This window comes from Ochotona princeps, chromosome 2 (genome assembly GCF_030435755.1).
Source record: "Ochotona princeps isolate mOchPri1 chromosome 2, mOchPri1.hap1, whole genome shotgun sequence".
Taxonomy (NCBI): Eukaryota; Metazoa; Chordata; class Mammalia; order Lagomorpha; family Ochotonidae; genus Ochotona; species Ochotona princeps.
The window spans coordinates 110505224-110562153 of record NC_080833.1 but is presented as its reverse complement, the minus strand read 5'-3'; the positions used below and the strand labels follow the sequence as shown (position 1 = coordinate 110562153).

The 56930-nt window shown below is 52.4% G+C and overlaps 4 protein-coding genes across 7 annotated transcripts; 3 read left to right on the top strand and 1 right to left on the bottom strand.

Annotated features, from left to right (window-relative positions):
- Positions 1–16918: 16918 nt before the first annotated feature.
- HDGF (heparin binding growth factor) lies at positions 16919–26169 on the top strand. The gene is made up of 6 exons (XM_004589232.3): positions 16919–17223; positions 23158–23234; positions 23391–23529; positions 24189–24374; positions 24468–24670; positions 24828–26169. Exons 1-6 carry the CDS (start codon positions 17137–17139, stop codon positions 24832–24834), a joined length of 699 nt encoding a protein of 232 aa, XP_004589289.3. The 5' UTR covers positions 16919–17136; the 3' UTR covers positions 24835–26169.
- Positions 26170–27352: 1183 nt separating this feature from the next.
- MRPL24 (mitochondrial ribosomal protein L24) lies at positions 27353–30315 on the top strand. The gene is made up of 6 exons (XM_004589045.3): positions 27353–27410; positions 29049–29278; positions 29365–29460; positions 29651–29754; positions 29909–30039; positions 30126–30315. Exons 2-6 carry the CDS (start codon positions 29096–29098, stop codon positions 30260–30262), a joined length of 651 nt encoding a protein of 216 aa, XP_004589102.1. The 5' UTR covers positions 27353–27410; positions 29049–29095; the 3' UTR covers positions 30263–30315.
- A 278-nt stretch (positions 30316–30593) lies between these two features.
- METTL25B (methyltransferase like 25B) lies at positions 30594–37579 on the bottom strand. Of its 4 annotated transcripts, none has more exons than XM_058660445.1 (8): positions 37449–37579; positions 34944–35068; positions 34596–34788; positions 34067–34129; positions 33626–33769; positions 32699–33186; positions 32127–32311; positions 30594–30926 (listed from the first exon to the last, which is right to left on the bottom strand). In XM_058660445.1, exons 2-8 carry the CDS (start codon positions 34967–34969, stop codon positions 30805–30807), a joined length of 1221 nt encoding a protein of 406 aa, XP_058516428.1. In that variant the 5' UTR covers positions 34970–35068; positions 37449–37579; the 3' UTR covers positions 30594–30804. The 4 variants fall into 4 exon arrangements, with proteins under 4 accessions (XP_058516428.1, XP_004589101.2, XP_058516430.1 ...); XM_004589044.4 differs by lacking the exon at positions 37449–37579 and adding an exon at positions 37191–37396; XM_058660447.1 differs by lacking the exon at positions 37449–37579 and adding an exon at positions 36460–37065.
- Positions 37580–37681: 102 nt separating this feature from the next.
- On the top strand, positions 37682–41737 carry ISG20L2 (interferon stimulated exonuclease gene 20 like 2). Its single transcript, XM_004589043.3, has 4 exons — positions 37682–37891; positions 38432–39240; positions 40681–40881; positions 41580–41737. Exons 2-4 carry the CDS (start codon positions 38542–38544, stop codon positions 41691–41693), a joined length of 1014 nt encoding a protein of 337 aa, XP_004589100.2. The 5' UTR covers positions 37682–37891; positions 38432–38541; the 3' UTR covers positions 41694–41737.
- The last annotated feature ends 15193 nt before the right edge of the window (positions 41738–56930 follow it).

The window sequence follows — 56930 nt, the reverse complement described above, 5'->3', positions numbered from 1 at the left end:
CTCTCAGGCCTTTTCACCTGCGTCCATCCCTCCCAACTTGTGTCCCCCTGCATCTGCAGATGCCCTCTGCCTCCGGGGGTGTCTGTGAGTGCTTCCTGCAATGCCTGGGTGTGCATCCTGGGTGCTAGTTGGTTGTATTTTCCCTTCTGGTCCTTCTACAAGTATGGATAACCCTATCCAGCTCATCATGCCTGCCTCATTTGCTCCTGGATGGGTGGAGCATATTTCTGTTTTGTTTTATTTCTGGGTACTTGTGTTCAAGCTTCAATATCTTGCATGAGCATCCTGAAACAAACTTCTCACCAGTGCTAACTCCTGATTCCCGTGCACTCCGTGTGGGATGGGGCTCCCAGACATCTAGATCTTTGAGACGCTCACGAGTTGAATGCTGAGCAGGTGCACGTGGAGAAACTGGCCTAGCAGGTGCTGCCTGGCAACTGGCAAGCGCTGAACTGGGCACATTGCTCCAGCCTGCCCTGGAATCAGGCTTGCCAAGCCACACTCCATGTCTCACTTTCCACCTCTGGAAAAAGCATAGAGCATTATATACAACCTTGCACTATTCCGTGCGAGGAAAACTGAGAAACTCTTCAGGACTGAGAGAAGTGACTGTTCATGCTGCTCATCAACACAGCTTGCTGACTGTTAAGAGAGGCACAGGCACCTGCCTTTGTTTTATACCAATGTTCTTTTTTTTTTTTTAAACAAGACAATTGTTTTTAAGATTTATTTATTTGTATTGCAAAGCCAGATATACAGAGAGGAGGAGAAACAGAGAGGAAGATCTTCCTTCCGATGATTCACTCCCCAAGTGGCCGCAATGGCTGGTGCTCAGCCAATCCAAAGCCAAAAGCCAGGAGTTTCTTCTGAGTATTCCACGTGGGTGTAGGGTCCCAAGCCTTTGGCCATCCTCTGCTGCTTTCCCAGACCCCAAGCAGGGAGCTGAAAGGAAAGTGGAGCAGCCAAGACTGAACTAGCACCCATATGGGATCACGGCGCATGCAAGGTAAGTACTTTAGCCACTAGGTTATTGCACTGCGTCCTTATGCCCATGTGCTAAGCTGAGTCCTCTTACTGTAGAGATTAATGATCCATTTTCTCAGGGATAAATCTTGCTCACAAAAATGTTTTTCAGGCCTAGTAGCCTAGCGGGCTAAAGTCCTCACCTTGAGTGCCAGGATCTCAAATGGGTGCTGGTTCTAATCCCAGTGGCCCCGCTTCCCATCCAGCTCCCTGCTTGTGGCCTGGGAAAGTATTCAAAGATAGCCAAAGACTTTGGGACCCTGCATCCCCATGAGAGACCCAGAGGAGGCTCCTGGCTCCTGGTTTCAGATCAGTTCAGTTTGGGCCATTGCGACTACTTGGGGAGTGAATCATTGGATAGAAGATCTTCCCTTCTGACTCTCCTCCTCTCTGTATATCTGACTTTCCAATAAAAATAAAATCTTTTTAAAAAATTGTTTTCCAGACACTGGCATTCTGGTACAGCAGGTAAAGCTACTAGTTCCAATGCTGTCATCTGATAGTTCAAGTCCTGGCTGCTCAACTGCCAATCCAGCTCCATGCTAATAGCCTGGGAAAGATGGCCGATGTAGTTGGATCCGTGCCTCCTGAATGGGGGATCGGGAAGAGGTGCCAGGCTTTGGCCTTCAGCCTGGCCCAGCCCTGGCCATTGAGGCCATTTGGAGAGTCAAACTGTGGAGAAAAGATTGCTTTGTCTCTCCTTGTCTCCCTGTCACTCCACTTTTCCCATAAATAAAATTAATTTTTAAAAAAGTTTTAGAATTTTTCAAGCAAGAAATCGATAATATAAATTTTTTAAAAGATTTATTATTTATTTTTATTGGAAAGGCAGATATATAGAGAGGATGAGACAGAGAGGAAAGTCTTCCGTCTGATGGTTCACTCCCCAAGTGGCCACAACGGCTGGAGCTGAGCTAATCCGAAACCAGGAGCCAGGAGCTTCCTCTAGAGTCTCCCACGCAGGTGCAGGGTCCCAAAGCTTTGAGCCGTCCTCAACTGCATTCCCAGGCCACTAGCAGGGAGCTGCATGGGAAGCGGGACCGCCAGGATTAGAACCAGCGCCCATATGGGATCCTGGTGCGTTCAAGGCAAGACTTTAGCTGCTACGCTATCACACCGTGCCCAGTAATATAAAATTTTAGGGACGCATTTTTAGGACAGGAAAGGTATTTTTCACTTTGTATTCATTTATATATTTGGAAAGGGTTTTTTTTTTAAAGATTTATTCATTTTATTACAGCCAGATATACACAGAGGAGGAGAGACAGAGAGGAAGATCTTCCATCCAATGATTCACTCCCCAAGTGAGCCACAACGGGCCAATGCGCGCCGATCCGATGCCGGAAACCAGGAACCTCTTCCGGGTCTCCCACGCGGGTGCAGTGTCCCAATGCATTGGGCCGTCCTCAACTGCTTTCCCAGGCCACAAGCAGGGAGCTGGATGGGAAGTGGAGCTGCCGGGATTAGAACTGGCGCCCATATGGTATCCCAGGGAGTTCAAGGCGAGGACTTTAGCCGCTAGGCCACGCTGCCGAGCCCTGTATTTGGAAAGTTTTAACCAGTAGGGGCCAGCACATTGGGGTGGCAAAGTGAGTAAAACTGCTACCCGCGATACCAGCATCCCATATAGGAACTAATTTGAATCCTGATGGCTCCACTGCCAGTCCACCATCCTGCTGATCACCTAGGAAAATTAGCAGAAAAATGGCCCCAAATTGTTGGGCCCCTGCCACCTGCCACCCACATGAGAGTGCCAGATTCAAGCTGTTGGTTTCAACCTGGCCTAGCTCTAGCCACTGCAGCCATCTGGGTAGAACCAGATCTCTGTCCCACCTTCTAATAAAAATAAGTCTAAAAAAATCTGCAGCCAGTACATGCATAATCTACTCAAAAGTATCAGTAGTTGTGGTGGGAAGTTGGTGCAAGAGTTACAACACTGCTAAGAATGTCCACATTCCACCCACATGCCTGGTTTGCATCCTTGCTCTTCTGCTTCCCATCCAGCTCTGGCTAATGCTCACCCTAAAAGTGATGGCTTCAGTACCTGGGTCTCTGCCACCCACGTGATTTGGAATTTCTGGCTCCTGTGGTCCACTGTGGCCCAGCCCTGGATACTGTGGACATCTGGGAAGTGAGCCCGCTGATGAAAGATCTCTCTCTTCATTGATGAAGTGAAATTTTAAAAATTTTTAACTTCAAAGTCTTCCATGAGAACCTACTGAAATAAACAGATGTACTTAATTTAGTGCTCTCCATGAGACCCTACTAAAATATCCATAAGGGACATTTTTAAAAGAAACTAAAGGCATTATAGATCATTTTGAAAAGTTTCAAACACACAAGATGGGGAGTTAGGGAGGGGATGGAAATGGAACAGCATTTGGAAGATGGATAGCAGGTACACCACAGGTGGCGGATTTGTCCATCCTAGAGGCCCTGAAGGGTGGTAAGGCTCATCCTGTCTGTGCCCATCTGGAGCAGAGCACAGAAGGCACTGAAACTCTGAAAATGAAGGGAATCCAGGGTGGGCTAAATGCTCCCTAAGAAACTCAGAGCCAGTGCTATGGCTCAATAGGCTAATCCTCCACCCTGTGGTGCCAACATCCCATATAGGCACCGGTTCATGTTCTGCTGCTCTACTTCCTATCTAACTCTCTGCTTGTAGCCAGGAAAAATAGTATAAGGATGGTCTCCTTTCACCCCTGTGGGAGATACAGAAGAAGCTCCTGGCTCACGGCTTTGGATCATCCCAACTCGTCATTTTTACCATTTGGGGAGTGAGCCACTGGATGGAAGATCAGAAACCCACATAAACTCCCTCACTGCTTGTCACTGGACAGCTGCTTGTGCCCAACCCCATGAAAATTAAGAGTGGTGGGCCCGGCGCAATAGCATAGTGGTTAAATTTCTCGCCTTGAACATGCCGGCATCCCCTATGGGCGCCAGGTCTAATCCCGGGATAGGATTCTAATCTACTGGGATTAGAACTGGCGCCCATATGGGATCCCGGCGGCCTCGCTTCCCATCCAGCTCCTTGCTTGCAGCCTGGGGAAACAGTTGGAGGATGGCCCAAAACCTTGGAACCCTGCACCCACATAGCAGAACTGGAAGAAGCTCCTGACTGCTAGCTTAGGATTGGCTCAGCTTCAGCTGTTGCGGCTGCTTGGGGAGCGAACCATCGGACAAAAAATCTTCCTCTCTGTCTCTCCTCCTCTCTGTATATCTGACTTTCCAATAAAAATAAATAAATATTTTTTTAAAAAGAAAAGAAAAATTAAGAGTAGAATTTTTCATAAGAGGGAATAAAGCCGACAGTTTTTGCTATGCAGGAAGCCAGGTCCTAGGACAAGGAAGTGGGGTAGCATAGAGATCAGGAGAGGTATGTAAAGTATCCAGACCCCAGTCCAATTTTTCCTTAAAGTTCACTTTTTTTTTAAAGATTTATTCATTTTTATTACAGCCAGATATACACAGAGGAGGAGAGACAGAGAGGAAGATCTTCCGTGCGATAATTCACTCCCCAAGTGAGCCGCAACGGGCCAATGCGTGCCGATCCGAAACTGGGAACCTGGAACCTCTTCCGGGTCTCCCACGTGGGTGCAGTGTCCCAATGCATTGGGCCGTCCTCAACTGCTTTCCCAGGCCACAAGCAGGGAGCTGGATGGGAAGTGGAGCTGCCGGGATTAGAACCGGCGCCCATATGGGATCCCGGGGCTTTCAAGGCGAGGACTTTAGCCGCTAGCCCACGCCACCGGGCCCAAAGTTCACTTTTTTTTTAAAAGATTTATTTATTTTTATTACAAAGTCAGATATACAGAGAGGAGGAGAGACAGAGAGGAAGATCTTCCATCCAATGATTCACTCCCCAAGTGAGCGCAACAGCCAGTGCTGTGCCCATCCGAAGCCAGGAACCAGGAACCTCTTCCAAGTCTCCCACGTGGGTGTAGGGTCCCAAAGCTTTGGGCCGTCCTCGCCTGTTTCCCAGGCCACAAGCAGGGAGCTGGATGGGAAGTAGAGCTGCCGGGATTAGAACCAGCGCCCATATGGGATCCCGGGGCGTTCAACACCAGGACTTTAGCCGCTAGACCATGCCTCTGGGCCCTAAAGTTCACTTTTTAAAAAATATTTGTTTGTTTATTATTAGAAAATCAGATGTACAGATAAGAGAGACAGAGAGGAGGATCTTCTGTCCACTGATTCACTCCTCAAGCAGCCACAATGGCCGGAGCTGCGCCAAGCCGAAGCCAGGAGGTTTTTCTGGGTCTCCTGCTCAGGTGCAGGGTCCCAAAGCCTTGGACTGCCCTTGACTGCTTTTCCAGGCCACAAGCAGAGAGTTGGATGGAAGCGGGGCTGCCAGGATTAGAACTAGTGAGATCCTGGCATGTGCAAGGCAAGGACGTTAGCTACTAGGCTACCATGCCGGGTCCTTTCTTTCTTTCTTCTTCTTTTTTTTTTTTTTTAATATTTATTTATGTTTTATTTTATTATTTTTTTTTTAGAAATTTTTTTTTTTAAAGATTTATTCATTTTATTACAGCCAGATATACACAGAGGAGGAGAGACAGAGAGGAAGATCTTCCGTCCGATGATTCACTCCCCAAGTGAGCCGCAACGGGCCGGTGTGCGCCGATCCGATGCCGGGAACCAGGAACCTCTTCTGGGTCTCCCACGCGGGTGCAGTGTCCCAAAGCATTGGGCTGTCCTCAACTGCTTTCCCAGGCCACAAGCAGGGAGCTGGATGGGAAGTGGAACTACCGGGACCAGAACCGGCGCCCATATGGGATCCCGGGGCTTTCAAGGCGAGGACTTTAGCCGCTAGACCACGCCGCCGGGCCCAATATTTATTTATGTTTTATAAACAGAGAGAAAGATCTTCCCTCCGCTGGTCCACTGCCCAAGTGGCTGCAATGGCCAGAGTTGAGCTAATCTGAAGCCAGGAGCCTGCAGCCTCCTCCAGGTCTCCCACGTGGGTTCAGGGTCCCAACGCTTTGGGCAATCCTCTACTGCTTTCCTAGGCCACAAGCAGAAAGATGGATGGAAAGTGGAGCAGCTGGGTCATGAACCTGCACCCACATGGGATCTCAGTCTGTTCAAGGATTTAGTCACTAGGTTATAATGCTGGGCCCACCAGTACCATTTCTGCCAGAAGATGAATCCCAGGCCTCTATTCTCCAGAGAAGATATTGGGGAACAGTCTCTATGGGGAATCTGTTCAGACCAAAGGAAAGACCTCTGGCATCACACCAGAAGCCAAAAGCATGGGCCTAGAAGAGCAAGGTGACTTTTTAAGCTCCCTAATGTATACTTTGAGCAGCACCAAGGGTTCTAAAGAGGAGAAAGCCTTCAGCTAACAGGAGTGACAAGAGAGAAACAGCACATCAACAGAAACAGACGAAGGGCAGGAGGAAGGACGAATCATAAACCTATTAGTAATTTTATCAGAAGAAAAGAAAATTCAATATACACCAGACAAGAAGGCCGTGAAACAATACGCAGAGAACAAAATGTTTCTTAGGAAATTTAAAAAAAAAAATGTTAAGAACATAACATGCTCAGGCCCGGCAGCGTGGCCTAGCGGCTGAAGTCCTCACCTTGAACGCCCCGGGATACCATATGGGCGCCGGTTCTAATCCCAGCAGCTCCACTTCCCATCCAGCTCCCTGCTTGTGGCCTGGGAAAGCAGTTGAGGACAGCCCAATGCTTTGGGACCCTGCACCCGTGTGGGAGACCTGGAAGAGGTTCCAGGTTCCCGGCTTCGGATCGGCTCAGCACCGGCCGTTGTGGCTCACTTGGGGAGTGAATCATCGGATGGAAGATCTTCCTCTCTGTCTCTCTTCTCTTTATATCTGACTTTGTAATAAAAATAAGTAAATCTTTTTTTTTAAAAAAAAGAACATAACATGCTCACTACAAGAGTTTAAAGAGGGGGAGCTAATGTTGTGGTACAGGAAGTTAAGACACCAGCTGTGATGCTGCAATCTCCTATCAGAAAGACAGTTCAAGTCCTAACTGCTCTGCTTCTGATCCAGCTCCCTGCTAATGCTGCTGGAAAGTGGCAGAGGATGGCTCAGTGCTTGGGCCCTTGCTTCCAAGTGGGAGACCTGGAATGAGTTCCAAGCCTCTGGATTCAGCCTGGACCAACCTTGGAAACTATAGTCATTTGAGAAGTGAATCAGCAGTTGGAAGCTCTCTCTTTGCTAGTTTAAAGATTTATTTGTTTTCATTGCAAAAGCAGATTTTACAGAGAGGAGAGACAGAAAGATTTCACTGGTTCACTCTCAAAATGTCCCAAACAGCCAGAGCTGAGCCGATCGGAAGCCAGGAGCCATGAACTTCTACCAGGTCTCCCATGTGGGTGCAGGGTCCCAGGCTTTGGGCCATTCCCCACTGCCCTCCCAGGCCATAAGCAGAGAGCTGGTTGGGAAGCAGAGCAGCCGGGAAACAAACCAGCACCCACATGGAATGCCAGTGCTTGCAAGGGGGAAGGATTCATCAATTGAGCCATTGTCAGTCATGCCAGGCTCAGAGCAAAGCCAGGAATGAGTAACTCTATCTAGGCCTCCCAGATGGGTGGCAGAGACCCTGGTACTGGGGCCATTATGTGCTGCCTCCCAAGCATGTCAGCAGGAAGGTGAACTGGAAAAAGTGTCAGATTTGAGCTCAGGCACTCTGAAACTGGGTGCAGATATCCCAAGCAGTGATTCAACACTTGCTACAATGTCTGCCCCAAAACTCAATGTTTAATTCTATTTTCCACAAATTTTTCAAAACACATTCAAAGATAAATTTGGCACTTGTGTAGGTATTCCTAAAAATATTGTTCAGTTGGAACTGTTTTTAACCTTATTAAAATAATATCAAGTTGTATGTATTGGTAAGTATTGGCTTTTTCCCCCCAGTAGCCCTCAGATTCACTCACATGAATCACATCTGGGTTTTGTTTTGTTTTCTGTTATTTTTTTAAAAGATTTATTTGTTTTTATTGGCAAGTCAGACATACAGAGAGGAGGAGAGACAGAGAGGAAGATCTTCTGTCTGCTGATTCACTCCCCACGTGGTCACAATGGCCAGAGCTGAGCCGATCCAAAGCCAGGAGCCAGGAGATTCCTTTGGGTCTCCCAGCGGGTGCAGGATCTCAAGGCTTTGGGCCATCCTCTACTGCTTTCCCAGGCCACAAGCAGGGAGATGGATGGAAAGTATGGCTGCCAGGATTAGAACTGGCACCCATATGGGTTCCTGGTGCATGCAAGGCGAAGACTTTAGCTGCCAGGCCACCGTGCTGGGCCCTTTTTTCTGTTTTAATAATATGGTTTATGGTGATGGCATGGTGGTACAGACAGCCACTGCCAGCTTGAACCCCAGCTGCTCAACTTCTGATCCAGCTCCTGCTAATTCACCTGGGAAGGCAGTGGAAGATGGCTGAAGTACCCAGGCTTTCATCACCCACCTGGGACACTCAGATGGAGTTCCTGGCTCCTGGCTTTTGTCTGGCCCTTCCCTATCGCTTGCTGCCGTTTGGGGAGTAAACCAGCAGATGGAAGATCTCTCTCTCTCTCTCTCTCTCTCTCTCTCTCTCTCTCTCTCTCTCTCTTCTCTTTCTCTACTTGTGTGTGTGTTATTCTACCTTTCAAATAAGTAAATTGAAAGAAAGAGGGAAAGGGAAACAGAAAGAAGAAAAATGTCACATTGGTCATGCTTCTGCAGCTCGACAACCCTTCCAAACTTCTGGTATTGTCGGATTTCATCATTTTTGTTTATTGAATGAATACACATGGCTTCTTACTGGAATCTTTTTTTCAAATTACACACACACACACACACACACACACACACACACACACACTTTAAATAATTTTACTTGAAACACTTTCATTTGAAAGGCAGAGAGACAAACCCTGGAACAGGCCGAAGCCAGGAGCCCAAACCTCCATCCCCATCTCCCACACGAGTGGCAGGGCCCACATATTTTGAGTCATCACCTGCTGTCTGCCAGCATGCCCTTCAGTCGGAAGCAGAGGAGCCAGGACATGAGACAGACACTTGCTATGAGATGCAGGAATCCCCAGTGGCAACTTACACACTCACCAAGTGTGTGCTCCTCTTATTGTCATCTCCCTTTATTTTGTTGCTGTTGTTTATTTTATTACTGTTTTATTGTTGTTGGGCTGACTATGATGGCTCCGTGGATAAATCCTCACCTTGCATATATCGGGATCTCATATGGACACCAGTTCATGTCCCAGCTACTCCGCTTCCCATTCAGCTCCCTGCTTGTAACCTAGGAAAGCAGTGGAGGACGGCCCAAAGCCTTGGGACCCTGTACTTGTGTAGGACAGTCGGAAGAAGCTCCTGGCTCCTGACTTATATTGGCTCAGCTCTAGCCATTACAGTCACTTGCGGAGGGAGTGAACAAGTGAATGGAAGATCTCTCTCTCCTTCTCTCTGTAAATCTGCCTTTCCAATAAAAACAAATAAATCTTTAAAAGTTTTTTTTAAAACAAAATATTATGAAAAAGACAAAGCTGGGCCCGGCGGCATGGCCTAGCGGCTAAAGTCTTCGCCTTGAACGCACTGGGAACCCATATGGGCACCGGTTCTAATCGCAGCAGCTCCACTTCCCATCCAGCTCCCTGCTTGTGGCCTGGGAAAGCAGTTGAGGACGGCCCAATGCTTTGGGACCCTGCACCCATGTGGGAGACCTGGAAGAGGTTCCTGGTTCCTGGCTTTGGATCGGCGCAGAACCGGCCATTGTGCTCACTTGGGGAGTGAATCATTGGATGGAATATCTTCCTCTCTGTCTCTCCTCCTCTCTGTATATCTGACTTTGTAATAAAAATAAATAAATCTTTAAAAAAAAAAAGACAAAGCAACATGGATCAAAAAGCAAAGGAGAAAAGTCAAAGAGGAATGACATTTGGAGAAAAACAGAAGTTTCCGACCTGGAACACTGAGATCAGAGCAGGACCAGAGTGTGTTGGGGTGACTTGCAGGCCTGGGCCTGGAGATTACTCCAGCATGAGCCTTCTGTCACTCCCAGCCAGCCACCTGTCCTGGTCATCTTTCAAGCTGTCCCTATCCTCCATTTGCCAGAGCCTGGCACAGTACCCAACAATTTCTCAAGAACATATGTAGGCAGGAATGAATGAATGGCCAGGAAAATGAACGAAATCCTGAGCCCACAGGCAATGCGGCAGCAGGGTGGGAACCTGGCAGGCGGTGAAGTCGATTCATGACAGGCACCACTTTCAAGGGCCTGGTTGGAGTCCTGGCTACTCTGCTTTGGATCCGGCTTCGCACTAACGCACACTGTGGGAGGCATGGGGGATGGCTCAAGCGCTTGTATCCTGGGCGCTCTCTGGGGATATCTGGATAGAATTCCAGACTCTTGGCTTCAGTCTGGTCCAGCCATGGCTGTTACAGTCATTCTAAGGGGCTGAGCCAGCAAAGGATAGATCATCCTTAATCCATCTCTGTGCCCCTCAAATTAAAAAAAAAAAATGTTTTAAATGGCTTCTTAGCTCCCCTACACTTAGCCCCTCAGCAAGGCAAGGCCTGCTGCCCCCAGGGGTCGCAGTCTCTCCCCTAAGTGGGAGGGTGGCAAGCACACTTGGGATGCATTTTATTAGTTTTAAAAGGGGGGATGGGTGAGAGAGTAGGGGTTTGTCCCCTCATCACAGGGTACCTCCTCTTCCTCATGGGAAAAGACCAAGGACTACAGCCAGATGTGGTCAAAGCCATGGCAAATTGGCCAGGCTGGGGCCAGCACCATGACATACCAATAGCAGGCTAAGTCTCTTCCTGGGGCACTGGCATCCCATATGGGTGCTGGTTTGAGTCCTGGCTGCTCCACTTCCGATTCAGCTAACGTGCCTGGGAAAGCAGTGGAGGGTGACACAAGTGCTTGGGCTCCAACATCCATGTGGGAGACCTAGATGAAGTTCCTGGCTGACCCAGCTTTGGCGGTTATGGTCACTTGGAGAATGAACCAGCAGATGGAAGATCTCCTCCTCTTTCAAATAAACAAACAAATCAACCTTAAAAACAAACAGCAAAGAAATGTATGTGTACCAAACCTAGTGAATTAGTCTGCTTTTGAAGAAGATTGCCAGGTGGTTTGTTTGCACATTAAACTCTGCAAAGCGCTGAGAGGAGAGTCCCTGGGGGAAACAGGCTTCTGCCTGCTGCACGCCTGCCATGTAACCGACCCTCTGCAGCTCTTGGCTTGACTACACAGGGGCAGCTGTGACTTGGGTGATGTAAGAAGAACTTGGATATTAAATTACAACTAAGGTCTGGGAGGGCATTGCTACAAAAGGAACCCCAGTTGTATTATTACAACCAACAGCTGCATGGTAGACTGACTGAGAGGCCCGATAGCTCTGTCACAGCATGAATTTAGAAGTTATTTTGCCATTCTCAACAAAATAGAGAAGAGGGTTGAACTAAATAAATTAGCTTTAAAAACACATTTTTTGTCCTAAAACTACATTTTAAAAAAATATTTATTTATTTTGATTGCAAAGTCAGATATATATAGAGAGGAGGAGAGACAGAGAGAGATATCTTTCCTCCGTTGATTCACTCCCAAAGTGACTGCAACAGCCAGTGCTGAGCTGATCCGAAGCCAGGAGCTAGGAACTTCCTCCAGGTCTCCCACGCGGGGGTGCAGAGTCCCAAGGCTTTAGGCCATCCTCGACTGCTTTCCCAAGGCCACAAACAGGGAGCAGGATGGGAAGCAGAGCTGGCTGCCGGGATTAGAACTGGCACCCTTGAACTTGACTGGACAATAAGATGCTGGACTCTATGTTTGGTATACGCTTGCAATGGGGGAATCTCAACTGAACTTGAGCTGTGGTTATGCAACAAGGTGGAGGAATCCACCATGGTGGGAGGGTTTGGGGAGGGGTGGGGAGAACCCAAGTATCTATGTAACTGTGTCACATAATACAATGTAATTAATGAAGTTAAATAATAAATAATTAAAAAAAAAAAAAGAACTGGCACCCTTATGGGATCCCGGGGCGTGTTCAAGGCGAGGACTTTAGCTGCTAGGCCACCGTGCTGGGCCCTAAAACTGCATTTTTATACTGACCTGGACCCTTAAAGGAAACTTGTGTGACACTGAATTTAGTTTTTGTTTGTTTGTTTGTTTTATATTGGAAAGTCATGTATACAGAGAGGAGACACAGAGAGGAAGATCCTCTGTCCGCTGATTCACTCCCCAAGCAACTGCAATGTCCAGAGCTGAGCCGATCCAAAGCCAGGAGCCAGGAACCTCCTCCAGGTCTCCCACGTGGGTGCAAGGTCCCAAGGCCCTGGGCTGTCCTTAACTAGTTTCTCAGGCTACAAGCAGGGAGCTGGATGGGAAGCAAGGTCACCAGGACCAGAACCAGAACCCATATGGTATCCTAGCGAGTGCAAGGCGAGGAGCTCAGCCTCTAGGCTACCGTGCCAGGCCCTGAACTTAGTCCTAAAACAACCTCAAGTAGCTGGTGTTGTGGTGTAATGGTTTAAGCCATAAAGCTGTCTGTGGTTTCAGCATTCCATAAAGGGGCCAGTTTGAGTCCTGTCTGTTCCACTTCTGATCCAGCTCTTTCAACTCCCTGCTATTGCAACTGGGAAAACAACAGAGGGTGACTCCAGTCTGTAGGAGACTCAGAAGAAATTCCTGGCCCTTGGCTTCAGCCTGGCTCAGCCCTAGCTGTTTCAGTCATATAGGGAAGTGAACCAGAGAATGAACAATCTCTCTCTGTGCACTTCTGCCTTTCAAATAAACACAATAAATCTTTTTTTGCAAAAGATTTATTGGGACAAGCGCGATAGCCTGATGGTTAAGTCCTCACCTTGTGGGGCCCGGCACAGTAGCCTAGTGGCTAAGGTCCTTGTCTTGAACATACCGGGATCCCTTATGGGTGCCAGCTCTAACCCTGGCAACCCCATTTCCCATCCAGCTCCCTGCTTGTGGCCTGGGAAAGCAGTTGAGGATGGCCCGAAGCTTTGCGACCCTGGACCCGTGTGGAAGACCCGGAAGAGGGCCCGGCGGCGTGGTATAGCGGCTAAAGTCCTCGCCTTGAACGCCTTGGGACCCTGCACCCGCGTGGGAGACCCGGAAGAGGTTCCTGGTTCCCAGCTTCGGATCGGCACGCACCGGCCGTTGCGGCTCACTTGGGGAGTGAATCATTGGACGGAAGATCTTCCTCTCTGTCTCTCTTCCTCTTTGTATATCCGACTTTGTAATAAAATAAATCTTAAAAAAAAAAAAAAAAAAGAAGACCCGGAAGAGGCTCTGGGCTCCTGGTTTCAGATTGGCTCAGCTCTGGCTGTTGCCACGTGGGGAGTGATCAGCAGACAGAAAATCATTGTCCCTGTCTCTCCTTCTCTTTGTAAATCTGCCTTTCAAATAAATTTTAATTGAAAAGGCAGACTTTCAGAGAGAGAGAGAGAGAGAAAAGTTTCTTCCCTTCACTGGCTCACACACCAAATGATCACAACAGCCAGAACTAAGCCAATCTGAAGCCAAGAGCTTCCTCTTCGTCTCCAAAATGGGTGCAGGGTCCCAAGGCTTTGGGCCATTCTCCACTGCTTTCTCAGGCCACAAGCAGAAAGATGGATAGGAAGTGGAGCAGATGGAGGACACAACCTGGCACCCATATGAGATCCTGGGACATGGAAGTGGAGGATCAGCCAGTTCAGCCCATCCGCTAGCCCTATAAAATAAATCTTTAAAACAAAAACCAAACACCTTTAATAACTTGTGACATGACTCTCTCCAACAACAATACAGAGACAAGGATTAGGCAGACAATCTGGATCCTTCCACTGACTGCATTTCAAAACTGAATACAACTGTAAAATAAACACCAACTGGAATCTAGCTGCTCTGTAGCAACAAGTTCGGATTCGCTGTAGAAACAAACCGACAAGTCTGTGACTGCAAGCCTGCACGGTTCTTTCATGGTAAGAGGACCTTGCAGAATGTTCCACAGGTGCCAACAACCTGGCATGCCTGTGGACAGGGTCAGAGGGAAGCCTGTCACAAAGGATACACTATGCTAAGAGGCCACGCTGTCAAAAAGGTGAGGCTTGGGTCTGGTGGGGTGGCTCAATTGGCTAATCCTTACCTTCAAGCACCAGATCCCATATGGGCACAAGTTTGTGTCCCTATTATCCCAATTCTCATCTAGCTTCCTGCCTGTGGCCTAGCAAAGCAGTAGAGGATGGCCCAAAGCCTTGAGACCCTGCACCCACATGGGAGACCCAGAAGAAGCTCCTGGCTTGGGGTCAGCTCAGCTCCTGCTGTTGTGGCTGCTTGGGTAATGAAGCAGCAGATGGAAGATCTTTCTCTGTCTGTCCTCTCTGTAAATCTGACTTTCCATTTAAAACATAAATAAACATATCTTTTTTTAAAAAAGATTTATTTATTTTTATTACAAAACCAGATATACAGAGAGGAGGAGAGACAGAGAGGAAGATCTTCCATCCAATGATTCACTCCCCAAGTGAGCGCAATAGATGGTGCTGTGCCGATCCGAAGCCAGGAGCCAGGAACTTCCTCCAGGTCTCCCACGCGGGTGCAGGGTCCCAAGGCTCCCGGCAGGGAGCTGGATGGGATGTGGAGCTGCCGGGATTAGAACCGGCACCCATATGGGATCCTGGCGCGTGCAAGGCGAGGACTTGAGCCACTAGGCCAAAGTGCTGGGCTCCAAATAAATCTTTTTGCTGTTGTTTTTGTTTCTGTGAAATAAGCAAGGCTTGCCTTCAAAACTGTGCCCTTGCCCCTAGCCTTTAATTTAAATTTTCTTGCTTTTCCCCTTGGTGGGGGGCGGGGGAGGCTTATCGTTTTATTATTATTATTATTCAGTTCAGTTATTTTTGATGTTTACATAGTCGAGAGAGATGCATGCCCATGTGCACCACCAATTAGTGTAGGAAGGGTTGAAAATGGGGGAAAGTAGATACCGCCTGCAATCTCCTTTTTTCTTACTGTGTCTGGGGAAAGTAGGGAGAGGAGGGGGCCACTTCCAGCGACCCAACTGCATCAGCACCCAGGAATGGGGAACAGCCACCCAATGTCATCCCAGGGTCTCTATAGGGTGCATGTTCCAAGGACACTGCTTAAGTGGTTTTGATAGTGTTTTTTCCTGTAAAGATTTATCTATTTTTATTGGAAAGTCAAATATACAGAGAAGAGACAGAGAGGAAGACCTTCCATCCACTGATTCACTCTCCAAGTGGCTGCAATGGCCAGAGCTGAGCCAATCCAAAGCCAGGAGCCTCTTCCGGGTCTCCCAAGCAGGTGCAGGGTCCCAAGGCTTTGGGCCATCCTCGACTGCTTTCCCACAGGCAGGGAGCTGGATGGGAAGCGTGGCTGCCGGGATTAGAACCGGCGCCCATATGGGATCCTGGTGCATTCAAGGTAGGCTACTGCGCCGGGCACGGTTTTGATAATTCTGAAATGCTGTTGATTTTGTTGCTGCAAATCGGGCTTGGTGCAATAGCCTAGCAGCTTAAGCACCAGGATCCCATATGGGCGCTGGTTCTAATTCCAGGAGCCTGCTTCCCATCCAGCTCCCTGCCTGTGGCTTGGGAAAGCAGTTGAGGACAGCCCAAAGCCTTACGACCCTGCACCCACAGGGATACCCGGAAGAGGCTCCTGGCTCCTGGCTTTGGGTTGGCTCAGTGCTGGCCATTGCGGCCACCTGGGGAGTGAAACAGCAGATGGAAGATCTTTCTGTCTCTCCTTCTGTAAATCTGATTTCCCAATAGAAACAAATAAATCTAAAAAAAAAAAAAAGACTCCAGATGCCTTATTTGTAAGAGATTATAGTGCCTGAAATGTGAACAAACACAAATGATACAGTAAATGACAGACGTAATTACAATAAATCTTTTGTTTAATGGGAAGGACCTGAGTTCTAGCTTCAGCGCTACAGTTTTTTGGGGCTTATAACCTTGGCCAAAATGTATTTCCTCAGAATTGGGCAAAACCCTACTCACTCCATAAATAAAGCTGGATTTTCGGGGATTCTTCCCTCTTTCTGACCCGCCCCATCCCGTCTCCCAAGGCAGCACGTGGCTCCGAGGTATTTTCGATTTAGTGCAGGTGATGGACTTATGGGCATTCCACTGCCTTTGCCCACAGTGATCGAACTCATCTTTGGGTAGCAGGCTGGTCCGAGAGCCCAGTTCCTTTGCTAAACAGGAGATCTAATGCGCCCAGAAGGCGGCCACAACCACACGGACACGTTTCCTCACTACCACAACTGGAACCCCTTCCTTCATGCTCGAGACCGACGAGCTAGAGCTCCAACCCCCCGACGTGTCAGCGGCCACGCCACACAGCCTGCCAACACGTCGAGGTCCAGAGTGGACCCCTATGGGCACAGCTGCGCACTGCCCACGCTTCGCGCCCCGGAAACTCAGCCCTCTTGCCAAGAGCCGTGGGTGCCCTGCAAATGACTCGTGGATTGGGGGTGGCGGAGAGGGCACAGAGCCACCGCGCCTAGGCAGCTACGCTTCACTGCTCCGGGGCCGAGAGCGTGAGACGCCCCGCGGAGCCGGGGGAGGGGCAGGGGCCGCTCTGTCCAGCCGGGCGCCAGCGCCTCCCGGGCGGGCAGCGGCGGGCACACAAAGCCCGCTCGGCGAGCTCGGCGATCGGTTCCTCGGGCCTGTGTCACCGCGCGCCGCCAGGCGGCTCCGGATTGGACGTCGGGCGGTGGCAGGCGCGGGACGTCAAGCGGCTGCACGCATCAAACCGCCGCGGGAGGGAGGGAGTGCGCCGCGCGGGGAGGGAGGCGGCGGCGGAGGAGGAGGAGTGGGGAGCGGGCGGGGGGTGGAGGAAGAGGCCTCGCGCAGAGGAGGGAGCAATTGAATTTCAAACACAAACAACTGCACGAGCGCGCACCCTCTGCGCCGGAGCGTTGCCCGCGATCCGCGCCCGCCCCGTCCGTGCGGCGCGCGGGCGGAGACGCCGTGGCCGCGCCGGAGCTTGGGCCGGGGGCCGCCATCGAGGCGGGGGCCGCGCGAGGGCCGGAGCGGAGCGGCGCCGCAAGCGCAAACTTGGGCTCGCGCTTCCCGGCCCGGCGCGGAGCCCGGGGCGCCCGGAGCCCCGCCATGTCGCGATCCAACCGGCAGAAGGAGTACAAGTGCGGGGACCTGGTGTTCGCCAAGATGAAGGGCTACCCACACTGGCCGGCCCGGGTAAGCAGCGCGGCCCCGCCGCCCCCTCTTCTCTCTCCCTGCGGACTCGGTTGCATAACATACCTAGGAGGGCACGAGGGTTGTGCGCGCGAAGCCGGTGAAAGTGGGGAGGACAGGCGGGACGGGGTTGCGGGCGTAGGGGCCCCCCACCCTTTCCCTGTCGCCTTCAAACCCACCCACCAGTTATATAATGGTGGAGGCGGGGGAGGGGGCAGACACCTGGCAGCTGGCTGTGTCGGCGTGGTGATCGCGGGGCGCCGGTCCATGCCGGGGTCCCCTGTCCTCGAGCTCAGTCCCGCCCCCAGACCCTGTACTCCGCAGGTTTCGGACACGCAGTTTGGGTTTGGGCCAGTCCTGCTAACTTCTCCACCCCACTCGCGAGGCGCCGCCGCCGCCATCCTCCTCGGGGACCCCTTAGCGAATCCCCCCACCCTCCCAGTATCGCCCATGATTGTTGTCCCCACTTCAAACTCTCCTTTGCCTACAAAATGGTTACGAAATATCCCGGCCCAGAAAGGGATAGATGGAGGCGGAGTTGGCTCCCGGGAAACTTTGGCTTTGGGGCATCCGAGACAGATCTGAAGTTGGAGGGTCTGAAGGAGGATTGGGGAGCGGCCGAAAGAAGTAATCTGCCCGGCTTGGAGATGATCCCGCCTGAGCTCATCAAGCTTAAGCTCCACGCAAATATTCCCTTCCCTCCCATATGCTACCAGCTCAAGTTTGGCATTTGGGGTGCCAGGGTTCTTAGGAAGGCCGGAAGGTCCCATGCAGACTTCTCTTAATGCGGTTGAGTGGGGATGTTTGAGTTGTTCCCACCTCCCCAAAATGTCAGCGTCTACCGCCAGACCGGCCATGTGGTTGACTCAGCCCGCCAATGTAAGGGCTTTCCCTCTTACAGCACCTGGCCAGGTGGGAGGGTGGGGCCCCAAAGCCAGGCGTGGTGTGTGTGTTGTGTATATATACCTGTTTTTCCGTAAGGACTGAGGTAGATAAAATAAGGAAGGTGAGAGAGGTGGCCTGGATGCTAGTGGGGTGGGGGAAGGGATTCCTCTTTTGGCCACTACTTTCAAAGTTGGTGTAGCAGAACCTTTAGTATTGGGCTGAGGGCATGACTCAGTCTCCCTGGTGGGTAGGGTTGCTGCAGAGTGAAATCCAATGGCAGAAAGGAATGCTGAAAGGGTGCTGGGGGACCATCTCTGGGCTTTGGGGTGCTGCACCGCTCACAGTAGACCTACATCTGTTCTGGCCCTGCTTGGAGCCCAGGACATTGCCCCTAGGCTTGTTCAACATTCCAGGGCCACTTTGAGGCTTTCCGAGAAAACCCAGGAAACCCTTCCTCACTCCATACCCTATTCTGAGAAATGTGCCTGGAGCTCCTTGTTATTTGAAACTTTGAGATGGATGAAATGAGGCCTTGGCCCCTGGAATAGGAACCAAGAACAGACAGCAGCCAGAGCCTCCCTAAGGGGCTGGGCGGGTGAGCATAGCATGTGTGTGTGGCTAGGCTCCTGTACTTTACCCTGCACCCTTTGATCCAACTGGCTTCTTGGTGTAGATGCCAAGGCCTTGGTGGGCAGGGCAAGAATGAGGCCAGCTCTCTACTGCTTCTACCTCCTGGGGGTGGGACAAAGTCCAGAGGCTGGAAGCTGGAATGTGGGCGGTAGGGACCCAACATAGACCCCTGAGGCTTCTGGTGGCCTCTGGGGTTCCAGCGGTGCTTGAGGCTTAGGCAGTAGGGAGAGATGCCAGCTAGCTCTTCCCTTCACCTTGGGCTTCCAGACAGAAGGGCTGGACACACAGGAGGCAGAAGGACAGGCAAGGCAGAATCCGAGGAGCCCTGGATCTTTTAGATAAGAGTGGGGGGGAGGGAGACCAGGCTGCATCTGAAAGAGATAAGGTAAAACACCAACGGCCCTAGCCCTGGGGTGTGACAGTTTTGGGAGGAGGTACAACTTAAGATGGGTTACCTCCCAGATAAAATTCTTCTTAACTCTAGAACAGCCAAATCCTCAGACCCCTGAGTCCTTAAAACAAACAAATAGAGCCTAAGGGGTCCCTCACCCCGGGGGATGGATGAGAGGGGCAGGAACCTCTTTCAGTGCCTTCCTTCCCTAGCAGCCAGTTCTCAGCCACCAGGCGATAGTGGCAGGAAGGCTAGTAAGGCCTTGTGCTGGAGGGGGACCACGTGGTAGGCAGGTCCTGTCTGGAGGGATGGTGTGACTCCATCTTAACCTTCCCCCTTTGCCTCTTCCTCAGCCCAGCTTCCTGGGGGATCTCCAAACCCTTCTAGCCTTCAAACTCCAGGACTTTCCCGCTCCCCCCTCCAGGTTCCTTCCTCCTTACCCTGTTTCCTATTTCACAATCCCAGAAAACTGAGCCACACTCCCATGGACACCCCAGCTTTTCCCCCTCGACTGCACGTCCCCCATCCCCTACCTCCTGGGCTTGCCACACTTTTCTTGTCTCCTGTCCCAGATTTTCCGGTTCCTGGGTCAGGTTGGGCCTAGGCCCTGGGTGTGGTGGTCAGACGCCTGGCTGGCAGCCAGTGTAGGCTCAGCCCTCCCCCAGGGCCAGCCCCAGTGCCAGGGGAGGTGAGCCTGGATTTTGGGCTGAGGCTTGGAAAGCTCTTGTTTACTCTCCGTCCCCTCCCTTCTCACCTGAAAACGTCTGGTTCCTTCTCAGACCCCCTGGGAGTGGCCAAGGGCCCCCCCAGCACCACAAGGAATTTCTTGTCCTCGAATTGGCTGTTGGAAACAAGCAAATACAGAAGTGGGGTTTGGGGGTTGGTGCTTGGGCCTGGGGAAGAAGAAACATGGCTGGGTCCCTTGGAGTGGCTAGGAAGTAGCACAGCCCTGGGGTCCCCTGGCCCTGCCTGGCCGCACCCTGACCCACTTAGCCCTGACTCACTGGTTCTGAGTCATAGCCTGGATATAAAGACACCACCTGGGAGATGAGTCTGTATTGGGGTACAGGGCTGGGAAGAACCAGACCCACCCTTCCACATGCAAAACATTTGCTTCGTAGTTTGAGGGATGGAGGTGATTATCCCCCTTTTAGGGGTGAGGAATTGGGAATTCCCCCCCACACACACTTCTGCAGGCCTCTTTGCCTAGGTGAGGGGCAGGCATGGAAGGACCCTGTGGGGGAAGGTGCCCATCTGTCTGCTCCAAACCCCTCCTTTATGAAGGCAGAAGTCACAGGGTGGGTGTATCTGGTGTGGCTCATGCTATTTTTACTTCATCCTATCTTTTTTTTTCCTCCGCCGCCCCTGGGGTTGGGCAGCTGATGGCCTTCTGGGTCCCCTGCCACACCTTTCAGCTCTCTGTGGCTGACTTTGCTTTCCATGCGAAGCCCAGCTGGCAGGAGCTGGCTGGTCTGGGAACTGCTCTGCGGTCTGGGCTCCTACCCAGAAGCTCATGGCTGCTCACTCGTGACCCTGCACTCCCCACCACGCCCTCTCTTGAAGCCTCAGTTTCTCGTTTTTAAAAGCCCAGCTCAGGTGTGGGTCTGCAGGCCGTGGGGCTCTCCCAGCCTCTGAGCCTTAGGTCCCCGCCCCCATCCTGCTACTTCCAGGTGCTCCCAGATCCAACAAGGAGAGAGGCCTGGGGAAGGGCCTCTGCTGTTATTGTCCTGGGCCTGTCCCCTGAGATCCCCAAGCCCTGGAGGCCCTCACTTTGTTTCTCCTTCCCCCTCTGAGAGGAGGGTGGGGAGCTAGCTGGTAACAGGACCCAGGTGTCCTGGCCAGCCGTGTCTGGCTTCACCCCCTACTGCCCTGGCCCCAGGTCTGGCTTCCTGAGAAGCCCCCCTCCTTTCCCCTCTCTCCCATTAGGGCCCTCCCTCTGGGCCCTAGCTGTGGTTTCAGACACAGCCTGGGACCCAGGTGCCAGACTCTAGGCTTGGGGGTGGGGTGTGAGTGTCCCCTCCTCCCAAATCTGGAGAGCGGGCCTGGGGAGGGGGAGGGGAAGTCACATTCCTAGTTGCTGAGTGGCCCTGGGGGTGGGGTTGGGTTGTCATGGCGATGAGGATCCTGTTTGGGGGGGAACTGCATGCCATTCCACCCCTGCTTTCACACCCCAGCCTCTCCTGGTGGTGGGGAAGGCCCAGTTGGTGCTGAGCCTTCCTGGGGGGAGGGGCCGGACCTCTGTCCTCAGAGGCCACAGGGCAAGGGGGGAGGTGCCCACAAGGCTGAAGACTAGGGCAGGATGCCCCTCAGCTTCCTGCTCGGGACCCTACCCTGCCTCTCCTGGCTGTGTCTTCTCAGTTGCATGCACCCTGCCTGCATGTCCACCCCAGGACTCCATTTGGACCTTGTGTTCTTGACTCTTCTGTGTTAATCACAGCCTTGGCCTGTCTGTCTCCTGTCTGCTCCTGGAGCCCCAGTCAACATGGCCACCTGGCCTCTGTCCGGCGGGAAGCCAGGCTGCTGCAAGGGTTGCTGGGAGTTGTAGTCCCCAGTTGCCTCACCCTACCAGCTCAACCTGGCCCTGGACTTGCAGGGCCTGATCTGGAGAGGCTGACCAGGCCACTTAAATCACCCGCAGACCTCTGTACCCCTTGCCTTCTGCACCACCACATTCTCCACCACCGGGACACTCTGGGCCAGGGATCCAGTCAGGAGACCTGTGACTGAGACTTGGTCCTCACGAGCTTGCCCTGTTGTTTTGAACAAATGGCTTCCTTTTTCTGGACTCAGTTTCCTCATCTATATAGAATCAGCCTGACTACTTCAGTGGCTTTGGAAAGTGCTCCCTGGAAGCCTTTGGGGAATGTGTCTAGGTGCGGGTGTTGACCGGACGGTCCTTGGGTCTCCTCCGCTTCAGCCAGAGCAGTTTGCTTGTATCCAACAGGTGTTTGCTGTGCATCTGCTACTTGCTAGGCACCATGCAAAGGGTAAAAGCAGACCTGGTCTCTGCCCTTGCTGAGGGTGTGGTCCAGAGTCAACACAGCTGCCAAGCTGAGGGAGAAACATGAATCACTATAAAATCAGAACTGGGAAAAGCACTCCAAGGAGAGGTGCTAGGAGAGTTTTCCCTGGGCGCTGAGGTGGGGAGGGTGACCAGGAATCGGCAGGGGAGTAGGAGAGGGCAGCACAGAGGCGGCACTCATGTGTTAGGACCAGCTTATGGCCATTCGGTTCTTACCACCCTGGGGCTCAGTACTGTGGCTGGTGAGGAAATTGCCCACGCTCATGCCGGTCATGGTGGTAGGTATGCAGACTTTAGGGGCCTGGAACAGCTCTAAGAGGTGCCCTATAGCTGTCATGGGGGCAACAGTGCACTCTGAGAAGAGGTCTAGGCTATGTTTTGTGGTGGAATGAGAAGCAGCGCCAGGCTGATGATGGCAAGGACCCAGGGCTTTGTCTCCTGGACTGTACTCTCTGGCTTGTAAAGCAGAAACAATGGCTCTGGTGGGGTTTCTGATAGGCCTTCATAGCTAACCACCCTGCTAAAAATGGCTCTGGGCCCGGCGGCGTGGCCTAGCGGCTAGGGTCCTTGCCTTGAGCGCCCTGGGATCCCATATGGGCGCCGGTTTTAATCCCGGCAGCTCCACTTCCCATCTATCTCCCTGCTTGTGGCCTGGGAAAGCAGTCGAGGACAGCCCAATGCTTTGGGACCCTGCATCCGCGTGGGAGACCTGGAAGAGGTTCCAGGTTCCTGGCTTCGGATCGGCACAGCACCGGCCGTTGCGGCTCACTTGGGGAGTGAATCATCGGACGGAAGATCTTCCTCTCTGTCTCTCCTCCTCTCTGTATATCCGACTTTGTAATGAAAATAAATAAATCTTTAAAAATATGTATATATAAAATAAAAATGGCTCCAAAGCCACATTGGTGACCCTGAGTCCTCTGTCCCAGCTGCTGTATGTGCCAGCAACCTCTAAACACATCAGGACTCTGGCCAGTGCTTGCTCACTTCTCCATCTCCCCCTTTCCAGATTGATGAGATGCCCGAGGCCACCGTGAAGTCAACAGCCAACAAGTATCAAGTCTTTTTCTTCGGGACCCACGAGACGTGAGTTGAGGGGCTAGCACACTGCTAGGGTGTTGGGAGATGGGGGCCCTGGGAGTACCTCTTAGGAAGGAGGTGGTGACAGCACCCCTCCATGGACATGCTGCACAGTGCAGGGGCAGCAAAGGCTCGAGAGCACAGTCTCCCCTCTCTCACCAGGGCATTCCTGGGCCCCAAAGACCTCTTCCCTTACGAGGAGTCCAAGGAGAAGTTCGGCAAGCCCAACAAGAGGAAAGGATTCAGCGAGGGGCTGTGGGAGATCGAGAATAACCCTACGGTCAAGGCATCTGGCTACCAGGTGAGCCACCGTCCGCTCAGAGAGACACACACACATACACACACCCCTCCAGAAAGCAGGTGTGGCCATGGGCTCCAGAGCCCTGGGTCCACAGGTGATACTGAGAGCTCACACACACACACCCTGGGGCTCTGGGTAGGAGCTGGGGGTGGGGGGATTGGCTTGGGCCTGTGGGTGTGTCACCTAGTTGTGCTTTGGGGACAAGAAGAGGACTGAGGCGGTAAGTAGGGACACGTCTACGCTGGGCCCAGCGGGAGTATAGGACATGACCTGGAGTGTTTGCAACAAAGGCTTCCAGGAGGAGGTGCTTGTGAGCCGGGCAGGTGGAGGCGGGAGGGTGGGGGGCGGGGGTCGGCGGGGAAAGGGTCCCAGCTCCCTCCGGGAGAAGTTGACCCGAGGTTTTGCCTCCTGCTCCAGCCCTCCCCCCTCCTGCACAGAGCCCTGCCTGCCCGGCCAGTGGGTTTATCCCGGGGCTAATCCGCCAGAGGTGGGTCTCAAATCACCTGTGAGACTGGGCACCTGGGTGGGGGTGGGGGCGAGGCGGGAGAAGGAAGGAGCGAGTGGCCGAGGGAGGGGTCCGGGGCCGGGGAGGGGGGTGTCTCCCCTCCAAGCAGGGGGAGCCGCTGGTGCCACTCAGGCCCTTTCTGTCTCCGCTGCAGTCATCCCAGAAAAAGAGCTCCGTGGAAGAGGCCGAGCCCGAGCCTGAGCCCACAGAGAGGGACAGTGATAAGAAGGGCAATGCCGAGGGGAGCAGTGATGAAGAGGGCAAGCTGGTTATCGATGAGCCAGCCAAGGAAAAGAATGAGAAGGGGGCACTGAAGAGGAGAGCGGGGGACACGCTGGAGGTAACTGCTGGGAGAGGGCATCTGCCGCAGCTGGAGCGCCTGGGGAAGGACTGTGTGGCCTCAGCCCCATGTGTCTTCACCAATCCCCTGTAGGACTCCCCTAAACGTCCCAAGGAGGCAGAAGATGCTGAAGGTGAGGAGAAGGCAGTAGCCACCGTGGAGGTGGAGAAGAACAGCACCCCCTCTGAGCCTGGCTCTGGCCGGGGGCCACCTCTGGAGGAGGAGGAAGAGGAGGAAGAGGAGGCAGTGGCCCCCAAGGAGGATGCTGAGGCCCCTGGTGTCAGAGATCATGAGAGGTGAGCAAGCCTGCAGGACTGGGAGGGCATCGAGGGGCAGCAGAGCCTGCAGTGGGGGCTTCTGGGCAGTGCAGCACAGCTGGACACAGCTGGACTGGTCGGTGGAGATGGCGCTGGTTCCCCCTGTAACCCTTGTTCCCTACTGCCTCCCCCATAGCCTGTAGCCACCAGTGTTTCAAGAGGAGCCCGCGTCCCGTTCCTGCTGCTGTCTGGGTGCTACTGGGGAAACTGGTCGTGGCCTGCAAACTGGGAACCCGCCTTCCCACCCCAACCCGCTCTCCTGTTCTGCCCCTCACTCTCCCCACTCTAAGCCCAGCCCCTGGAGATGGAACCAGATGGGGTAAACCACCCAGCCCTCACTTTCCAGGTCCCATCGCTTCTGAGATGAGTGGGGGGCCAGGCTTCAGCTCTCTGGGAAGGGATGAGGCTACTGCTGCCCTGTCCTGCTTACAGCTGTTCCCCAGGGCTCCTGTTGGGGCCGGCAGCGCCTGCTTCCACCTCCCAACATCTCCCTGTTCCTCCCTTTCCCCCACGTATTCTGGACCTCTGGGTGGGGATCAGGAGGAGAAAGGAAGGGACAGAGCATGAACAACAGGGTGGCTACCTGGACTTGGGAGAGGTAGTCCTCAAATGGGGTGGGAACGTCTTTTGGAGCTCCTCTTCCATCCTCCCATACCTCTTTCGCCAGCTGCCTAGATTCAGGGAAAGTAGGACAGTTTGCACAGGCAAAGGGTGCCCTACCATAAATCCTTGATGACTGACAACACCCATTCTTGCTCTTTGCTGACCCCTGGGACTTCTGGGAGTTGTAGTTTATCATCAGAAGAGATGTGTAGGGGCTTCCAAAAGTTGTTAGGCCAAGGACCCGAGACCCAAAGGGTCAGCTTGGCCTGTTTGGATGGGGTATTGTGCATCTGTCCTGCCTCAGATCTCAGGGGTGAGAGATGGGATGCCCTGGGGAGATACCCCTACAAGCTGCCCTTTTGCTTCCCTCCATCCCTCCCTCCCCTACAGTGCTCTAGGCCAGCCTTCAGTGACAGAGATCACCCAGACAAATGAAAATGACACATTTTTTAGGAAATGTTTTTAATAAAAGAAAATTACAAAAAAATTTTAAGGACCCCCAACCCACCCTTTTGTGTGCTCTCCATTCTGCCTGATCCCCACTGTTGCTCCCATTTTTGAGGTGCACTCGCAGGCTCCCCCTTCTCTTTGGGGCTCTGATGTTCTGGTGTCGCTTCTTTACACACACACCCCCTTTGTCTCCCTCGGTGTTGTTACCAGACCTGATCCCTAAGCCACTGAGAGGACACAGGGAAATGTGTGCTGACTCCCAGCCTCTTCCTGGTGGTCTCTCCATGCCTCCACTCTGTCTCCTTCACCCTTGTCCCCTCTCCCTTGGGCTCTGATGAAAAATTGCTGACTGTAGCTTTGGACGTTCAGCTCTGAAAACGGTAGACAATTTCAGTTCTAGGAAAAATAAAGCCTGTTGATTACTATCCTGGATTCTGACTGATTTCTTTGCAGCAATGTGTTGATAAACCAAAGAGGGGGAGCAGGAAAGGGGAATGCAGGTTGACTACTTAGCTCGAGGGGGAAGGATGGGCACCCACCAATCCCAGGGAACGGAAGTCCAGACCTCTGTGTGAGGGCAGACCCCAGAGTGCACCTGCTGGCCTCTTCAACATGGGTTTCCTCCATGAGGACCAGGGAGAGTTAAGAGGAAAAAAGGAAAAAGCAGAGAAAGAAATTAAGCTGCAACCTGAGTTGCTTGCATTCCCAATTGGAGTTCCTGATTCAAGTCCAGGCTTCTAATCCAGCTTCCTGCTAAGGTTTATGGGAGGCAGCAGATGTGGGCTAGGTACTCAAGTCCCTTGTCAAATGGCAGACGAGGGGGCAGGAGTTACTGCCTCCTGGCTTGTGCCTAGCCTGGTCCAACTGTTGCAGGAGTTTGGGGGAGTGAATAAAAAGGTGGAAGATCTATGATACGCTGCTTTTGAAATAAATTAATATGAAGTTTGCACAGTAAGTAGTGGGTGTGGGACTGTCAGTATTGACCATAGCCCACGGCGGCCATAAGGTGGAAGTGTTCAGCTGTAGAAGTAATTGGAATCTCCCCAGAGAAACCTAATTACCCCCTTATCAGCATGGGAGGTGAGGGAAGGGGGCTGAGCCGCTGGAGTCCTGGTGGAACCCCCGTCAGACACAATCAACTGGATTTGATCCTCAGCTTCCTTCCTAAGCTGACATTTTGTGACTAGATCTTTACAAACGTTGGAAGGGCCCACTTTTCATGCCTTCCTCTAGGAAGCCTAGGAGTTTTGCATATCTGTCCTGGCTACATTTAGCAGAAGGCGAGGAGGGTATTGGCTATAGTCCTGCCAACGAAACGCCCTTAGCTTTGAACAAGCCACAGTCGCCTAGAAAATGGAGCCATCTCTAGAGACTACAATTCCCAGCAGCCTCCATAGAGAACATGCGCAGGACTGCAAATGGCTTCAGCCTAACCTGGTTTGCCTCCAACTCCCGGCATGCTTACGGTGTTCTCAGCCAGGGGATTTTTCTATTCTGAATTTCCTGTCTACGGCTTACGTTTTGGCGGACTACAACTCCCAGTATGCTGAGAGGCTAAATTCGCGGTAGAGCGTCTGCTCTCCCATTAGACTACATTTCCCAGAAAATGGATGGGGCTGAGGGCCACGTGCCGAAGTGACAGACGGAGGTGGAGCGGGAAGCGGAGGTGAGGGCTGCGCTACCCAGAGGTGTTGTTAGCGCCTGGATTCGTTGGGAGGCAGGCGTGGGACGGGCACTCTTCCTTGGCCGGGGCTGAGTTGCCTACGCAGGCGTTCTCTGTACTGGACAAGCTGGGAGCGGGTGCGTGTGGAAGATGGCCTTGGGGTCTGACGATGTCTGAGATCCGGGTTTGGAGCTGGGAGGGTGTGACACGTGCAACCTCTTCGCCGTGAGTGGCGCCCCCGGAACTCGTGGTGAAAGCCCCACTGCAGTGGCAGCTTCTTCCGATTTAGGGGAGACGAGATCAAGGGGGCGTGTAGGCTGCTCCGGTCTGGGCGCTCCTGAGACCTCCTCCAGTGACGGTGGAACTCTTAGAGTGGGCCTTGCTAGGGCAACTCCTTCCCACTGTCTAGGTGTTGGTTTTCTTGTCTGTAGAAGGGACTTCAGGGGCCCGGCGCGATGGCTCAATGTCTTAAGTCCTTGCCTTGCAAGCGCCGGGATCCCTTATGGGTGCCGGTTGCTCCACTTATCCAGCTCCCCGCTCGTTGCCTGGGAAAGCAGTGGAGGATAGTTCCAAGTCTTGGGACCCTGCATCCACGTAGGAGACCTGGCACAAGCTCCTAGCTGCTGGTTTCAGATCAGCTCAGCTCCGGCCATTGTGGCTATTTGGGAAATGAATCTGCACACAGAAGATCTGTCTCCTCTCCATAAATCTGATCTGCCTTTCCAAATAAATAAATACACCTAAAAAAGCAACCTCCCTTAGTGAGGTACAAGACCAAATGCCAACAATAGTGACATTTGCAGTGTTGGGTTTGACACATAGTAGGGCCCCATAGCACTGGCTGTGTGCTTATTTATTAGTTCCTTTATTGTTATCTTAGGCTCTTACCTCTAACCAGTTTTAATAGATAATAGCCTTGGATTCTTTTTTATATACTGAGATGAAAAGAAAAATGATTACCTAGAAATTGCAAACCCTATAAAAAGGGAAAGTCCTCTCATTTTCTCCCAGAACAAGTACATTAGTTTACCATTCTCTTCCCATATATACCCTCTCCCCCCCACATACATATGTATAAACTACCCTAAGGGTCACACAGGAGTTCAACAGTGGGCAGGAACCAGAGGCCAGCAGGAAGTCCGGTGGGCTGACCTCCCAGGCCAATGCTCTTTCTGCCATGATGGTGCACTTTATTTGTATTTTGAAGTTAGGGTTCATTCTTGTTGAAAAATGCCAATGCCTGTGTACCAGGCAACAACTTAACGTGTTAGGCCACTATACCAACCCCTTAACCGCAGTTCATTTTGATTATGACCACCTTGCCTGTTGGCCCTGTGTCCCGGGTTTTGTTCCGTTACCTACTTCTGTTCTATCCTGCTGTGCAGGCTTTTGTTTAATACCTTTATTATGTGCCTACTATGTTCCAGGCACTGCTGGCCAAGTGTTGGGTTCAAGAGTGAGCCAATTAACATGGCCCCTGGCTTTCCTGATGTGTGTGAATTCTGAGGTCTGATCTCTAGGTTCTTTGGATGAGACACTAGCTTGTTCCTCTCTCTATCAGAAGACATTGTCATTCTGGGAGGAGTCAGACGAGGCTCTTAGCAAAGTTCGGCATTATTTCTGTCCATCCTCCCTGCCCAGAACTGAGGAGCCTATCTCTGGCAAGGACACTCTCGCCATCTCCAGCCATGCGTCTCTCTGCCTTGCTGGCCTTGGCATCCAAGGTCACCCTGCCCCCACACTACCGCTATGGGATGAGCCGCCCAGGCTCCCTGGCAGACAAGAGGAAGAATCCGCCAGGGACCAGGCGACGCCGAGTGGCTGTGGAGCCCATCTCAGATGAAGACTGGCATCTTTTCTGTGGGGACACGGTAAGAGCCTCAGGCCAGGGGCAGAGGGGGCCACCAGGAGGCAGAGGTCTCCCTCTTCCCTGACCCTTGCGCAAATCTTCCCACAGGTGGAGATCCTAGAAGGCAAGGATGCTGGGAAGCAGGGCAAAGTGGTCCAAGTTATCCGGCAGCGTAACTGGGTGGTCTTGGAGGGACTGAACACAGTAAGTGATGAACGAGTATGGGGCTGTTCTGGAAGCCCATCCCCTCCGCCCCTCTCCTCTGAGAGCCACACAGGGCACAGCAGCACAATTGAACCCATCTCCCCCTTGACCTGGACTGCCAAAGGCTCGAGCAGTGGAAGGCGAGCCCTTCCCACCCCTGGCATGCTGACACTTGCCCTCTCTTAAACAGCACTACCGGTACATTGGCAAGACCAAGGATTTCCGGGGAACCATGGTCCCCAGTGAAGCCCCCCTGCTGCACCGCCAGGTCAAACTTGTGGATCCCGTGGACAGGCAAGCACATACGGCTCTCATCAGTGGGTCTGTCAGGGTCTGGGTCCACTAAGGAGCTGCCAGTGGCCCGCAATGGGCAAGCCACTTGGAGTGGGGAGCAGGGGTGGTTACTCTGGAGGCTGAGGGGGGCCATCCACCTCTTTTTGTTCACCAGGAAACCTACCGAGATCGAGTGGAGGTTTACTGAGGCAGGAGAGCGTGTCCGAGTCTCTACAAGATCAGGGAGAATTATCCCCAAACCTGAATTTCCCAGAGCCGATGGCATTGTCCCTGAAACGTGGATCGGTGAGGCTGGGTGAGGGCCAGGCAGGGAAGGGGTGCGAGCAACCTGCTGAGCCCTCCCACCCATCTCCTTTGCTCTGATTCTGCAGATGGTCCCAAGGACACATCAGTGGAAGATGCTCTAGAAAAAACCTATGTGCCCCGTTTAAAGACACTGGAAGAGGAGGTGATGGAGGCGATGGGCATCCAGGAGACCCGGAGATACAAGAAAGTCTACTGGTATTGAGCCTAAAGACGGCAGGTGCTCCTCAGGTGCCAATAAAGAGTCACGAGTCCTCACAGGCATGTGTGGCTGTGGTCTCTGGCAGGTGGGCCCCCATCCCCCATACTTCTGTCTCAGGGACACAAGGAAGAAGAGCCATCCTTTTCCTAAGGCTGTGACAGAGCTGGGTGGAAGGTAGGCAGCCTCAGGACAGCCTGCCCAGGGCTGATTCTAGGAGAGGAACCAAAGGAAAAGGCTTCTGCCACCAGTCTGAGGGCAGTGGGGAGCGGACATGAAACCTAATGCACCTCCTGCAGGGGTGTGACAGTGAGGGTGCTTCTAGAAATGGAGGAGATACACAATCTTCCATGTTTTAATAAGTTAAAAATCAGACCTCACACACTTTTACATCACACACAAAAAAGGAGGGAGCCTGTGACACACAAGGGTAGCAGAGTTCCAGGGAGGATGCGGAGGGCTAGCTCCGGATGAGGAGGCACTCCAGGCCACACAGGCATCTGGGAGCTTTCTGCAGGGGCCTGTCGTGTCCCCTTCCTGGGACTGTGTCAGCTGTCTTCAGTCTCCAGGACAGAAAAGGCCTGCCCCAGGGGCATCTTGGTGGCCACCAGCACCAGGTTTCTGGGCGACAGCTCTGGGCTGAAGATGGGCAGGAGCTCAGCATGGAAGCCTGGGTGAAAGGAAGGGTTAATTGGAAGGACACATGACCCAACCCTGCACTCCACCTCTTGCCCAGTGTGCAGGCACAATCCCTGTTCCTCACAGGAGGTTGCAGGGAACCAAGGAGACTGCTCTCAGGGGAGAGAGGGTGTCTGAGTTGTTAACCTGAGCGGCAGCCCTCTACAATGCAGGTTAACAACTTAACATGCACTGCCAGAGGCTGCTTTGGTAGAAGTTTAAAGATATATATTTGAAAGAGTGACAAAAAGCTTTTCCATTTGCAGATTCACTCTGCAGATAGGGTTGGGCGAGGCTGAAGCCAGGAACCTAGAACTCATCCAGATCTCTATGTGAGTGGCAAGTACCTCAGCACTTGGGCCATCTTCTACTGTGTTCCCAGATGTATTAGCACGGAGCTGGGTCAGAAGTGGGGCAGCCAGGACTAGAACTGGTGTCATAGTTTGCAGCTTCAGCTACTGGGCTGCAAATGCTGGTCCTAGGAATTTGCATCTTAGACAAACCCTCTACCCTACTGGTGACAGAAGCAGGAGGTCCACGGATCACTGCAGTAGGGTTGGACATTTAGCCCACAGGTTAAGATACCCACATTCTAGCTCCCGACTCCAGCTTCCTACTGATGCAAACACTACAAGGCAGCAGTAATGGTTCAATCTGTTGAGTTCCTGCTACCACGGGGCATACCTGGATTGAGGTTCCAGCTCTCAGCTTTAGCTCCACCTCAGCAGTGGCAACTGCAGGCATTTAGGGAGTAAACTAGCTAAGAGATCACTCTGTCAAGACCTTTTAAAATGAATCACCACAGGTGCCAACACTGTGTCACAGAAGGTTCAGCTGCTGCTTGCACTGCCAGCATCCCAAATCAGAGTGCTGGTTCAAGTCCCAGCTGCTTTGCCCATGATCCAGCTTCCTATTAGTGCACCTGGGAAGGCAGCACAAGATGACCCAGATTGGGCCCCTGCCATCCACATGGGAGCCCAGGATGCAGTTCCTGGCTCTTGTGATTTTCCGGGGGAATGAACCAACAAGGGACAATCTGTCGCTGTGCCTCTCAGAAATAAATACATCTTTAAAAACACCACCACCCCAGTAATAAAACAAGCTGAACAGATAGTGGCAGGAGGGGGAAAGGACCTGAAGGAGCCCTGGACCCCACCCATCTTGGCCAGAATCCTGCTGTGGCCACCCTTACCCTGCTCCTGAAGGTAGAGCAGCCGGTCCAGAAGAATCAGTGTCTCCACCAGTGGAGCCAGCAGCAGGGCCAGGCTGAAGAAGGCAACCACGCGGTTCTCCTGGGCCTGGTGGGCTCGCAGGGCAGCCAAGTCCAGTGGCAACTGGGGGTCCAGACCCACTCGCTGGAGCCCCCGCTGCACGTACCTGCAGGTCCACCAAGGACAGTGCTCAGTGTGCTTTCAGGACCCTCCACCTCCCACTTAAACTTTGCCTGCTCCGGCTGTGCTACCCTGACATGCATGTGTCATTGCACCCCTGTGAGCTGACTGTTGGGTAGCAAACTGGTCCAAACAGTTAACTCCAGCTAGTTCTCTCCTTTTAGCCCCATTTTAACATTTTAAAAACTCCTGGACAGCCTTCTGCTAAGAGGGACACAACTCCCTTTTAAGCAAAGTTTGAGAAGTTGTCAAGGCCAGCAAACTCAAAACTGAGCCCGTATTACCTTTCCTTTGGGCCATGCCAACAAGGGAGGGTGGGAAGGGAATCCAACCCCTAGATGAGTCACCCCTGCTCCCCATCCCCCAAGCTCACTCTTCAATCTTGAGCTCATGGACCCTGGGGATCCCCTGCACTCCTGGCCGACGGAGCTCTGGCCGGGCTCGTCGGATGACCGTCTCCAGGGCGGCGCGGTAGCAGTGTGTCCGCAGGCCAGGACCAGCTTCCCGCAGCCGTTCCACGTACTCCTCCAGGGCATGGCAGGCTCCCTCCCGCAGCCGGTAAGGCAGTGCATGGCTGGGCAGCCCAGCCACCCACTGACTCAGTGGGTAGCCACCAGGGTCACTGAGCTTCATGTAGCAGCAGCCCACAGAGGCCAGGGCAGCCACCTCGGGGCAGAGGCAAAAGTGCCTGAGCAAGGTGGCGCTCAGATCTCCACATGCGTGCAGGCCTGTGAGGAGCAGGCGGGCTCCAGGACTCTGTCCTGGCTTCTCCACTGGCAGCAGAAGCTCCTCGCACAAGGCCATGGGGTCAACCCATCTGACCACATGGTGAGGGCAGTGGCGGGGGCTGCTTCTGCCAACCTGCATGGAAAGAGGAGACAAAGGCCTGGTCAGAAGAGAATTTGCTGTTTCAGGCAGCCTCTGTGCACATGAAGGGATCAGTCCTCTGTTGCTTCCCAGGGAGGAAGATGGGGCCCGGCAGAGGGTTGGGCCATACTTAAAGTTCTGGGCCCACTATTACTTCATCTAACTTTTCTTGTAAGAGACCCAGTGTTCTCTCTTGTAGTGCTCTGCTGCCTTATATGTGACAAGCAAATCACAGCTGGTTGGGGGAAGTCTGTATTGGTGTGGAAAGCACTTGTAGCTAGAATGTGCCTTGGAGATATGTGGGGAAGGCTTTGGGGAAAGATGGCAAAAACAGGAAACACATCCTTGAGGCATGGATTTCAACCTCCATACCCAACTGCAGCCCAGGAAGACCCTGCTCCCACAGCCCAGCACACAGGCAGGGGCAGCCTACCTGCGGCTTCCTCCTTTCTTCTTTCTCCAGAGCCTGCAGGAGTTCCTGGTCCAGGCGCTGGGCTCTCTCCACCAATCTCTGATCCCCTTCGATGCTCTTCACTGTCAGTCCCAGCCCCAGGGACATAAAGCGGGAGAGATGGCCCTGGAAATCAAGAAAGGAAGGAGGGCTGTGTTGGCACAGTGGGTAGAGCCTCTACCTGCAAGGCAACCTTCCTCTATCGGAGTGCTGGCCCAAGTGTCTGAGCCCCTGGCACCTACATGAGAAACCTGGAATGGAGTTCCAGGCTCCTGGCTTTTGTCCACTCCAGGCCCAGCTGTTGTGGGCATTTGGGAAATGCACCAACAGATGCAAGATTGATGACTGCCTACCTTTCAAATAAGCATGAATAAATAAATCCTTAGGAAAAAAGCAAACAAGTTCAATAGGGGTCTTGCTTACCTGGCCTGAGCCCACATCCACGACCTGGGTACAGCCTGTGAGGTCACTCAGCTTCTTCACCAGCTATAAGAGGAGGGAGCAGAGGTGCCCTGGCTATTCGTTCGCTACTCTTGGGGCCAACAGCCAGAATGAGGGTGCAGAAACTGCATAGGGCAAAGGAAGGTGGGCAGTGCCAGCCAAGTAGGGGTGAAGGTAGGTACTGACCCCCAAGTGTGGGCCACTCTCCTTGCCCCCTGGGTCAGGAATTCAGTCACTCCAAGCCAACAAGAACCCCGCTGTGAAGCCATGAGCAGAAGGTGGAGATATGAAACAGGCAGAAGGCTGACTTGGAGCCTCCAACCAACCCAGCCAGTACAGGACGACAAAGCCAACAAGCATGGAGGTCCCAAGAACGGCACATCTGCTGGGCAAGGCAGCCTCTAACTTCTAGGCCTGTGGGGGAGCTTGAGGGGCACCCATCTGTGCAAATGACAGGCTCATGGAGTCCCTGTGCCTCTGGATGCCAGCCACGCCCCAGTCATCCCCTTACCTCACCCAGCCTCCGGATCTCATGCTGCTTTTTAGGCCTGACATGTTTCCGGAACGGAGCCGTTAGTCGGGAGCTCTGGCTGGGGTTCTCCAGGAACTCAGACGGGGTCTGGAAGCCAGGTGTCCGGGTGAAGGCCAGAGCATAGGCTGTGGACTTCAAGGCCAGCAGGGTGAGTGGCCACACAGACCTATACCTGAGACAGGCCAGTCCAGGCCTCTGGTAAATAGTCCCATCACATCGCAGGCAAACGAGTTTATCACCCGGGGGACCCCAAAGCTCCTTTTAAGGCCCTTGGAGCAATAGTGTAGCGCCTTCAGCTCCCCAGCCTGGAGTCCCTGTAGCCCCTACCTTGCCACCTCCCCATCCCTAGGCATTCCCAGCAGTAGTGTGGCCAGCTGGGGTGGCTCCAATCCATCCAGGGCTTCTTGCCACGAGCGAGGGAGTGTGGCCCACAGGTTGTCTGTGAAAAACTCCTGCAGAAGGAGAGCAGTAGTCAGCAGGCTCTGACCTCCCACCATGCCCAATCTTCCCCATACCCTCAATGCCTCACTTTGTCACCTGCCTTGTCTTAGCATGGCTACCACCCAGGGCCACTAGCAGTGACCAATGGGGACTCTCTAACCATCTGAGGCAATTCTGAGGTCTGCTGCAGCCTTCCCCAATGCCCAGGCAATGGACCCTGCCTCCCAGAACACCCAGAAGGCCTGTTGGACACAACCCCTTAGTTTTAGCCATTTCCTTTTAACTGTTTTTTCACACAAAGAACTTCAGGGTAGTGATGGTATTATCTTCTCCACAACTACATCCCTAGCACCCATCCCAGGGACTGCCACATGATATTACCTTGTTCCTCTTTTTTGTGTCTCACACATGTATGTATCTGCATGCATCCTTTGTTTTATCACAATGCTGGGCTTTGTTTGGCTACAGGGCAAGCTTTTCTAGGCACGGGATACAACAAAGAAGCAGAGAAGACTTTTGCCTTTTCAAGGTTTAAAACTTTTTCAGATAACATCAAACGCCACACAGACAGTGCAGTGCTAATGAAATGAAAAGTCTGAGCAAGAACTACTTCAGATGAGGGTGGTGATGGAAGACTTATCTGGACAGGTGACACATGAGCTGAGACTTAGATGATGATCAGGAATCAGACATGCAAAGAAAATCAGCCAACAGCAAACACACAATACTCTCTCTCTCTCTGCATAGCTGTACAGACCTGACATGTGTTAACACCCAGAGTGGGAGGAACTACTCCTTTCTCTCCAGTTTCACAATTCAGGAAACTGAGACATTGCTCCAACAGCTAGTACCTAACAGAGGCAGAGACTTGAAACCCATTTTACTCTACGGATCCCTGTGCTGGGCCAGAAAGACCTAACCATTCTGTAGTGTTGATGATGTGCGAGGAAATGCCATGCAGCCCCAGAAGCCTGCAGTATTTCGGGAACAGAAAGTGGTTGGGGATCGGCACAGGCCAGTGAGCATGGAAAGTCTGGAATGTGGTGAGGCTGAAGGGGTGGGCAGGGGCCAGATGAGGCAGGGCCTCACGGAGCAAGGATAGAGTATCATCTAAGCGCCTAGAAAGCACAGGAGGATCATGAGCTTTTATCCTTGCAAAGGTAAAAACTGATTATGGAGGGGGAGAGGAAAGCGCCCACAGATTGGTTACTGTCTAGCTAAGGGAAAAGAGAAGCCTGTGGCCTGGCCCAGGACAGGAGCTGAAGCCAAACAGGTGAATCTGGGATGTATTTTGAAGGTAGGGCTAGGAGGACTCAATGAAGGATTACACTGTGAATCAAGGAAGACAAAGAGCTGAATTGGTGCTTCTCTAGATTTGGGGCCTGACACTGTATTATCTCACATTCTTCACAAGAACTCCTCAGACTAGAATCTATTTTACAGCTGAGGAAACCAGAGCTAGGAGGGGTGACAAGAAGTCCTACAAAATCAAGATGCAGGTTAGCAACGCAGGGGGAGCCAGGATTCCAACCCCAGTCTGATTCCAAAGCTGAGAGTGCCTACCACAAAACCAGGAATACATGCAAAGCCTGGGATGGGCAAATGTGTGTTCTGGGAATATTACACATGTTCTTAAGAGAATTCAACCTAGTTGCAGCATGATTCAAATGTTCATGTGGTTTTTTCTTAATTATCAGAAATATTACACTTGGGGCCGGCACAGTGGCTCAACAGGCTAACCTGCTAACGCTGGCATCTTATGTGGGTGCCAGGTTAGCATCCTGGCTGCTCCATTTCTCATCCAGCTCCGTTTGTGGCCTGGGAAGGTAGCAGAGGATAGCTCACGTTCTTGGGACCCTGCACCCATGTAAGAGACCCAGAGGAAGCTCCTGGCTCCTGGTTTTAGATTGGCTCAGCTCCAGCCGCTGCCAGAGTGAATCCAAATGGAAGATATCTCTATCTCTCTGTCGATCTGGCTTTTCAATTACAAAATAAATCTTTTACCCAATTCTTGCAGAGACCCCCAGACTCAAACTGACAGAAGAGACCTGCGACTAACTCTCCCCAGTCTCTCCCAGCCGTGGGCTCTTGGTCCACCACACGACCAGCCCGCCCACACCCCTGGGGCCTCACGATGATGTAGGCGTCCAGGATGGAACGGTAGAGTGTCAGGACACGGGTGAGCTTCACGGCCAGCTGCTTCCTCTCATCGTGAGAGAGGCCCCGGGCTGAGACGCCCGGCATCCTGCGGGCGCAGCGAGTCAGCAGAAGCAACGAGGACCCCCAGGGTCAGTTCCACGCAGGCGCAGAGCCCAGGCTGCCCATCTGGGAAGCCATGCTGAAGTTGGAAGAGACAGTCGCTCGCCGACGTCACAAGCAGCGACGACTCACCGTGCCGCGGAGGCACGTGACGGCGCCATGGTCGTGACGTCACAGAAGCGTGCCGCGTATCGCCGCCGTCACGGCGAAGGGCGGGCCTCACTCCCCTCCGGCGTCAAGCGTTCACTTCTCCCGGAAGTGGAGATTATGGCTCCTGGCGCGCTGTAGTTCCGGTTTGTGCGGCCTCACCACCCTTCCAAGTTGTACCTGCACCGGGCAAGAGGAGCCGGGGAGCGCATCCCGCCCCCGCCCACGCCGCCGCCGCCGCCGCTGCCACTCCTCGACCCCTCCGAGTCCTTGGCCTCGCTGCCGGAGGTGGGCGCGCCGCGGGCGCGCGCACGCCGGCCCCCAACGCGCTGCCACGCGCGCGCCCGCCGGCCGGGGCCTCGGCGGCGCGCGCCCACTTCCACTTCCGGCTGCGGACGCTTGCGCTCTTAGCGGGGCCTAGCTAGCAGGTAGGTGTGTGAGCTTGGGGGGCCGCGTTTCCCGTGGAGATACGGAGGGTGCTCGCCGAGATGGCCTCTCCCTCGGGCCTCGCACGCCCGCCCACTGCCAAGGTGGCGGCAGCCGTCCTCCGCTCAGGAGGACCAGGGGTGAAGCTGGAACTGAGGAAAAGGGGGTACCAGGATGCGCGATCTCCTCGCTGCAGGTGCATGGGTCATCCGAGGTCCCCTGCACCGTGCGTCTCGCTGTCTTCCAGCCACCTTAGATCTCTTCCCCATGAGCGGACACTTGGACTCACCTGTGCTGGCTGGCAGAGCTCAGGGTCCATGTACATCCCCGCTCCAAGACCATGCGGCCGGTGTGTGGTGGAGCTCCCTGGGCCTTGACAAGTCTTCTTATAACAAACTATGTTATAGTTTGTTGCCGTCTGAGGGATGGCTGTGCTGTTTTTCCTCCCTTCAGTGCTTCAGGGATTCGTCTTATTCACACACATAACACCCCCGGACACCCAGATTTCTGGGTTCACTGAAGTGGCTTCCTTTTTTCCCCAGGGTCTAAACAGAGCTCCCCATGCTGGGCCCTGGAATTCAGCAGGGGTTGAAGCCCCTGACCTGTCATCTGTAAGCCACTCTAGCCAACTCCTCAGCCATCATCAGCTCTCATGGCTACGTTGCTCCTGAATCTAGATTTTGGGGAACCCCCTCCCAAAAAGGCCCTAGAAGGAAATGCCAAGCACCGCAGCTTTGTCAAGAAACGGCGGCTCTTGGAACGCAAGGGGTTTTTGAATAAGAAGAACCAGCTGCCTGGCAGGGCTGCTAAGTCGAACTCCGAACCTCCCAAGAAGGGGGAGGCACCTAAGGTGGATGGTGCATGCAAGGCCGCTCCCCTCCCAAAGAAGAAGAAAAAGACAGCGGCCTCCAGTGTGGGGTCTGAGCAGCCGCAGAAGAAAGCAGCCGTGTCTTGGCTGACCCCGGCTGCTTCGAAGAAAGTGGATGCCCTGGCTGCTAAAGTGGACCTGCTGGGTGAGTTCCAGAGCGCCCTGCCGAAGGTGAAGGGCCAGTCCGCTGGCTCCCAGAAGAAAGGCCACCAGAAGCGGACTGCCCAGTACCACAGCCAGGCACAGTCTGAAAAGAAGTTGCCGGGGAAGATGGTGGCAATAGACTGTGAGATGGTGGGCACAGGCCCGAAGGGGCACATCAGCTCCTTGGCCCGGTGTAGCATTGTCAACTACGACGGTGACGTGCTTTACGACGAGTACATCCTGCCCCCCTGCCCTATTGTGGACTACCGGACCCGGTGGAGTGGCATCCGGAAGCAGCACATGGCCAATGCTACCCCCTTCAAGACTGCCCGGAGCCAGGTACAAAGCCCGGCACTGGACTGCAGCAAAGACCGAGCGAGTGGGTGGGGAGAGGTCCACGTCCTTTTTTCTCCAAGGATACTTCCCTGGGAAGGTGGCAGAAGATTGCAGAGAGGGGGAGGAGAGTATGTTGGGAGAAGGAGTGGCTGAAGGCGAGCAAGTCTGATTGTCAAGGCCTGTTTGAGGTGCCAGGTCGGGTCCTGATCCAGGGAGCTGGGAGTATGCATAGTAAAGGCACAGCCACTGAGAAAGCTAGACTGAGAAAGAGAGCAGCCGTGAATGTCAGGGCAGGGGGAAGGGCTCAACTCAGCAGAGCCATGTAGGGTGGGATTTTAGGGCTGGAGGCAGAGGTGGAGAGGAGCATCTCCAGTGAACAGTTGCTTGGAGCAGATGTGGGGAGTGATGGTGGTAAGGGGACAGAGGAACTGTCACGTGGTTATGTAAGTGGAACAGGTAGCGTGTGGTGAGGGGCATGAAGGGCTCAGGTGGGTCCCTTCTCGTTGAGTAAACCCACTCATTTTGTCCCTGGGAACCCAACAGATGAGCAGGAAAGGAGGGTGAACTGAGGTCTGTGGAGGGAGGAAATTGCAAAGAGCCACCAGAGGGCGCCCTATGCCCATGTGTTATGATTTTGAGTCCAGGTTCTTTGCCTTCTCTGTAGACATCTCACTTCAGTGGTTTCCTGTATGCCAGAACCTTGAGTTTCAGGAGGGTGGTTGTTGGGCTGTTAATTAAGACTCTGACATTCTGTTATCACAATGCCTGGTTTTGAATCCCAACTCTAACCACTAATCCGAGCTTCTGCCAATGTGTACCCTGGGAGACAGCCAGTGATGGCAGAAGGTGGAATGGGTCTGCCAGCAAATCTGCTCTGCTCTGATGAGTGCTGTGTTGAAGTCCGTGGGAAGTTGAACTGGCGGTGGACAGTAAAGCACCTGCGTGCACTGTGGGTAGGACTACTTATGATTTTGGCCTGGTGTCTTTGCCTGAGCTGGGCTGAAGGCAGCTGAAGGCTGACTGCACCTGGCCTCTTCCAGGGAGCCCAGGAAGGCACACCCCATGTTGGAGGCCAGAGTAGTGACAGAGGACTTCAAATAGCAAGTCAGCATTGAGCTAGACAGTTAAGCAAATATCCAAAGCATGAGTTTGATTTAAGGCTAAAGATGAGTCGATATGTCCTGGGGGTGGGATTCATGAGAAGGAGAGGAGCCCCTGGCAGCCTAAGTCTAAGCAGGGTCATGCCATGCCGTGGGAGTCTCCTGCTCTCATCCTGGGGAGGAGGAGGTGGATTTCAGGAGTAAGGAAACTGGGAGAGGGCAACTTCAGGGTGGACGGGTGGGTGGTTGGTGAGAAGACCCTAGAAGGGCCAAGTGGGCCTTGAGGATGCGGAGGCGCCGCCATTGAGCCTGCCTTCTCACTTCCTCTCCACACTCCTTGCAGATCTTGAAGATCCTCACAGGGAAGATAGTGGTGGGGCATGCCATCCACAATGACTTCAAAGCCCTCCAGTACTTTCACCCCAAGTCCCTCACCCGTGACACCTCGCATATTCCCCTCCTCAACCGGAAGGCCGACTTCCCAGAGAACGCCACCATGTCTCTAAAGCGTCTCACCAAGCAGCTGCTGGACCGGGACATCCAGGTAGCCATCTGTTCCCTGCGGGCCAGCCCCCCCAACCCGGCTCAGGCAGGCTGGGGCCTCGTTACTATGTCCTCTCCACACTCCGACTAATGGGAAGGGCTTTGGCTTAAGTAACCCATATGTAGGAATGGTAGCTCCTGTTCTCTACCTTACAAAGTTCCAGAGGATACTTTGGAGGGGGCAAATAGCCAAAGTGGATACAAAATCACGGCCAAGAAGGGAAAAGAGGAGATAGTGGTTGTAGGAGACCCCATGGGGGACATAAGGAACATTTGTGAATCTCTATGCCTGACGTCTTGGGGGCCCTCCTGGACAGAAGCTGCAGACGTGAGTCCTACAAAGGAGCTGGGAAAGTAGAGGACTCACAAGGCCTGTCCTTGATCTGGCATGTTCCATGACTGCAGAACTCACATGAAGGCCTACACGTTTCGCCCCAGAAAGGCCTGAGTAGACAGTAGGAAAGGAGTTGAAATGTGATGAGGAGGCGGCCCTCAGCAGAGTGCCGTGTGTGGGGAGCAGAGAGGCCCCAGGACCGGAAGCTATGTCCTGTTGCCTTATGCTTGCTTTTTTTTTTGCATGGGACCAAACACGTGGTTATTTTTCCTTTTAATTTGTCACTATTTGTACTAAGGAAATCAATTTCATATATTTCATACATAGTTTTAGGAACCGAATCTTGCTTTTATCTTCCTGTTCAGGTGGGGAAGAGCGGACATTCCTCTGTGGAAGATGCTCAGGCCACCATGGAGCTTTACAAGTTGGTTGAAGTCGAGTGGGAGCAGCACCTGATCCAGAATCCCCCAAAAGACTAGCAGTGATGGGCACACTGGCAGGATGGGGAATCAGAAGCAACACCCAGGATAGTGGACCAAGGATGGACAGCTTCACCAGCTCCACCCCTTTGGAAACTAGACTTGTTGGGAAGAGAAAGGCTCAACCCTCATTTTAATATCCATTGGAATTTCACCTGAGCTGCTATGTTCTGTGTCTGGTTGAGTGTCCTCTGAAAGATGGCATCCTTCCTGTCCAGACCCAACCCTATACTGTTTACCTTCTTAAATGGTGCTATCCACAGATCCCAGAGTATTGTGCGCCAGGTGAGCATTCCGACTTTGATGGGGCACACACTTTATCACTAGGGTATCAGGTTAGGCCTTTTGTTCCCAAGGGTTCTTCCATTCTCGTAAGTGACCTGCTTGGATGATGAATGAAATAGTCCCATTGCAAGTCACAGACTCCACTTGTGGCTCCCAGTCGACACGCCACCTGTGTCAGATGCCCCCTTGATTCCCACAAGAGCCAGGGCTGGTGAGGTGTTCTGTCAAGCTACAGGGCAGTGAGAGTATAGCTTGGACATCAGCTTTTTCCATGGAGAAAAGCAGTCTCTTAACTAAGAGAATAATAGGTCCTGTTCACCAGGTTAAAAAACTTTTTATGATTTTTAATGGTTTTAAAGTTTTTTTCTTGTTCTCTGCTAAAGAAAGCCTTTAAACACCTCAAATTCTCTTGATAAATTTTTATAATGGAAACACAATCGTGTGCTGGTTTCTCTTTGACTTTATGTCAGGTAGCTTTGTCTCAACACATCTGGAGACCATAGTTCCCACTGGGCGCCCAGGATGTCTATGGATGGCACCAAAGGGATCCCGGGTTGGCTGGAGTTCATGGAGGAGAGCGCCAGCCAGACCTTGGTAGCCCGTGCCACACACTTGGCATTTCATCCCCCGCCCTTCTCATGCATCAGCAGGCACACCCAGACCACACAGAACACCCCCACGCAGGGTGTGTGACCAGGAGAGTGAGGTCAAGGGAGTCAGAGAATAGGCTTGAGGGAGGGACAATGGGGGAACTGAGACTCCGGTGATGTCAACCTGGTCACTGGTGCCAACTCTCCTTTAGTGGCACACCCTCATCTTGGGAAAGAGTCATAGCCCTGACCTTGTGTCCGGGGCTACTCTGCCCTCTGTCCCAGGGCTATGTGGACTCCACACAGGCACCAGCAGGATTTGTGCCCTCCCAAGCAACTCCTCTGTTGCCAGCAGCTAGGGTCACAGTCCTGGCTGCCTGTGGAAGGGAATTTTTCCTGCTGCCAGATGAGGTGTCCTGTGTTCTGCACCTTAGGACCTGCTTGCTGGGCAGCTCTGGAATTCTGAGCAAGTTGGTTCCTGCAGAGCCCACCAGATGCAGTGTCCATTTCTGGTCACCAGGAGGTGCCAAACACTCTTCCACAGCACTGAGGGAGTGAGCCAGGAAGGTCACCAGAAATGAGGACTACATCTGAAAGCTGATTTCCATTACCCTGTGATTGGCAAACTAGAAAATTGTCCCTGAGCTCAGTCTCAAAGTTACTTTTGGGAAAGTAATCAGTGGCTCCAGGCTCCACCCCCATGGCTGGCAAGGTATCTGATCTCACCAGTCCTGTGTTGGAAAGAACTCCAGGCTCACTTTGGCTGTGCCCAGAACCAGAGCTGGGGTGCTGGTCTGGTAGATGCTCATTGCAGCAGTCGAGATACTGATGGTCATGCCCACAACCCCAAGCCGAGAGCCTGGATTCAGGTCCGGCTACGTCCTGCATTCCAAGCTTCCTACTGTTGTGTACACTGGGAGGTAGCAAGTAGTGGCTCAAGAGCTTGGTCCCCTGACATCCTAGTGAAACAACGGTATGGAGTTCTAGGTTCCTGGCTTTGGCCTGGCCCAGCTTTAGCTGTCATGGACATTTGGAGAATGAAGCAGTGAGTAAATTAAAAATTCTGTCAATCTGTTTCAAATAAACTTTTTTCTATGTTTCAATATAAGGAAGAACTTGGAGCCTTGTAGACACTTCCTTTACTGTTTATGCTTGTGGTCTGTTTTAGTCAGATCCAAGCTCATGTTGCAAGAGTGCCTAGGAATTTTCCATACCTCGATCCTCTTCCCTTTTTTATTTTTGAAGATTTATTTATTTTTTTATTACAAAGTCAAATATACAGAGGAGGAGATATACAGAGAGGAGAAGAGACGGAGAGGAAGATCTTCGTCCGATGATTCACTCCCCAAGTGTTTGCAACAGCCGGTGCTGAGCCGATCCGAAGCCGGGAACCAGGAACCTCTTCCAGGTCTCCCACATGGGTGCAGGGTCCCAAGGCTTTGGGCTGTCCTCGACTGCTTTCCCAGGCCACAAGCAGGGAGCTGAATGGGAAGTGGAGCTGCCAGGATTAGAACCGGCGCTCATATGGTATCCCAGCATGTTCAAGGTGAGGACTTCAGCTGCTAGGCCACACTGCCCGGGCCCAATCCTCTTCCTTTTAAATCCCTTTGTCCACAGCTTCAGTTGATGGGGACAAATCTCATCATAGCTTACTGCCTGAATCCCAAACAATTTGGGATACCCACATCCCATGTTGACATGCTTGGGTTCAAGTCCTGGCTCTACTCCCCATTCAGCTTCTTGCTAATGCACACTTTGGGCAGGAATACATGATAGCTCAAGTTGCAGGGTCTCTGCCACTTACGTGAGAGACTGCCTTAAATTTAAGATCCTTCAGAGTGGACCCAGTGAAGTAGCCTAGTGGCTAAAGTCCTCACCTTTCTTGCACTGGGATCCCATATGGGTGCCAGTTTGTATTCCAGCTGTTCTACTTCCAGCTCCCTGCTTGTGGCCTGGGAAAGCAGTTGAGGACAGTCCAAAGCCTTGAAATCCTGCACCTGTTTGGGAGATCCAGAAGAAACTCCTGGCTCCTGGGACCTGGTGGCGTGGCCTAGCGGCTAAAGTCCTCGCCTTGAACACGCCCTGGGATCCCATATGGGTGCCAGTTTTAATCCCGGCAGCTCCACTTCCCATCCAGCTCCCTGCTTGTGGCCTGGGAAAGCAGTCGAGGACGGCCCTAAGCCTTGGGACCCTGCACCTGTGTGGGATACCCTGAAGAGGTTCCTGGTTCCCGGCTTCAGATCGGCGCAGCACCGGCTGTTGCAGCTCAGTTGGGAAGTGAATCATCGGACGGAAGATATTCCTCTCTGTCTCTCCTCTCTGTATATCTGACTTTGTAATAAAAATAAATAAATCTTAAAAAAAAAAAAAATAGAAACTCCTGGCTCCTGACTTCAGATCAGCTCCGCTCTGGCCATTGCAGCCACTTCGAGAATGAACTAGCAGATGGAAGATCTTTCTGTTTGTTTCTCCTTTTAAACCTGACTTTCCAATACAAATAAATAAATCTTTAAAAAAGAAAAACAATCCTTCAGAGTAGAGCCATACACATGGCAGTATGCCAGTTCTTGCCGATATGTGTTTTCATAACATCATGAGGTTTTCTAATGAGCAGAGACCCTCTGCTGCAGGTGACAATGAGAAATGAAGGAACCGTAACACGCTGAACATAGCTGGATTGTCTAGCAGAGTGGTTCTCCAAAGGGCAAGGGGGCGTGTGTATTAGCTGTCCTTCCCTCTGCCTTAAAAACCACTGATAGGATGAAGGCGCTGAGAAGGATCATTTAACTCCTATTTTAAACAGATTACTATAGCCAACAATAGGAGATCAACAGTACTGTAATTATAAGCTTGCCTCAAGGAACGTTAGCCCAAGTGCAAGTTTACGGAGACAAACACCTGCGAATATAATATGCCAGGTGCATCTATGAGCATCCTACATCTATAGCAGATAGCAATTTAATATCCTGTTATAGTTCACAAGCACATTGTCTTAGCCTATACCTCAGTCTACCAGACAGCCAATTAACATAACAGCAAGTTATCTAGCCATTAATACTGGATTACGTATCTGATTTTATTGCATGGTAAATTTGTGACAATCGCTTTTCACATTGAACGATTCTAGTGTGAAAATTCTGGAATGCTTAATCTTGGTGGTTTGGTTTTTTGTGTTTTAAGAAAATAGTTTGGAAGAAAGAGAAGCATCTGTCTACTTGTTCATTTCCCAAGTTCCTGTAACAGCCAGGCTGAACCCGTCTGAATCCAGGAGCTGGAGACTCCTGAGTCATCTGCATGGGTGTCAGGAAACCCAGTATTCGGGCTATCATCTGCTACCTCCCAAATGCACTGACTTGGAGCTGGAAAGAAGTTGGAACTTGAACCAGGCCTTCTAATGCGGGATGCAGGCAAGCCAAGCCACGGGTTAACCCGCTATACCACAGCACTTCCATGCTAATCTTCATTTTTCACCTGTGATTGCTATCTGATAGTAACTATGACAATAATTTATTGAATGCTCCTCTGTGCAAAGTATTGTAGCTAAGCCTTGTGTCGTCTCATTCTTTGTAAGGTAGGTGGTATTCTAATGTAAAATGAAGGAAACTGAGGCTGGCAAAATGTAATGAATCTTTCCCAGGTCAAATAGCTGGAGGTTGGCAGGGCTGGCACTCAGATCTGCCAAGTGTGCCTGTCTGAAGTCTCTGCTGTTAATACAACCCAGGCAGCAGCTGAGGAGACTTGGCCTCCTTCCACTGAAAACGTTATTAAGCACCTGCTGAGTGCCAGGTATTGTGCTGGCCACTGGGGAGAAATAGCGCATTGCCTTTGCCCTCCTGTGGCCTAGAGCAACCTGGAAACAACACGTCTTTCAGTGTGCTGTGGCAAGTGGCATCCCAGAATCACAGAGGGATTTCGAGCAGAGGAGTGACATGATCAGAATTGGGTTTGGGCAGGTGATGCTGGCAGCCAAATGGACACTGGGTTGGAGAGGAGCCAGGAGATGAGTGTCAGGATAATTTGGATGAGCAATGCTGGCAGCTTGAGTCAGGGGAGCAGGAGGAGGCATACAAGCATCATAGAGGAGGGAGAAGAAACAACGTGGGGATTAGGGCAAGGCGACGAAAGACGGACTGGAGGGGTTTGAGTGAGGATGAATGCCAAGGTTAAGAGAACAAATTTTGAGGAAGGTGAGTTGGATTTTGATGGGATTGACTTGAGCTGCCTGAAGATGCCCAAATGGAGAGGTCTTGTCAACAGCTGGCTTTACCAGCCGGAAGCCTGGCAGAACAGAGACTTGGGGCTAGAAACAAAGGCTTAGAGGCCACAAAGCAGAGGAATGGAAGCCTTAGGTTGGGGTGTGGAAGGTCAACATCAGACTCCTGGGAAATTCCTATACTTACAAGCTGCTGGAGGGAAGAAAGACTTATGCAGGGACTGCCAGATGGGTAAGAGGAAAACCAAGTAGATTCCAGAAGGGAGATGACAATATCAGATACCACAGGAGGAAACAAAACAAAGAAGCTGGTGCTCGTAGCAATCGGACTCATCTGAGCCTCCCACAGTGGGAGCTGGTTGGGTGTGAGCAGCTCCTGCGACGGACCGGCTCAGCCGGGAGCAATCAGTCCGACAGGAACAGGACCCTGGGAACGGTGGGCAAGGATTCAGCGAGTGACAAACAGACACGACAACTCAAGGCAGTTGTATCTGAGTGCATTTTGCAAAAGCAAGGCATCAGCTTATATACAATAGATTATTGCAAAGGGACATTTTCTTGCTTATTCATGTGGTTACATTTCTGCAAACAATTATTCCAGAGAGGTAAGTGGGTCTGACGAAAAAAGATTGTTCTCTAATAGCCTGGTGACAGAATGCAGTTGCTGTTTCTTGTGGACACGGTTTGGCACTAGCTACAGTTTTAATCATTAAGCAGTTAGCTCTCATTGTGTTTTGTGCCTTACATTGGTTTTAATATTAACTTGTCTATTTTTCTTAGCTTTTTTTTCTGTATGGCTTTGTAAGCTATAGATTTATACTATAATCTTCTTTTTAGGAATTCTCAAAAATAGTCCCAGGTAGGTTTATTAAAGCTAGTGACTTAATAGTTTTTATCTCACACTGTTTGCTATCCTTGTCCAGTCTCCTATCAGAAGGCTTCATAGAACTATAAAGGAACATTGAGCCTTTGCCGCACATAAACAATATTATTCCAGCCATAAAGATAAGAGTAAAGAGAGTACAGCCAGGAATGTCAAGACCACTAGAGATGCAGCCGAATCCAAGAGGCATCCTTCCTTGAAGCTTCCGCCTCGGCCCGGCGATTTCTCACGCAGGCTCCACTGGAGGTGGTGTGACAAGCTCCGTTGCAGTGGATTGGGGAATAGAGTGGAGGTGAGGGAGGAAGGTAAATGGGTGGGGTCTGCTCCTTCTTGGCTCCCAAGGGGGCAGATGAGAGCCCCTACCAGGGAGCTCTGAGTGATCTTGAGAAGGTGGCTGGGAACATATATGTAGCACCAACAACAATGAACTCCGATGGGTGCAGGGCTGCAATCCCAAGTTTAGCCTTGAACAGCATCTGGGCTCCTTGTTTGCTGGGAGAAATGAAGAAAGGCAGATGTATATGAGAGGTCATCAGAAAGTTGGAGAAATGAGCATTAATGAGGCCTGGCAATTAAACATAGAGGTAAAGCCACCACTCGGAACACCAGCATCCCTGTGAGCACTGGTTCATATTCCAAGTATTCTGCTTCAAAAAAATAAGTTATTTATTTATTTATTTATTTTTAAAGATTTATTTTTATTTTTTATTACAAAGTCAGATATACAGAGAGGAGAGACAGAGAGGAAGATCTTCCGTCCAATGATTCACTCCCCAAGTGAGCCGCAGCGGGCCAATGCGCGCTGATCCGAAGCCGGGAACCTGGAACCTCTTCCGGGTCTCCCACACAGGTGCAGTGTCCCAATGCATTGGGCCATCCTCAACTGCTTTCCCAGGCCACAAGCAGGGAGCTGGATGGGAAGTGGAGCTGCCGGGATCAGAACCGGTGCCCATATGGGATCCCGGGGCTTTCAAGGCGAGGACTTTAGCCGCTAGGCCACGCCGCCGGGCCCTATTTATTTATTTTTATTGGATAGAATATTTACAAAGAGAAGGAGAAACAGAGAAAGATCTTCCATCTGCTGGTTCACTTCCAAAATGACTGCAACAACGGGAGTTGAGCCCATCAAAAGCCAGAAGCGTCTTCCGAGTCTCCCACGTGGAGGATGGCTTGGCTTTGGGTCATCCTTTACTGTTTTACAAGGCCATAAGCAGAGAGCTGGATGGAAAGTGGAGCAGACAAGACACGAACCAATGCTCATATACGATGCTGTCACTTGCAGACAGATTTGCCAGTTGAGCCATCGCACTGGCCCTGGCTACTCCATTTCTGCTGTCTCCCTGCTAATGGCCTGGGAAAAGTACAAGTGCTTGGGGCCATGCCACCCATGTGGAAAACCTGTATAAGCTTCTGGGTTCAGTCTGGCCCAGTTCCAGATGTTGTGGCCATTTGCTAAGTGAACCAACAGATGGGAAGATTTCTCTCTCCCTCTTTCTCTGTAGCTCTTTCAAATAAATCATTTTTCAGGAAAAAAAAAAAAAAAAGCACCCAGCGCAATGGCCTAGCAGCTAAAGTTCTCGCCTTGAACGTGTGGGATCCCATATTGGCGCCGGTTCTAATCGAGGACAGCCCAAAGCCTTGGGACCCTGCACTCGTGTGGGAGACCCAGAAGAAACTCCTGTCTCCTGGGTTCGGATCAGCATAGCACCAGCCGTTGCAATCACTTGGGGAGTGAATCATTGGACGGAAGATGCAGGTGCAGGGTCCCAAGGCTTTGGGCCATCTTTGACTGCTTTCCCAGGCCACAAGCAGGGAGCTGGATGGGAAGAGGGGCTGCCGGGATTAGAACCAGCACCCGTATGGGATCCTGTGCGTTCAAGGTGAGAACTTTAGTGCTAGGCCACTGTACTGGGCCCAAAACTTTTTTTTTTGTTTGTTTGTTTAGAAACTTTTGTATCAAAATGCTTAATTGCATTTTCCATTGAATTTTGAGATTTAGTTATTTTAAAGCAGAACAACTGAGGCTGTTCCATCCACTCACTGGCTCACTCTCCAAATGGCTGCAACAGCCAGGTCGAGGTCAGGCTGATGCCAGGATTCAGGAACTCCGTCCAAGTCTCTCACTTGGGCAGTAGGGGCCCAAGCACTTGAGCCATCTTTCGCTACCTTCCCAGGCACGTTGGCAAGGAGCTGGATCAGAAGCAGAGAAGATAAGATTCAAACCTGCACTCACATGGGATGCTGGCATCAAAAGTCGCAGCTTAATCCATTGTGCCACAACACTGACACCTTCCATCAACTTTCTAAAGTGCCCTTTTGTATGTGCCTGGGTGGTTGATAGTGGGAGAAAGGGATTCACACCTGATGACCGTGATCATACTTATTAAAGTGAAAGCTGGGTCATCCGTTAAATATGAAGCAGGAGGCACTGAGCCAGAACCTGGGGGGGGGGGGAAATAAGGACAGTTTGGAGAAGCCTCTGAGAGGAATGGGTCAGCGGGAGAGCTGACCAGGAGCACAAGAAAGGGCTGATGAGCCAAGGCTGAGGTCAGAACCTAAATTTACAGCGGTACTGTAAGCTAGTTGGGATATTTTTCCTTCTAGCATAATTTGATAGCCCAAATACAGGAGTGGAGATTTTCAATGGTTGAGGGTGTACAGAGTGCAGTGGGAGGTCAGGGTATGGTCCAGGGGCCAGTGTCTGCAGGGGATGGGGACAGAGAGGTTGGCATCCACCTAGTTGAGGCCCTGAGAGGTTGGAGGTGCCCGGTGGCTGCCGGAGAAGAAGCAGAGGAAGAGTGGGAGGAGGGGATGGGAGGGACCTTGAACTAGAGCTTCAGCTACCCAAGGTGGAGCACATGCACACACGAAGGAGTAGAGGCTGCAGTAAGTGCGTGGATGAGCCTTTGTATTTGGGGAGGGTTTTTTTTTTCTTTATATCCTGTTTATTTTTTGTGGGGAGGGGTTTCTAAGAGGGCAGTTGAGGCGTACAACCGCAGTGTGGAGAAAACCGAACTTCTGAGCTGCTCCCAAACAACGCCCTCCACCCCACCCCAGTGGTTATAGCTCCTGCAAAGGCTGTGTCACTCTCGTTTTCAGACATGGCTTTTTCAAAACTCCCCTTTGAAGCACCATAGAAAACCATCAAGGACAGTTCAATAAATCATATGGTCAAGAACAGTTACTAATGAAAGACACAGATGTTTCTCAGCCTTCGTAGTCATTGATTTTCCAGGAGCAGTGAGGAGGCCGTTGCTGAAGAGGACTAAGCCAAAAGGAGACTGCTAAGAGCTGAGGCCAGAGAGCAGAGGAGATACAGGAAGATGGAACAAAGCCTTATAAGCCATGATCTGGACTGGGAGGTTTGTTTTTGCCTTTTTGTCTAAGATTTATTTCTTGGAAAGCCAGTTGGGCCCAGTGCAATGGTCTAGTGGCTGGATTCTCACTTTGCATGCACCAGGATCCCATATAGGTGCCAGTTCATGTCCCCAGTTGCTGTACTTCCCATCCAGCTCCCTGCTTGTGACCTGGGAAAGCAGTCGAGGACGGCCCAAAGCCTTGGGACCTTGCGCCTGTTTGGGAGACCTGGCTAGGCTGGGCCAAAGTCTGGATCCAGTTCTCCATCTGGGTTTCCAACCTGTGTGGCAGTGACCAAGTACTTGCGATTTTCTAGACACACTAGCAAGCAGCTGAATTGGAAATGGAATAGCTGGGGGCCCTGGGTGATGGGTCAGTGACTAAATTCACTCCTTGCAGAGTACCGGAATCCCATATGGTGCCGGTTTGAATCTCAGCTGTTCTACTTCCCTTCCTGCTCCCTGCTGTGGCCTGGGAAAGCAGTCGAGGATGGCCCAAAGCTTCGGGACCTTGTACATGCATTGAAGACCTGGAAATGGCTCCTGGCTCTTGATTTCAACTCTGGCTGTTGTGGCCACTTAGGGAGTGAATCAGAGATTGGAAGATCTTTCTCTAGTCTCTCCTCCCTGCAAATCTGGTTTTCCAATTTATTTTTATTGGAATTTTATTGGAAAGGCAGTTTTACAGAAAGAAAGATTGTCTGCTGTTTCACTCCCCAAGTAGCTGCAATGGCCGGAGCTGAACCAGTCTGAAGCCAGGAGCCTCTTTCAGATCTCCCATGCAGGCGCAAGGTCCCAAGGCCTTGGGCCGTCCTCTACTGCTTTCCCAGGCCACAAGCAGGGAGCTGGAAGGGAAATGGAGCAGCCGGGATATGAACCAGTGCCTATATGGGATCCCAGTACATGTAAGACGAGGACTTTAGCCACCAGACTACTGTGCCATGCCCCAGAAATAAATCTTAAAAAAAGAGGGAGGGTTGTGGAACAGAGAGAACCTGTAAGGAGTGACTCAAACAGTGACCTCAAGACTGACCCTGCCATCCCGCACCCAGTGATCAACTTGAGTATCTATTTACCCAGCATTATCATAAATACCTTAGGTCTCGGTCCCTTAAGGCCCACTGGCCTAAGCTGAGTGACCTTCAGGTTCAAACCCTGCTCTTCGCCAATCCCCTGAGGCATTTATCCCTGGTGTCCACCTATAGCTGCAGCTGCCAATCCCTGACCCGCACTCCGCATACCCACCTGGCGGCTATTAAGATGCCTCTGCCCTTTGTCCTCTTCTCACGCTCTCTGTCTCTGCTCCTGGTCTCTGCTCTGCTCCTCTGACTCCTCTCTCTGTTTTCTCTACTCCGCTCTTCACTGTCTCTCTGTCTCTCTCTCTCTGTCTCCACTTTCTCCCTGCCCCACAGCTACTTCTTCCACTGAAATAAAGACCTCTCGTGTGGCTTTCTTACTGTGTCTGGCGTCTTGGTTTTGTGGTAAAAAGCTGACAGAACCAGTGCTATAAACTAGGCAAGAGATGACAAGGCCCGGTAGCAGCTGAGGCCTGACTTGGAACAGATCTGACTTTACACACACAGATGATCTTTGTGTGGTTCATGTTGAGCAAGTATTCTGTCTAGGGTGGGCATTTGGTCCAACGGTGGAGACACCAGTCGAGACATCTCCGTCCCACACTGGAGTGCCTCTGGGTTCAAGCCCCAGCCTGCTGCAACTCCAGCTTCTTGTTATGCACACCGGGGAAAGTGGCAGTGAGGGCTCTAGTCGTTGGGTGTCTGCCACCCACGTGGGAGATACAGGTGGAGTTCTGGGCTTCTGGCTGTATCCCTGGTCCAGCCCTGTTTGTCGTGGACATCTGGGGAGTAAAGCAGAAGGCATAGAAGCTCTCTTGCCCTTTCAAATAATGAATAAAAATAAATGTATAAATAAAGAAATGTTTAATCCAAATGCTGACATATTCAGTCATTTAGCTGCCACTGGCCAACTAGCAAGTACATAAGAAGTGTGCGTGCCCTGAATGATACCAGCATGCAGAACAGGGTAGGGTTTGGCTGTATGCATACTGGGCACACAGTGGGCTTGCATGGCCTATTGTCAGCAGTGAGTACATAGATGATAAGTGACCTACAGCTTCAGGGTGACGGGGAGGATCATGTGATCCGAGCCCCTCAGCCCCTACCCCCTTGGCCTCTATGAATCATGCACAGGTCTTTTATCACATCTTCTGCACTGCATAGCTACCCTGTTTGCTAGTTGGCTTTTTTCCTTTTTTTTTTTTTTTTTTAAACACTGCTTCCTGCTTGATAAGGGTGCCAGCAACTCAAAAGCTTTCTTTGGAAGGTTCTGTAAATACATAGGATTTTCAGAGAGGTGGGAGAGGGTGTGGAAAGAAATTTGAAAAGAGTTTAGCATGGAAAGAGACAAGCGCATCTTAATCCTCTCACAGGCTCAAACCAAATTCCACTCTGAAGTGTTTAAGAGCAAAGCCTGGGAGTCAGACAGATGCAGGGCAGTGTATGGAAAGCTTTTCCACAGAGGCGGCCCCAAGGCAAAAGAGTCCTTGGCCATGATGAGGCCCATCAGCCCCAAGTAGCACCAGGCCCATGACAGCAAAGGAATTGTTCGGCACCCCCAGGCCCAGGCCTCGGCAGTCTCCTGCCTCTCCCTTCATACACGAGCCTCCTTGCTACCTTCGCCACCTTCCACCCTGTGGAATCTTGCTCAGTTGCGTTTTTGGAAGGATTCCATGAAAGGGATCCAATTCACAACAGAAGGAGGAAGAAGGCAACTGCCAGGGGGCGCGAGGTGCTGGAGAGGGAGCCGGGGGCCACACCCAGGACACATACAGAGTCACAGAGGCAGATAATCCCGCTTGGCAGCTCCCAAACCCCAGGCCAAGGCAGGTCTCCGGGGCACCTGGCAGAGTGGGCAGCTCTGGAGGAGATTTACCAAAGAGTGGGAGAGTGGAGCTGAGGTAGGAGCAAAGGGACCAGGACTGGGCCAAAGGCAGAACGAGTACCAGTGGGTGTGCTCTGGGCAAGGAACATGCCCTCTGTCCTCCAAGGCAGGGACTGCCTCCTTCCAGGCCCCCTGCCCAGGGTCAGGGAGTTTCTGGGAAGAAGCAGCCCCACAGGGATCACCAGTGCCTACAAGGGTGCCCAGGTGAGTGGCTGGGGTGGCACTCAGTCCCTGAGGGGTGGCTGGGAAAATTGACCCAAACCTATATCCTCTGGAAACCTGGGAAACCTGGCATGCCCTGAGCTCTGGGATTTAGGAGGCGTGAGACCGTGGCTGGGAGCTTGGCCAGCCATGAAATCTGGGAGCTGTGGGTGCCTTTCATCCCCAGGGACGTGTCCCTGCCCGCTTGGACGCCTAGCCCCAGGTTGGTAGAAGAGCCACAGGAAGGAGGTCAAGTCAGTAGCGACTTCATCACAGTGGCCAGCTGAAAAACACAGGTTCTAGCTCAGCAATCACTGGAAACCCAGGCAGCAGACAGTCGGGTGAGGCGGAGTGTGTGAGGGGGTTGGCTAGCGGATAGGGTAGGGCTGGGGGTGATTTCTGAGCAGGGGGAGGTGGGGGAGAGGCCTCAAGCCTCTTTTTCTGTGACAGCTGACATTTTCCAAAGCTGGCGCCCAAGGCGGGGGATTGGAGGCCAGAGGAAATCAGAGCTTCCCACCTCACACATCTTTTTCCCATTTGTTCATGCTGCCCAGAGAAAGTCATTAGGGCTGGGGCAGTCTGGGGCCTGGATGCCCCCCAACCCCTCCCCCCCCATTCAGCAGCCGCCGTGTTTCTCACCAACCTTGCCATAAGAAGGAATGGGGTGGGGGAAGGGAGGAGGAGGTCACTGGAAGGACAAGGCCCTAGCCTGGCCCAGGGGCCAGACTGAACTTTGGCATCCCTCCTTCATTCCCACCTTGCTGGAGATTGGCAAGGTAGGGAAATCTGGGCTCCTGCGACCCTCCCTTACTCTGCTTTACACCCCCCTGTACCTCTGTCTGCCCCAGGGAGTTTGAATCAGTGGCCTTGAGCATGGATCTGCAAATGGAAGCAGCCTCTTACTGCTGGGGGCTGCTGGGACACCAGCCTTCTCCTGTCTGGAGCCACTAAGACAGTTCCCATAGGCACCTGGGAGCAGGCTGGAGGTTTAACTGCTGTGTCTCCTTGCCTGGAGACAATAGCTGCATTGGGGGATGCGGGGAACTCATCAGGAGAAAGACATGTGAGCCCCAAGGAGCCTGGCCAAGAAAAGCCACCCAATAGCTTCCCTCCTGCACTGCTGCCCGTCAGCCCCTCCTGCCAGTACTCCAGGAACAGTGCGCCAAGCGGCCTCCCTCTGTGTCCCCCTCCACCACTAGCATCTCAAAGTCCAGACCTGGGCCCCCTCTCAATCTCTCTCCACTTCAATCCCAGAAGTTACTAGTCTGGCCCGGTGCCCACCAGGCCTGCAACTCACTCTTCCCCCTCACCGCCCTCCTCCTCACCCCAGCCATCTCATCTTTCTTTCTCCAGAAACTCTAAATCATGTCAGGCCCACGTGGGAAGTCAATGGGGTGGTCTCTGGGCCCCTGCTCTTCTTCCATGTACGTGGAAGTAGGGTGGGAGAGGAGATATCTGCAGGGTGTCCCCGGCCCTAGCACCCCCGTGCTTCAGTGCAGTGTGTCCACCCTGGACTGCAGCGGCAGGGGTGGGGGCTCCACAGCAGGCTGCGTGTGCTTCCCACAGCTGGCCCTGCCAACCCAGGGGAATCCAGTCTTCTCCATCCTCTCTGAGCTGCCAGGCGAAGGGGCTAGTGCAGACCAGGGGTGGAGGTGGCATGAGGGTCTGACCCTAGGAACTGGATTAGAAAAGTTTACCTGCAGGTCAGACCAGGGCTGGCTTCTCCATGCCGGGGACTGACACTCCGGTCTGGACAAGTCCTCAGCAAGTGCAGCCCCACCTCCTCCCTCACCCCTCAGTTCGGCTCACTTGAACCCAGCCCAGCCCGGAGGAGAACGTTGGCAGCAGGGACTGGGAATGAAAGGGCAGAGCCAAGAACAACAGGGGCGCTGCCTGGGTGTTGCACGGAGCAGTCGCTCTTCCCGGCCTGACTGTAATCCCTGCCGTCACAGAGGAGATGCTGGCACACCCCTGCACTGTCTCCCTCCACACAGCCAGAGTCTGCCTGGCCCTCCCCTGGCCCTCCCCTGGCATGGCTATGTCCCTCCTAATGCAGTCCACAGCGCTGTCCCTACTGGGCTGTCCCTGCTTCCCTTTGCCAGGAGCAGATGTTGGTACTGATCACCTCCTGCTTTTGGGTCCCATTTCCCCTTCCTCCAAATCACTCAGTATTCTCTGCACTCATCACCCCCTCCCGCCTTTTTGTTAGCTCTTGGAGTTTCCCCTCTGCACCCAAATTTCTGGGAAAAGAGTTGGCCTCTTGGTAGATCTCTGCCTTTTCTCCTGGCTGGCACTTTGGTTTGCAGGAAGTTCTCTAGGGTCTCACCTCCAGCCATCCCGCTGCTGCGGTGGGCCATTTGGCTGTGGACTGATCAGGACCTCATGTAGGCCCCGGTCTCCCAAGGGTTAACTCTACAGCTTAGCTTGTTTTTAAGGGATAACAGAATGGGCAGTCTTGGCCTAATGCATTTAGCCCCTGGCTTGACTGCAAGTTCCCTCTTCTTTACTTTCCTTCTGTTAAGATGCCCCCAGGGGAGCTTAGGTGTTGCTTGAACATTGGGATAATACTGGGAGGGACTAAGCAGACTATAAAAGATGCAGGATACTTGGAATAAATTGGGCATTCTGTGTACAAGAGTGACCCACCGCGTGTTGTCTTGTGTTGTCCTATGTGTTGTCTGTTTGTAACCCTAATCCCTCCACTCGGCTCGGGGTACGCGGCGACGCGGGCGTTGCCGACAGCCTCAC

Excerpts from the sequence above, each read along its gene's own strand:
- HDGF (XM_004589232.3), top strand. The coding sequence starts at position 17,137 with ATGTCGCGATCCAACCGGCAGAAGGAGTACAAGTGCGGGGACCTGGTG. Across the intron at positions 17,224-23,157 it reads ACCCACACTGGCCGGCCCGG|ATTGATGAGATGCCCGAGGC; the intron begins GTAAGCAGCGCG and ends CCCCCTTTCCAG. Across the intron at positions 23,530-24,188 it reads TCAAGGCATCTGGCTACCAG|TCATCCCAGAAAAAGAGCTC; the intron begins GTGAGCCACCGT and ends TCTCCGCTGCAG.
- MRPL24 (XM_004589045.3), top strand. The coding sequence starts at position 29,096 with ATGCGTCTCTCTGCCTTGCTGGCCTTGGCATCCAAGGTCACCCTGCCC. Across the intron at positions 29,279-29,364 it reads ATCTTTTCTGTGGGGACACG|GTGGAGATCCTAGAAGGCAA; the intron begins GTAAGAGCCTCA and ends ATCTTCCCACAG. Across the intron at positions 30,040-30,125 it reads TGTCCCTGAAACGTGGATCG|ATGGTCCCAAGGACACATCA; the intron begins GTGAGGCTGGGT and ends CTGATTCTGCAG.
- METTL25B (XM_004589044.4), bottom strand. The coding sequence starts at position 37,301 with ATGCCGGGCGTCTCAGCCCGGGGCCTCTCTCACGATGAGAGGAAGCAG. Across the intron at positions 32,312-32,698 it reads CATGAGCTCAAGATTGAAGA|GTACGTGCAGCGGGGGCTCC; the intron begins GTGAGCTTGGGG and ends GTGGACCTGCAG. Across the intron at positions 30,927-32,126 it reads GCTCTACCTTCAGGAGCAGG|GCTTCCATGCTGAGCTCCTG; the intron begins GTAAGGGTGGCC and ends CCTTTCACCCAG.
- ISG20L2 (XM_004589043.3), top strand. The coding sequence starts at position 38,542 with ATGGCTACGTTGCTCCTGAATCTAGATTTTGGGGAACCCCCTCCCAAA. Across the intron at positions 39,241-40,680 it reads TCAAGACTGCCCGGAGCCAG|ATCTTGAAGATCCTCACAGG; the intron begins GTACAAAGCCCG and ends CACTCCTTGCAG. Across the intron at positions 40,882-41,579 it reads TGCTGGACCGGGACATCCAG|GTGGGGAAGAGCGGACATTC; the intron begins GTAGCCATCTGT and ends CTTCCTGTTCAG.